Source organism: Haliotis rufescens, unplaced genomic scaffold, assembly GCF_023055435.1.
Source record: "Haliotis rufescens isolate VD_foot unplaced genomic scaffold, xgHalRufe1.0.p SCAF_6, whole genome shotgun sequence".
Lineage (NCBI taxonomy): Eukaryota > Metazoa > Mollusca > Gastropoda > Lepetellida > Haliotidae > Haliotis > Haliotis rufescens.
The window spans coordinates 36,838,504-36,908,572 of NW_025964334.1; the positions used below are offsets into that span (position 1 = coordinate 36,838,504).

Here is a 70,069-nt window from a genome sequence, read left to right on the forward strand (position 1 = left end):
GGGGTGATGTGAGTTAACATGGCAGTATTCCTGTACTGACATGGGGTGATGTGAGTTAACATGGCAGTATTACTGTACTATCATGGGGTGATGTGAGTTAACATGGCAGTATTACTGTACTATCATGGGGTGATGTGAGTTAACATGGCAGTATTCATGTACTGACATGGGTTGATGTGAGTTAACATGGCAGTATTACTGTACTATCATGGGGTGATGTGAGTTAACATGGCAGTATTCCTGTACTGACATGGGGTGATGTGAGTTAACATGGCAGTATTACTGTACTATCATGGGGTGATGTGAGTTAACATGGCAGTATTCATGTACTGACATGGGGTGATGTGAGTTAACATGGCAGTATTACTGTACTATCATGGGGTGATGTGAGTTAACATGGCAGTATTCCTGTACTATCATGGGGTGATGTGAGTTAACATGGCAGTATTACTGTACTATCATGGGGTGATGTGAGTTAACTTGGCAGTATTACTGTACTATTATGCAGTGATGTGAGTTAACATGGCAGTATTACTGACATGGAGTGATAATAAATCAACAACGAAAACAAAAGAAAAAGGCAATTTACATTGAAAACAATACTTACGTATAATATTAGGTCTTTGTACGTAGTAATAGAGCTTCCTTCACATAATTTTGTTACTAGGTCAACATGGAAAACCTATTGTTTTGAACATTGTAGAAGTTCATGAGTTATTTTGTAAACATGACAGTGTGATCCAGAGTTGGATTTAACGCGGCTTTGACCAGTATTTCAGTTACATCAGGGTTTAAGCCGAACTGATCTGGGTTTGTTTAAACCTACGAGCACGGGTATGGAACTGATAGACCAAGGATCATAATCAGGGCGAAGATTCGCACCTCCCACCAGCGATTCCTGGCGTAGAAATGGGGCGCAACTCTATTTAGCGACTTGTGGCAACCGATGCCGTAGCACATTACAGACACGACTAGGAGATTTAGGAAGTGTCTTGTATTCTGCGATGTATCTCCCAACATTATCTTTTATCCCAACCCGAGGGTTGAATTTAGAAAAAAACACCAGTGCTGATATAAAAATCCCATAAAGTAAACTTGAGCACCGTCAGTGTCTGACATCTTGTCACACAGACGACAGCTCGTCGTTCAGATCACTCCGCGACCGCCCCACACGTACAATCGTTTCTTGTTTCCGCGAACAAAAGTAGTTCATTTGTTTCAGAGGTTGAATGTCGGATTTTCTCCAAACGTTGTTACAGATTGAGAGTAGGATAATTCCATATTCATTTCTGTAAGCCATTTGTCTTTGTGATGAAACACATGCTTACGTCAGGTTAACAGTATTTAGTTAAGGTATCCGACAAATCCGCCTCGTACGCAAACGCAAACTATGATATACTTCAGGAATTATCCAGTTACATCTCTATACGTTGAGGTTTTATGCAAACACTAAACCAGGAAGAGAAGATCTTTATTCATGGTTTATGGCAGCCATTACTGTCACTTCGAGAGCTAGTTCCATCAATAAACCGCATCACTCGTAACACAGACTATCAAAACAGGCATAACAAATTAGCATCTAGCGTCATGTTAAAAAGGAGCTGTGTTCACGCCCACCATATGGAGGCTGCCTTTATATAACCTTCCTGTCTATTTCTGAGACGTGTACATACGGCTTGTCAGGTTCGTCAGCACCATACCCTTGCTGGTAGGTTGCACCAAAGCAGTTAACATCTCAGACCTGGAAAGGGGTGTATGACTTCGGGCTTTCCTGACCTTAAGATGGCAGGCCGTGGTATGTTCTGAACTACTGTTTAAAGCGGCGTTAAACCCACCTCGCCACTCACAATAATAATTACATGTATACTCAAAATTTATTCATCAACTTATTTTTAAATCTATAACTTATATTTGATAAGATAATATTATAAATATTTTGTCATATTCAGAATTAGGTTATCATTCTCTTCTTTGCATTAACTGGACGTGTTCATGCTAGGACATGCGGCATGTTATGGTATGTGCACTACCTTTTAAGAGGCCGACATGGGATTTCTTGAAAAAATAGGCGAGAAAGAATGTGTTTTCAGGTTTTACCCTAAGCAACTGATTGTTAGTTGCCTGCTGTCGAGGAATAAAGATTTAGAAACAGAATGCATAAATCATCTACAATTAAGTCTTTCATTTCAACAACAGACATTTGACAAAACAAATCGATATTTTAGGGGCAGGCTTACTACTCTCGTAACATAATAAATATGTCAAATGCAGAGGTAAGCTCTCACGTGTACTCGAAGAGGAAAACAGTGGAAAGCACTGATCTCACGGGGTCTAGTACAAGAGACATTACTTGTATGTACAGCAAGGAGTAGCGAGTGTTAAGCAAACGTGTCACAAGGGATTATGTCGCAGGACTGATGTTCTGTAGCCGGTGCGTGGACGTAATGGCATACTTCAGATGTTATGTGCTTGTTACACTGTGTTTGTTTGTCGTGTACCGCCGCATTCATAAACATTCCAGTTATATGAAAATAATCGACTCTGGGCTAGACAACCGAGTGGTCGATATTGTGAATAATGATCCACGCCGTCAGGGTATGATGACGCAATCAACCAAGACAAGTATAAACTGCCGGGAAAAGAAAGTATAAACCCATATTTGATTGTGACTAAACTTAAACAAACAAGAAATGGATATTCGATGATCGATGTGCTTGATAAGGGTATCATAGCTGTGTTTTGGACGTTTACTTTCAGCGTCTGTTTTCAGCCTAGTTACGTTTTGCTAACGTTCGTACCTATTTGGTCACATACAATTTTCAGGAGTATACATATTTGTGTGTGGTTGTGTGTGTGTGTGTGTGTGTGTGTGTGTGTGTGGTGTGTGTGTATGTGTGTGATGTGTGTGTGTGTGTTTGTGTGTGTGTTCTATGGGGTTGCTGGTTATATACGTAAACATAGCGAGACCATGTAGGATGGAGGGTTTGTCATAGCACACACGCGCTCAATTACATTTCCGATTGGCTATACACATCCAGTTCAAAGTGTATAAACCTAAAACGTTCAACCTAAACACTTACCTCCAAATTCGTATATTTCATTTAATCAAAGTTAAATTTGAATTGGAATCAAACCTCTAAGAAGCTACAAAAGCAAAACAAAATTTATTGGAAACTATAATCCTGAGGAAAACACCTCACAAAAACGTAATTTTTGTGGCGAGCAATTCCCATCTTATTCAACAGTCCTAAGCATAATTTTTTTTCAAGAATTTTTGGGAACAATTTATTTTTGGCGATATCGGTCCCTAAGTGAGTAACTTAGACATTGTGATTGGCCAACTATGATTTTACACCGCGTTATTCCAGTAATAAGAAAAAATAAACATACCATTACAGGTGAATGTACATATTTTAACTAGTTAAGTAGTTTTTAAAATAGTTGGATGGTGGTGCACCCCCGCATTCCCCATCTGGATTTCCGCATGGTTGAATGCTGGACTCAGAAACGGCCCACGCAGTGTATGTCTCGGCGTGACAAGCAAATGTGTCAACCGCTAGCCTTCCAAACACTGCCAAAAACGTCTGCATCCATGCATCACTGCTGTCTAGAAACATAAGTCACCCCTGCCTCCAAGTAGCCGCCATTAGTAGTTATGCTCAAGGTGCGGTCGGGTGAAATGGGGCTTAACGTCGTGTCCAAGACTGAGACTCAGATACCATGTCGCAGTTTATCATGAATACGCCACTCAGACACTGAATACATTATATACTGACTTCGAGCCGACCAGTGACGGATTTATCCCCTTATCCCGAGCGCTAGGCAGGGTAACAATAAGTTCCATCTTTTTACGTCTTTTGGTATAACGCGCCCGGCATCGAACCCCGGACCTTCCGCTCTCTGGACAGACTCTCTACCACTAGACCACGGAGGCGGTCCTAATCATGTTCAAACGATGCTGGCTTGTTAATTAGGATTATTCGGTGTACACAAAACAATTAAAGAGTTTAGAAAACGAAACGACCAAACAGTGTAATTATTATTTGACCCACTGGATTTGTTCGGAATGCACAGAAATGCGACAGGATGGGAATTTGTGTGGCATTTAACACACACCTATTACCTCCTCTAATCGACTATCCGGACAACTACCGTCCAGTTACAGAGAACAAGTATTCGCTCTAAGCACATAAGCATATTACCCATCACATTTTGCCGCCTAATGAAGAGAGAAAGACAGCCAGGGAGAAGGAAATCCCTAGCACTCAGCACGTCATCATCGCTAAGTGTAGTATGACTTCAAACGTGGTGAACTCCAAATTGCAATTCCTGCTAGTGAAACTTTAAGGCAGGAAAAATAAAGACAAAAGGGAAATAAAACGTACTGCAGATTAATCAAAACATAAACCAGCTGCCACATTCCAAAATCATTGTTAAAGCGTGGCCCCACCCACTTGCAGGTCACATGACTTAATGTCATGGAACCAGACGTCACGCTTGAAAAAGTATCATCCATCACGTGAGCGCATGACGGTTTTTATTAGGTGGACCATGTCACTTTCTGAGGCGACAGGGACGTGGCAATCCATTTCGGCTCCAGTTTAGGGAAAGGTAAACTTAATATTTTGCTGTTTAGGAACGACACATACTAAATCTATAAAACTAAATCACCTCCCTGGAAAGCTTCCGGCCTCCTTGCAAACAGGTTTAACGACTTTGTTTGAAAACAACAGGGTCGCAAACGTGGGATAAAACACATCCATTTTCTTGAAAAACAGGTAAGATTTACTGTCTTTATTTTTCTTGCTTGCATTTGAATGAACCTGTTTGTTTCTATTGACCTTGTGTACATAAGGGGGAATTTTATACCTATTTATATAATTTATATGCAATGACTTCTCTATAACTTGAACTCAAGAAGTAGTAACTTCACTGTCCCTTTATAGTGCTAGCCCATTGCGATACCATGCCGCAGTTTAACGTCACGCTTTTCAAGATTATTCCACGCGTGTGTGGCTGCTTGTACTAGTCCGGACTTAGTCCGGTTTTATAGTGCTGGCCCACTGATATACCATGTCGCAGTTTAACATGGATGCCCTACTCAGATACAGCATACTTCGAGACGACCAGTTCTTATTTTATTCCCTTAATGTCTAGCGGCAGGCAGGGTAGCAACAAGTACCATATTTTAACGTCTTTTGGTACGACGCGGTCAACCGCCGATCTTCCGCTCTCCGGGAAGACGCCCTATCCTCTCGACCACTGAGGCGGTCTGGTTGTCTCGAACTACGGAGTTCTCAATGAACCCTTTTCGGGATAAGGGGGTTCCACTGGGTTATTTTAGTCTGAAATATTCTTTATACTATTCTTTGAACTATTGATGTTGTAAGGTATACATGTTAACACATTCGTAACCATTAGTACTTAAAGGGAAACACGACTCCCAAATTGACAGCCCTAGCTTACGTCATACAAGTCGTATAAACTCCACTTTGCATGTGTTTGTGATGGATGCCACCGGTGGAGCAGGATACGCTAGCCTTTTCGCGAACACTAATTATCATCATATTTGATAGTGATCCATAAACACATGCTTGTCATATAGTCGTAATCCTACAATGGACTTGTTATGATTATGGAAAGGGTTTGTCACTTATATTGGATGTGACATTTTAAGATGTAAACTGCCCGCAAAAGAAAGTATACACCGATGTTTGGTGGAGGATAAAAATTAAACCAACAAGAAATGGTTATTCGATGGGGATGTTTTTGGCTCTGGTTTTGGGAGACAAACACTTCCGATGTGAATTCGGTGACCGTTTTCAACCTAGTGACGTTTTGATAACGTTTGTAATTTGTTTGGTCAAAACCAATTTTCAAGTGTATGCTTTCTTTTACCCGGCGGGGCGGTCGGGTAGCCTAGTGGTTAAAGCGTTCGCTCGTCACGCCGCAGACCCGGGTTCGATTCCGGACATGGGGACAATGTGTGAAGAATATTGCTAAAAGCGGCGTAAAACCATACTCACTCACTCACTCACTTTTGCCCGGCAGTTAACACCAGTCTATCAGCTGCCGATTACCTCCCTTGACAGAGACATTGTGTCTGTTTTATACAGGCCATCATTAAGCCTGGTTCTGGACAAGATCTAGGTTCAGACCGGGGAGACCCCGTAATAGTGATTTCATTAACTGTTTTCAGGATATACTTTTAACATCTGGAAATCAATATGTTACGAGTGTTAATATTAGTAAGCGAGTTTGGTTTAACGCCGCTTTTAACAGTATTCCAGTTATATCACAGCGTGTCAGTTAATGTGGGAGGAACGCCCGAAATGATGCAGGTCTTACACATTTACCATTTTTGGTGGCATTCGAGACGGGTGTGGTGCTGACAAACCTAGAAACGTAATGTTCATATTAGGAAAAGCAATATACGACAAACAAACCTTACATCTTTAATTACTCTCTTCATATTTAACCTCTCGTTCAACGTGTAGCGTTGTTTTTACAGAATCTATTTTAATCGCCTATTCTCCTTTATCACAAACTCTGTCAAGCGTCACTACAAGTCTTCGTGAGACGCCTACAGTTATCCGTGAGCCGCCTATAGGTCTTTTAGTACCCCTTGACATCATCGGAGCCCCTCCGTCCGTTAGCACTAAAACTTATCTCAATAGCATTTTCACATGTAGGGCGGGAGATGCTATCCCTTATGGCGAACACCTTGCATCATCTCTCACTCTCAGTGATCCTTCCATATGATGTTCAACGTTGTTTTGCCTTGACGCCCAGTGTAATGTGTTGTTGGTTGGCTAATCGAGACTGGTTTGTCTCCGGAGTTGTCGTCTTATATCTTTATAGAAGCACGAAGTTGAAGAAGATGTGCCTTTTGAAGGAACAGATTCCATTGGTAAAACAGAACCAGCTTTAATATTGTTGAATAGGGTGTAACATAAAAGCTACAAAACTCATTCCATATTCATAAGAATCGATTGTACGGATCCGACTATATCATGAGCATGTGTTTATGAATCACTATCAAAAACAAACACAGGAACATGTCAAGATAGGGAATTGCATGGACATAATTTGTCACTGATTCTTCAAATTCAATGTCCTTCACATCTCCACCATAAATCTTCTTGAAAGATTTGTTGAGGCCTTGAGTGTTGTACTCTTGATGAAACAACTTTAGAGCATATGACATATGTACCTATGTAAGCAATCGAACTCTAGTCTTCGACATGACGAGTGAACGCTTTACCCACTAGGCTACCCCAACGCCCTCAACGACAGATAATATCCGAACAAATACCATTGGAAAGTGAAAATTATAGGTCTTTTAGTTCCCCTTGACATCATCGGAGCCCCTCCGTCTGATAGCACTAAAACTCATCTCAATATCATTTTCACATGTAGGGCGGGAGATGCTATCCCTTATGGTGAACACCTTGCATCATCTCTCACTTTCAGTGATCCTTCCATATGATGTTCAACGTTGTTTTGCCTTGACGCCCAGTGTAATGTGTTGTTGGTTGGCTAATCGAGACTGGTCATTCTCCGGACTTGTCGTCATATATCTTTATATAAGCACGAGTGAGTGAGTGTGAGTGAGTATGGTTTTACGCCGCCTTTAGCAATATTCCAGCAATATCACGGCGGGGGCCACCAGAAATGGGCTTCACACATTGTACCCGTGTCGGGAATCGAACCCGGGTCTTCGGCGTGACGAGCGAACGCTTTAACCACTTGGCTACCCGACCGCCCCTATAGAAGCACGAAGTTGAGGAAGATGGTGCCTTTGCTAGGTACATATTGGTTGGACCAGTGTAGAAGATAGCTTCTTGTTACCATGAATAATGTGAACTATATTCTGTAAACGTATTGTTTGTGAACACCAAAAGGAAATAGAATAACAAAGAATTAATAATCTCTTCGTGTTAGTGGCTGACATGAAAGAGTTATGGACCCACGAGCCAAATAATTATTTTCAGAATCTCAAAAATCCGTTCTGCACACCAGTACCAACTTTATTTGAGTGATTTTATAAATTCTGCTACCGGGTACGGGTATATTTCAAAACCAAGAAAACTCTATTCAGCAATTCGCCACGTGCACATGTGTTCTTTGTTGCTTTGTGGAAGCACATGGCCATATTATGTTTTATGATAGGTTACAGCCTTGATGTTGTCTTTGTTACCATGAATCTTTATGCATAATCCTAAATATGAACCAGATGAGGCGGTTTCAATGCTCCCTATTATATCGAGTTCAGGTGGGCAACTTCATCGACGGAAAATGTCTATTTTACCCATATTGAACGATATCAGATGATAAAATGAAGTCGTCAAATCATCAGATCAAGTCTCTTGAATGTCCATTTGAACACTTCTATATAGTGGAAGTACCACTTCTATTGCATAGATCTGAATCCTGTGGGGTTCAGAGGATTTCAATGACTGTACACACCTGCATTGTCTCACCTGTTGTGTCACACCTGTCACGTGATGATTTTGAAGCTATTATGCAAAAACACATGCACCGTGGCATGTGTCAGGTGCCGTGGGAGGTCACAAGGTCACTGTCTGGCGCTGTGGCTGTCAGATAATGCACTGATCGTGCCCGACGCGACGGGATCGACGTCCATGGCAAAGCGTGTGGTTGTGTTTCAAGATGACACACCGCCCAAATTTGAAGCTATTGGTCCACGCCTATTCTCTGCACGCATGACTGCATTGTGTGTTGTCTCTACACTGGATTGGAAGTTTGTCACGTTGAAATTGGTCAGATCAAGAAATCACTTATCTTAGCAATGTAACTACTGTAAATATATAACGTCAACGCCAGAGAATTACCGATTCCATTCAGAAGGAACAGATTCCATTGGTAAAACAGAACCAGCTATAATAATGTTGAATAGGGTGTAACATAAAAGCTACAAAACTCATTCCATTTTCATAAGAATCGATTGTACGGATCCGAATATATCATGAGCATGTGTTTATGAATCACTATCAAATAAAAACAAACACGGGAACATGTCAAGATAGGGAATTGCATCAATCTCATTAAAATCAGACCTTTGTTCTCGCTACCACTAAGCAAAGATCTGAAGACATCCCATTAGGGGTCACGTCAGAACGACCTTTCATCCGAACAATCAGTGCGTCGCTTACCAGATTATGAAAGTGAGAGTCGGAATGTGATTTCTAATCATGCAATCTCGAAACATTGTGTATTCCGAACGATAGTTACGGGTTTAACGACTGAATCCATACAATCTAGACCATCTAGTAGCCATTCCAGAATGTTTTTTTAGTCAGGTTTCAAATTTGTAATCGAGAATTTGTCAAAATATGTTTCGAAGCGTAGTCGCCAATTTAAAATTGGTGCCGTAAAGCACGAGAAAGCTGCCTTCTGATCGGGCATTCCATTGGTCGGTCAAAGTTCGCACAAGTTCGGTCTGACGTGACCCGTAATGGGATGTCCTCAGATCTTTGTTTAGCGGTAGCGAGAACTAAGGTCTGATTTTAATGAGATTGGAATTGCATTGGACATAATTTTGTCACTGATGCTTCACATTCAATGTCCTTCACATGTCTACCATAAATCTTCTTGAAAGATTTGTTGAGGCCTTGAATGTTGTACTCTTGATGAAACAACTTTAGAGCATAAGACATATGTACCTATGTAAGCAATCGAACTCTGGTCTTCGGCGTGACGAGTGAACGCTTTAACCACTAGGCTACCCCAACGCCCTCAACGACAGAGAATATCCGAACAAATACCATTGGGAAGTGAAAATTATATCAATGGCTCAATAAATATCAGCACCCGCCACTCACAATTTGCAGCAAAGGTATGTGATTGTTGCTTGACGGAGAACAAAACAATGAGGTTAGCCTATGTCTATGTCTGTACATCGATATGACAACGAAGAGAGGGACCAGCGACGTGGACTGTGTAGCAATACGGTGGGGAGTCAGTCTCCCCTTGTACCAGCACACTCCGACACATGTGTGTCATGTACCTACCAGACTTAATTGTTTGAGAACGTCAGTCTTGAGAACGTTACATGTGTGTCATGTACCTACCAGACTTAATTGTTTGAGAACGTCAGTCTTGAGAACGTTACATGTGTGTCATGTACCTACCAGACTTCATTGTTTGAGAACGTCAGTCTTGAGAACGTTACATGGTGTCATGTACCTACCAGACTTCATTGTTTGAGAACGTCAGTCTTGAGAACGTTACATGGTGTCATGTACCTACCAGACTTAATTGTTTGAGAACGTCAGTCTTGAGAACGTTACATGTGTGTCATGTACCTACCAGACTTCATTGTTTGAGAACGTCAGTCTTGAGAACGTTACATGTGTGTCATGTACCTACCAGACTTCATTGTTTGAGAACGTCAGTCTTGAGAACGTTACATGTGTGTCATGTACCTACCAGACTTCATTGTTTGAGAACGTCAGTCTTGAGAACGTTACATGTGTGTCATGTACCTACCAGACTTCATTGTTTGAGAACGTCAGTCTTGAGAACGTTACATGGTGTCATGTACCTACCAGACTTCATTGTTTGAGAACGTCAGTCTTGAGAACGTTACATGGTGTCATGTACCTACCAGACTTCATTGTTTGAGAACGTCAGTCTTGAGAACGTTACATGGTGTCATGTACCTACCAGACTTCATTGTTTGAGAACGTCAGTCTTGAGAACGTTACATGGTGTCATGTACCTACCAGACTTCATTGTTTGAGAACGTAAGTCTTGAGAACGTTACATGGTGTCATGTACCTACCAGACTTCATTGTTTGAGAACGTCAGTCTTGAGAACGTTACATGGTGTCATGTACCTACCAGACTTCATTGTTTGAGAACGTCAGTCTTGAGAACGTTACATGGTGTCATGTACCTACCAGACTTCATTGTTTGAGATCGTCAGTCTTGAGAACGTTACATGGTGTCATGTACCTACCAGACTTCATTGTTTGAGAACGTCAGTCTTGAGAACGTTACATGGTGTCATGTACCTACCAGACTTCATTGTTTGAGAACGTCAGTCTTGAGAACGTTACATGGTGTCATGTACCTACCAGACTTCATTGTTTGAGAACGTCAGTCTTGAGAACGTTACATGGTGTCATGTACCTTCCAGACTTCATTGTTTGAGAACGTCAGTCTTGAGAACGTTACATGGTGTCATGTACCTACCAGACTTCATTGTTTGAGATCGTCAGTCTTGAGACCGTTACATGGTGTCATGTACCTACCAGACTTCATTGTTTGAGATCGTCAGTCTTGAGAACGTTACATGGTGTCATGTACCTACCAGACTTCATTGTTTGAGATCGTCAGTCTTGAGAACGTTACATGTGTGTCATGTACCTACCAGACTTCTTTGTTTGAGAACGTCAGTCTTGAGAACGTTACATGGTGTCATGTACCTACCAGACTTCATTGTTTGAGATCGTCAGTCTTGAGAACGTTACATGGTGTCATGTACCTACCAGACTTCATTGTTTGAGATCGTCAGTCTTGAGAACGTTACATGGTGTCATGTACCTACCAGACTTCATTGTTTGAGAACGTCAGTCTTGAGAACGTTACATGGTGTCATGTACCTACCAGACTTCATTGTTTGAGAACGTAAGTCTTGAGAACGTTACATGGTGTCATGTACCTACCAGACTTCATTGTTTGAGATCGTCAGTCTTGAGAACGTTACATGGTGTCATGTACCTACCAGACTTCATTGTTTGAGATCGTCAGTCTTGAGAACGTTACATGGTGTCATGTACCTACCAGACTTCATTGTTTGAGAACGTCAGTCTTGAGAACGTTACATGGTGTCATGTACCTACCAGACTTCATTGTTTGAGAACGTCAGTCTTGAGAACGTTACATGGTGTCATGTACCTACCAGACTTCATTGTTTGAGATCGTCTGTCTTGAGAACGTTACATGGTGTCATGTACCTACCAGACTTCATTGTTTGAGATCGTCAGTCTTGAGAACGTTACATGGTGTCATGTACCTACCAGACTTCATTGTTTGAGAACGTCAGTCTTGAGAACGTTACATGGTGTCATGTACCTACCAGACTTCATTGTTTGAGAACGTCAGTCTTGAGAACGTTACATGGTGTCATGTACCTACCAGACTTCATTGTTTGAGAACGTCAGTCTTGAGAACGTTACATGGTGTCATGTACCTTCCAGACTTCATTGTTTGAGAACGTCAGTCTTGAGAACGTTACATGGTGTCATGTACCTACCAGACTTCATTGTTTGAGAACGTCAGTCTTGAGAACGTTACATGGTGTCATGTACCTACCAGACTTCATTGTTTGAGATCGTCAGTCTTGAGAACGTTACATGGTGTCATGTACCTACCATACTTCATTGTTTGAGATCGTCAGTCTTGAGAACGTTACATGTGTGTCATGTACCTACCAGACTTCATTGTTTGAGAACGTCAGTCTTGAGAACGTTACATGGTTTCATGTACCTACCAGACTTCATTGTTTGAGATCGTCAGTCTTGAGAACGTTACATGGTGTCATGTACCTACCAGACTTCATTGTTTGAGAACGTCAGTCTTGAGAACGTTACATGTTTGTCATGTACCTACCAGACTTCATTGTTTGAGAACGTCAGTCTTGAGAACGTTACATGTTTGTCATGTACCTACCAGACTTCATTGTTTGAGAACGTCAGTCTTGAGAACGTTACATGGTTTCATGTACCTACCAGACTTCATTGTTTGAGATCGTCAGTCTTGAGAACGTTACATGGTGTCATGTACCTACCATACTTCATTGTTTGAGATCGTCAGTCTTGAGAACGTTACATGTGTGTCATGTACCTACCAGACTTCATTGTTTGAGAACGTCAGTCTTGAGAACGTTACATGGTTTCATGTACCTACCAGACTTCATTGTTTGAGATCGTCAGTCTTGAGAACGTTACATGGTGTCATGTACCTACCAGACTTCATTGTTTGAGAACGTCAGTCTTGAGAACGTTACATGTTTGTCATGTACCTACCAGACTTCATTGTTTGAGAACGTCAGTCTTGAGAACGTTATATGGTGTCATGTACCTACCAGACTTCATTGTTTGAGATCGTCAGTCTTGAGAACGTTACATGGTGTCATGTACCTACCAGACTTCATTGTTTGAGATCGTCAGTCTTGAGAACGTTACATGGTGTCATGTACCTACCAGACTTCATTGTTTGAGAACGTCAGTCTTGAGAACGTTACATGGTGTCATGTACCTACCAGACTTCATTGTTTGAGATCGTCAGTCTTCAGAACGTTACATGGCAGGTCGTGACCACAATGCCGTTTTTTTATAATACGTTTTCGTTCGTAGGTAAGTAGGCTGAAAACGTGAGTCACGTAGACAAGCACAGGCATCTGTCAGCTTCATTCAGGGCTGGGGAACACGTGTAGTTGGTTGGTTGGTTGGTTGGTTTGTTGTTTAACGCCGCACTCAGCAATATTCCAGCTATATGACGACGGTCTGTAAATAATCGAGTCTGGACCAGACAATCCAGTGATTAATATCATGAGCATCGATCCACGCAATTGGGATCGATGACATGCATCAACCAACCAAGTCAGCGAGCCTGACCACCCGATCCCGTTTGTCGCCTTTTACGACAAGCATAGTCACCTTTTACGGCAAGCATGGGTTGCTGAAGACCTATTCTACCCCGGAATCTTCACGGGTCGGAACACGTGTAGGATAGTGAGGGGTGTTTATTCGTGTAAAGCATGGTTGGAGTTTTCACTTAGGTAAGCTGCGCTGTGTTACTGTCCCATGTCAATGACGTATTTATGTTGGGTTATTGAGGCAGGAGGCGATGGGGTAGCCTAGTGGTTAAAGCGTTCGCTCGTCACGCCGAAGCCCCGGGTTCGAATCCCCACATGGACACAATGTGTGAAGCCCATTTCTGGTTTTCCCCGCGGCGATATTGCTGGAATGTTGCTAAAATAGGCGTAAAACCATACTCACATGTAAACTATACATGTTCAGATACCTCCAAACTGAACGCAAATCATATACTCTGCAAAAAATAGAAACACAAAAGTAGTAAAATCGTTAATATCTGACAGACTGTTTCCGACATCCATACACAAAATGTATACCAAAAATGAATTGGTCATTGCTGCATGGATTTGAGATTGATTTGTATGGAAAGAATGAGGTACTGTAGAAATTTGTCGAGAAGATGGAAAATCGCAAAAACACCACCACGTGAGAGCCTGGCGCCGAAACACACCAGCATAACATGCACGTGCAACATCACTTGTTGGGCTATAAAAACGTTGGGTTTGCATTTGCATCAAGTGAAAAGTGAAAACATGTCACGGAAGTCCAACGCAACAACGCCATCCTTCGACTGCAAACAGGAGAATCATCAGGCGAATGGTCAGGTTTTTTTCTACTAGCACTAAGCACCATTACAAGAGTGTATCACTACTGGGGCAAAGGACAGATTCATACGGCTGCGTCGCTTACCTGAAAGAACCACAATGGCCACCTCTACAACTACGACAATGCCAGGATAGCGTAGGGTATCAGCCCAGTCAGTGAGGAACCGTTTACGCGCTGAATGGTAGCCATCTCCTACTCTGGTAGAAAAGACTGGTGCAAGTTCTGGGCAATTTAACGGCACAACGTGACACGGGTGAGATTCTTCGGCCACACGCCATTCCCATTATGCAACAAGCGAACGTCATTTTACCAAGAAGACAACGCCCGACATCACACGACAAGACTAACAACAGCCTCCTTCAGGATCCAGGTCCTGCCAGGCCACAATCTGATTGCTGCCATGTGACAACGATGCCAGTCAGTTATGGCCATACAAGATATTGAGAACAGATGACCTTCACCTTTAAATCTGCAGTTCCATGTGTGTGTGCCATATGGAACCTGGGTCAATGACAATGATGTGTGCCAATTTCGAACCATCGATTACCATATGTTGATTATGTATATGATATATAAAGTATCTAAAATCACACATTGGGCGGTGGTGAAGCCTGGTTGTTGTAGCGTTAGCTCGTTGTAAAAAGCCTAGGTTTTATTCTGTACATGGGCTCAAGGTACAAAGCCTACCCTTTTTTTTAATCATATGTTAGAAGAGATATTTTCCTCCTTCTTTAGCATATGATATGACACATATTTTTCTTTATTTTATTCAGCTTGTAACAGGCTTTCTTTTTGAACCGGCTAATATAATCTTCCTTTGTCTGAAGAATATTTTTAGAGACGTGTTTTTCTTATTTAAAACAACAATTGTCTGAAGTAGTTGGTCATTCTTTGGCAGCGCATGATGCAAGGCAAAGCATTTTGCCCATTATTATTTCGCTTTAATAATTCATGACAGCACACCCCATGTAAGATGTCAGCCCAAAAACCCCAACAAAGCCACGTGAGTCTCGCCATCCATCATATAAGCCTCATTAATGTAACATCCGTTCATTATGCAAAGATATACAAAGGGATTAACTTCACATTTGTTTTCCGCCACAATGCATCTTTATGTCTGACTGTATGTGTTGACTGAATACCAAAGAAATCTGGTACTTTACCGTTTTTATCAAAAACTCCAAAAGGATATGCAAAGCAGATCGACAGATACCGATACATAACGTCCGGCATTCGTTGAGAACGTCTACACAAAGGGACGCTGTAAAGCATTGCGGCCCTTAGGCGTGTCAGAAACTTATGAATGTGCGTTCAAATCCAATCCCGGTTCGCCCCGGTTGTTTTTCTAGGTTTGTCAGCATACCCTTGTTCGTTGGTTTCACCAAAATGGTAAACTTCCAAGACTTGCATCACTTCAGGCTTTCTTCCCACATAAAGCTGCCACGCCGTGATATAACTAAAACAATATTCAAGGCGTCTTTCAAACAAACTCACTCATTCATTAACACAAATGTTATTTTGTAAGCCATAATATTATGAAAGTCAGCGCTTCAAGACATACAATATTGTTCTCTAAAAGTAGGAACAAAACAATTGTTTTTTGCCCTAAAATTCATTATTTTTAGAAACAACCTGCCAACGACTTGTTTTCATTTTTCCAGAATGTTCTGAAACCGATTATCATCTTTAAAAAAATCTTAATCCTGCCTGAAATCAGAGTATCAAATTGGGGCCATTTAGCTTTAATTGACGTGTTATCCTCAATTTTAACCTCAACCTCAGTCGTTAAGTTGCTCTTGGTCATAGCGGTGGTGTAGCCTTGTGGTTAAAGCGTACGCTCGTCACGCCGAAGACCCCGGATAGATTCCCCACATGGGTACAATATGTGTAGCCTATTTCTGGTGTTCCCTGTATTGATATTGCTGTTATATTGCTAAATGTTTCGTTAAACCATACTCACTCATTCTTCACATCAGCTTCAGCCCTGTAGGAACTTCAGCTTTAATCATAAACCTCATACTTGGCCGTTACCGATTTCACACGGAAACAAAAGTAAAAAGAACTATGTTTCATTAAGGATTGACGAATGACCACCAAAAACATATTTTTTATATAATCATGTAGTATTGCATATAAATATAATGCCGGTCGTTTGTCCATGATATATACACATCATATTCTTCGCAAAATAATATTTTATATATTTTTTTTAGAGAAATAATAAACAACATGGCGCTCGTTGTGAGCTGACGGACAATGCATCTGTGATGGATGGCGTGGCAGATTTCGGGCATTGCATTAATCTTCTCGATGTCCGGATGTCAGGACGCTACTTAATCCTGCCATTTCGTTCTTTTTACTCTCCGGTAAATATGTCACCCCCAATATATGGAAGCTGGTGTTAGCCTGGGGCAGAGGGAGTTTCCATAGTAACTGCGACAGTGGTTTGACTTTGTTTTACATGCTAACTGCACAAGAATGTGTGCATCGTGAACAAAAAGGTGACAATGTCAGTTTTTATTTGCATCTTCATTTGGTCGGAAATTGCATCCTAATAATCGCATTGCAAAACTATGCATTAGAATTGTAATTATGTTACCTAGTATTTGACGGTAGTGTGTGATATGGTAATTAAGATGTAAAACGATACGACCGTAAGTCAGGATTACAGAAAAGCAATTGTGAAAAACAGAGCAATAAGCACAAGTACACTTATAGTGTTTAGTGACCCGTGAACATCCGGGGTAGAATAGGTCTTCAGCATCCCATGCTGGCCGTTAAAAGGCGACTATGCTTGTCGTAAGAGGCGACAAATGGGATCGGGTGGTCAGACTCGCTGACTTGGTTGATGCATGTCATCGTATCCAAATTGCGTGGAATAATCACTGGATTGTCTGGTCCAGACTCGATTATTTACAGACCGCCGTCATTAAGCTGGAATACTGCTTTGTACGGCGATAAAAACAACAACAAACAAACAAACAAATATAGTGTTTAATGTCTTAAAACTTATAGCTTTGGATGTGATAGTTTGAAATTATGACAATATACGCCAAGATACATGTTTTCAATCCTATATTTCATCACTCCGGTGTTCGTAAGAAGATTCAAATCAGTGCTGGGTACAATCATGCGTTGAGAATATTTCGCGATAAACAAACTTACGATGTACTCTTATTCCTTCATCAGCCATGACACTTCATACATTTATATTACAGTGATGTTCACAAATACAGTTTGATTTAACTCCATATTTGAACATATATATATATATATCGGTCCTGGCATGACAGGTTAGCTATAGTAACCTGAAGATCTAAAGACGTTTTACAATGGATCATTTTGAATTACCCAAAACTCTCATGCGGTCAAATGTTTGTAACATAATGCAAACAATGGCCCGCAACGCAGCACACTCGCTACACAGAACCATGGCCATGCAGCCGTCGATGCACGTGCTGCGACGAAAAATACCGTAAACAGTTTTATCGGTGTTGCATTGAGCATCCGAGCAGGAACCTGTATAAAATTCGACCAAAAGTGTCACTAAAACAACCCCAAACACACTGAACAAATGCAACAGAGAGCAGAGAGCGAGGGCCATTGGTATGGACATGGTGGGAACTCCACAGGTTCAGATTCACTCGGTTGCTCACGACAGACCATCGGCAAACTGATCACACGATACAACAAGATTGGCCACACCACTGACAGACCTCGGAGTGGCAGACCACGTGTAACCACCCCTTTAGAAAATAGATATCTGCGAACCTTGCATCTATGCAACCGGTCCCTGACAGTCAATGAATCGGCAGCAACGGCCTTGGGCCACCTTGTCAGCCGCTGCACAATGAGAAGACGACTACGTGCTCTTGACATTAGGGCATACAGACCTCCCCGTGGGATGGTGTTGGGTCCACAACATCGCCAAGAAAGACTACAGTTGGCTCGACGTGTACGACGTCGGCAACGGCGCGAATGGCAACGTGTCTTGTTCACCGATGAGAGCAGGTTTAGCCTACTCCATGCAGACGGAAGCGTCCGTGTTTATCACCGTAGGGGTAAAAGAATGGTTCCTGGCTGTATACAAGATGGAAGTCGTAGTCTCATGCATGGTGTGGGGCGGCATCTGTGACGACCAAGTGACACCGCTGTTATCCATGTGGTTAGCCATGCAAACCTCAATGCACAACGCTACGTTGGCGAAGTCCTGGGACGACAACAGCGACAACAATGGGGGATCCTGCTGCACCAGGACAACGCCCGACCACACACCGCCCGGTTCACGCAGGACTTTCTAAACAACGTCAACGTGCCCGTGCTGCCTTAGCCCTCACGTTCTCCCGACATGTCTCCCATCGAGCACTTGTGGCAACATCTGGGTAGAGAGCTAAAGAGACGACACAACCGTCCTAACAACTTACAGGACCCGGAACACGCCTTGCGGGATGTTTGGCAACACATTCCGGCAACACATCAGGTGATGAAGGAGTAAGCATATACTCCGAAACGTTGGGTCGCATAATTAAGAAGTTGACATCCTAAAATTCTCTCCCACATGTGTATCACTTCTAAATGCCTTTCAAAGATATGTAAAATATATGTATTGCAGCTATAAAAGAAGACATAATTATGAAAAACCTAAAAATTTGTAAAATTGTATGTGACTTTACATTTTTTCATGTACCACGCTATTGGAAGTGTAGGTATTGTATATGGGTCAGTGGCCAGTGTACAAACAGAAAGATTTGAAAACTTTAAAGAAGCTACCTATGAACGTGCGTTCGAATTCCAGAATCGCCCTGTTAATGTTAATGCACCATACCCGTGATTGTAAAGTGATGAACGTCTGAGACCTGCATCACTTCGGTCTTTTCTTCCATATTACGTCACGCCGTCATATAAGAGAATACTGTTCAACGATCCACGCTCACCCACTCACTATTTAGTGCAAGGGCTGGAGGTTTTAGGCATGCGGTTGTTATATATGGGCACTTTGTTTCATTAGGTTGATAGAACACGTTCTGTTGTTTCCTGACAGAATGATTGATACACGACTTCGTCAAGCTACATATTCTCCTTCATCTGTCATTGTACCATGTAAGGTATTTAACATCAAGATGATATTTGGTATGCTAATAGAAACACCACTTGGTTTCGTCAGACATGGTGTATGAGACAGCGGTTTGATGTACAGGAATTCGACGCAAGATGTCTTTTGATAACTCCACCGGTGTATATTTAAACATATTTAAAATACTTGAGCTCATAATTGACACCAAAACGCAGATAGAGCAAAATATACATCACAAACGTGCAAATTTTAAAAAAGCATCTACGTGAAAACCACGAGACTTGCACGTGATCTGCACGTGGAACATGAACACAGGGCTATTAACAGGTCAGGGTTGCCGTCTACCTGTCCTCTTTACATGTGCGATTGCACAACAACAAGCACATGGCGTGACAGAGTCAAGCATCGGTCGCCTGGAAAAGTGCGCTTCATATATCCAAAGCACTCCGGATTACCAACACCAGAGACCACAACTGTCCAAGATCTGGTGAACCCGTGAAGATCCGTGAAGACCTCTGAAGACCTGTGAAGATCTACTTACCGCAAAAGGCATCATGGTCATCGTATCCAAATGGCGTGGATGATGCCAATGATTCGATTATTTACAGACTGCTGTCATATAGCTGGAACATTGCTGAGTGCGGCGTTAAAGAACAAACAAACAACTGCCACAAGTCACTCCCAATATGAAGAAATCCAACGCCGTAACACCATACAGTTCCTGCCCAGGCCGCCTCGATAACCAGATCTGAACCCCATCAAACATTTATGGGACGAGTTTGATAGGCGGGTGCAACAACGTCAACCAATGTCACAGATTCTGCCACAGCTGGCATTGGCATACAGGTCTATTGGGCCACCATTCCTTGTCTGATTCGTAACCTCGTGGTCTAGTGGTTACAGCGTCCTACCAAAAGACCTTAAAATATGTACTTGTTGTTACCCTGTCTGGCGCTCGTCATTAAGGGGATCAAACAAGCCTGGTCGGTTTGGGTCGTTATACCGAGTAGGTTATATATGTTAAAGTGCGGCATGGTATTTCAGTGTTCTAGCACTTTAAAACCGGCATAAGTCTAAACCAGTACAAGCAGCCACACAGACTTAAAAACACACGTACACGCACGCTACAAGTGCAATAATCTTGAACGCGACGTTAAACCGCATTTCATCTCACAATAAGTCATCACCATTGGAATAAAGCTAAAGAGGTCAGAAACAAGGTGGGTGAGATTGTCTCCTTCTGTCGTACCGATGTTTTTCAAAGCATCTTAATTGGAAATCAAATATGGGTGCCAGTGAACCTCAGAACCCACTGGAGCATGCAGTATACCATCACTGATGATGACACATGAGTTGTTCAAGAGGTTCAAGTCCGAATTTCAATATGGCCGCCACAGCAGCCGTACATCCAGCCATCTCCGTCTTCCTATACCTTTAGATAAGTGTTAGTGTATTGTATTCAAGTTCTCCTGTTGTCATGTCTCCCCTTCGTGCAACTCTGATATTTCGTCTTTTATTTTAAAAAAGTCCAATAAAAGTGACGAGTAAATGTTACCCTCACAGGCAGTACAGTGACTCGAACCTGGCAATTCCTACAAAGCCTGCCGTCAGATGTGAAGGTCATTGCCACTAGAAGGAGAAGATAACTGCGATTGCAATGTTACATATCACATTATCTCCCTTTTTCTAAAAGCACTAAAGATGCGGGTCGCGGTCGCGGCATTCAGGTTGATGTGAATTATTTTCACCATTTGGTCTGATACGTCTGGTTTTGTTGTCCGCCATTATTAAGTAACTGATTTGATTAGTTCAGTCCCTGATATCGACACACAGGACGCCTACAATATCATGCCGCAGTATCATACAGAACGCAGGGGGGAAATGAAAATATTTGTCTGTACCTTTTCTGCCAGGTAATTGTGTGGATGAAAAACACTTAATATATACATTCGTCTCTTAAGAATTACTCACATTCAAGAGATATTAGATTGGTTCAACGGACAAACGAACATACTGGTATGTCGTGTGAATCGACGCACATGAGCGCATCACCTGTGACGTCATCGACCCATGACTCGAGGTGGACCATTTGTCTCCTGCAGGAATAGCGTGTAAAATTTGGAAATTAGTTGCAACATATCGTGATAAGAATAAAGACACTGTGGCAACACTTGACTCATTGTTAGTTTTGTCATTAAGTGGTACACATTGGAAACACCTCTTCTTAACGTACATACTTCTCTATATGTTTCTATGGTTCGCGCTTTGGCTGTGAGTATATATCCAACTTTAGTATTGACAACACTTATGACCATATTCAACTATTTAGTTAGGCATATATTGCCTTATAATTACTTTTTCTTGCTACTTATATCATTTGTAGCTGGTAGAAGTTTCCTGACAATTGCATTATCTACGACGTACACAAATACCATGCGTATCACATTCTTTTCCCACTCTTGGAGTCATGCTAAACAATAAACTTACATCGTTCTTCAACCAAATTGAGTTGATTGGTTCCAGTTAATGTCTAAATTTCAACATTTTTGTGCTGGTCCAAAGTGTCTGTTCTTTGACGTGTATGTTGTTTAACGCAGCACTCAGTAATATTCAAGCTATATGAAGCCAGACCGTACAATCTAGTGATTGACATCATGAGAATTGATTTATGGAATTGGGATACGATGACATGGAACCAAATCAGCCAGTCTTACCATCTGATCCCGTTAGGCTGAGGACCAGTGGTAATCCGGGTGCTGTTCTTTGAGAGTTAAGTATTGATAATACTTATATGCATACTTACAACAGCTCTGTATTGCTTTCAAACAAATGTATGCATAAACAGCTATTGGAGTCAAAGATCAACGATTAAAACATGGACGTGTACAGCGAAACCCAAATAACCCTGACCCTCTGCATAAATGCACTGTGCGGAAATATTGGTATGAAAATTAATGCCTATGTTTCAGTGACTGACAAATACCCTTTTCTCTCTGCTATTGCAAATTGTGGAGCCCTCATGGTATCTCTGAAATAAGTAAACAAAGTCCGGTTGTTTCGAGCCTCAAGATGAAATCTAGCTGTAGGCAAATCCCTGAATCATTATGATTGTATGGCCAATGTGTATTTATATACACCTCCTAAGAAAATCAGCTTTAGGGATGGGATTAGATCTGGAATAACGGTGTGTCAGTGTATCATGTACTCGTACGTGGTAGATAGTCCTTCGGCCATCTTCTGTGTTAACACATATGTCAACTGATCAGAGAACCAGAATGGTCATGGCATCGTGTGTGAAGACCTTGGGAATGCAGGTCTGTAGGATTTTTTTATAGTTCAGGTCAGTTAACAACAGCTGTAAAACGTGTTACAGTACACAAAGTCAGCATCCCAGATTTTTATGAAGATGATACATCGACCAAAACATTATACGTCGCTTATTACGTAAAAGAGACATTATGACATAAACCAACGAGTTAATGACATTTTAAACAAACGAGCACAAATCTCATCCTCGGGCCAAATCTTTCGTGTATCAAGTCTGTCATTGACCGATTCACCGAAGCCTGTGAATATAGATTCCAATGATGACATGCATTGGACATTATGTTTGGAGACCTTGATATTGTTATGACATATTTGATATACACATTAAATGTTAAGACATGTGCAGTGAAAGGTGCATGTAATTCACCTCCTTCGCGACATTAATAGAGGCGAAATGTGTCACCAACATGCTGAGCGACGCATGTTCGCGGTGTCATAATTTTCTTTCCGCTGATGTCTTTAAACTCTATACAATAAGGTCGATTGTTATGTTTGCACACTGTCATTTTAATTGTATGAAATTCTGGGACTGTGGAGTATGTTTTGTGTATAACTTAATGTGTCCGTGACGTTAAATCTTTAGGTTTTATTTACATGAACTGATTTAAATAAAATTTAAATAGAAGTTGAACATGCCTAAATCGTTTATAAACTGTTTTTCCAGAACCTATATTTGAAAGTCCTTATCGCGTTGTTCATGTTGTGTATATGTTGTAGGTAGTTGTATATGAATAGTATGTAGTTGCATATAAATAACATGCAGTTGCACTCGCGTATAATGGTATATATTTAGTTTTATAACAGTATGTCGTTGTATACAAACAGTGTTGAGATGTATAGAAAATACAGTATTTAGTTTTTGTGAACAGCATGTAGTTGCATATAAATTATTATGCATTTGTATATCATATGTAGTATGTATTTGTATATAAATAGTATGTACTTGTATGGTATGTATACACTACCGTGCAAAGGAAAGTATACACCCGTGTTTGATGGTGGCTAAAAAAGAAGCAAATAAGAAACGGTTATTCGATGATGACGTATGTGATAAGGATACCACAGGCGATATTACATGCACCATGCCAATAACTATCTTGCGATAATGTCTCGGGGACTGACAGGGTGCATGGAGATATGGAGAACACAAACAACGCTATTTCATTCAACTTTGGCCTTCTTCCCAAATTTAGCGGTCAGGCCGTGATATAAATGAACAACTTTACCAAAAAATAGTATTAAAAAAGTTGGAAAATATATACAACAGTTAATATTTAATGCATACATGTATAATGAGAAATTAGAGATGTAGGTCCTGGGTCTTCACAATTAACGTTCCACGAAAGACCTCCGATTGAACCCCGAGGCAAATGACAAGTTGTCAGGTGCTGTAATTAAGGCCTGCTAGATATTGCCAGTAGACATTGCGACATGCAGGGATTAGATCGTCTCACATTCATCACCAAACAGTCATACTAACACTTGTTCTGTTACACACTTCAATCAGAGTGACAATGAGGTGAAAGGTCAAAGGGGAGGGCATCTTCACTTAGAAGGTGATGTAACAGAGTTGTCTGCCCTTTATCAAGTGTCCGTCGGCCGATTCATGTAGAGCCTTGCATGAAAAGGATACGTACGGTTGAACTGGTTCAAACTTGTGTTTGGGAGGGTTTTATAGTATGCGCTGTTTGGATTGCACTGGAAGGGATTTCATCTGAGGTAAGGTTGAATGAAATAGAGTAACTGTTGTTTATGTTCTTTACATTAACACTTTATGAAGTATTCCTACGGTTGGTGCTTTTATCTTTTGTGAGGACCAGTCTGTAGACTGTAAAACTGAGTATTAGTCAGCAGACTGTGTAGTATCAGGATCTTCTGATTGTGGGTTCGAAACTTCCTTCATGATTACAATCCTTGGTTTGTCAGCACCATATCCATGCTCGTGGGTTTCACCAAACTGTTAAACATCAAAGCTGTTTCAGTTTCATCTTGTTTAACGCCGCACACAGCAATATTCCAGCTATATGACGGCGGTATGTAAATAATCGAGTCTGGACCAGACAATCTAGTGATTGACATCATGAACATCGATCCGAGCAATTTGGATACGATGATATGCATCAACCAAGTCAGCGAGCCTGACCACCCGATCCCGTTAGTCGCCTCTTACGACAAGCATAGTCGCCTTTTACGGCATGCATGGGTTCCTGAAGACCAATTCTACCCCGGATGTTCACGGGTCGTTAAACATCAAAGCCTTTCATCACTTTGGTCTTTCCTAGATTCGCTGGGCTTTCATTTCCTCATGCTGGGTAGCAACGTTGCTGCACTGTTCAAGTACAGGTTATTTTTCAGCACTTTTTCTTTACCACGCAAGCGTTGCGTCCCATGTGTATGCCAAAAACCTATGATTGTGGGTTCCAATCCCAATACGCCCCGATTATGTTTCTAGGTTTGTCATCACCATACCGTGCTCGTGGGCTTCACCAAAGTGGTATACGTCTGAGACATGCATCACTTCAGGCTTTCCTCCCACATTCACTGACACGCCGCCATATAACTGGAATATTATTCAAAGGGGCGCTTAAACCATCTCACTTATTCCCTTTACCACGCTACGATTAATAACGAATTCCTTTAATCCATGACTACCTCACCAATTCCTTGGGTGTGCACACAGTCCAAACTCTAACCATATCATATAAGCCATCTCCCAGACTATCTCTTTCTACATACTGATAAAGGTTAATGATCAGCTATTTTTCTATCAGAATACCTACATCAAAAGTGCGAGGTATCATTACCAGTCACTCAATCTCAATCAAACTACGTTCACATTTAATTTTAATTTCAAATATATATCAGTTGAAAAATTTCGAATTCCAGTCTCGTTTCCTTGATGCGTTTTATGATCAGACATTTTTATTTGTTTATGGAAATGAAGTATTATCTGAACAATCCGTCAGTCTCAGCGCGCATGCTGTAGTGAGGCCCAGTGGCGTTATTCCCGTGGGAAGTACATACTGGCTAGAAATCGCAAAGTTTCTGTTAGTCTCTTCTGTTAAGGAAATAGGAATGATTTATTGTTTCATTGACACGTATCGCCCATTCATATGAGTAAATACCAAATAAAACCTGTCATATTAATAACTTTACTGCTTTGTACTTACCAACTGTCATCACACGTGTGTGAACTCGACATTACAAAAGCGAACTTATGCTAAGAGTGCGGACACATGTACATGCCCATTGGTTTACCTCAAATTTGGATGCCAGCTAAAATGTGAAGTCATCAGCTCTTTTCTGGCTGGACACAATTTCAAAACTAGTTATCGGACGAGTCAACCAAGATTCAACAGTGTAATGGTGCATTTGAAAAGTGCCTTAGTTTATGATGAACCTAATTTAATGGCATGAAAATCCTCTGAGTAAGGTGCGTTTGTGTTGGGATGTGGGAGACGCCCGTAAATCGCTGTGGAGAGTTGCGCCCCTAATGCCTAACAGAATTCTAGAACTCAAACAATGTTAAAGTGACGTTAAAACTTACTCACTCACTACTTGTGTTTGTCTTTCAGGGCAGTCGGGTAGCCTAGTGGTTAAAGCGATCGCTCGTCACGCCGAAGACCCGGGTTCGATTCCCGACATGGGCACAATGTGTGAAGCCAATTTCTGGTGTACCCCGCCGTGATATTGCTGGAAAATTGCTAAAAGCGGCGTAAAACCATACTCACTCACTCACTCACTATTTGTGTTTGTCTTTCACATTCGAGATAACTTACTATTTCATGATTGACGTTGTCATAAGTGTTGTTGAGATAACGTACTATTTCATGATTGACGTTGTCATAAGTGTTGTTGAGATAACGTACTATTTAATGATTGACGTTGTCATAAGTGTGGTTGAGATAACGTTCTATTCATGTATTGACGTTGTCATAAGAGTTGTTGATATAACGTACTATTCATGTATTGACGTTGTCATAATTGTTGACATAACGTACTATTTATTGATCAACGTTCCCATCGGTGTTATTGAGATGACGTACTATTAATTGATTAAAGTTTTCAGTCTTTGTTTGATAGGCATTCCTTAGAAGTTGACGGATGACAAGGTAGACACAATTTATGGATAAAATCTTCTTTAGTGTTCTGTTATAAGTTTTTAATGTGACGTTTACACGATATACAGCTTTTCTATTGGACGAGAAGGCGGTCACAGGCCGTGAAAATGACGTTCATACGTTTTTCACGAGACTGTATTCTTTAAATGACGGAAATACTGACGGACTATTTGCATTCCTGGGGGAACCCCTGGGAATTCCCTAGCACGAATACATACAGAAGCGTTGTTTCAGATCATTTAGACCCTTTAATCTTGAACTCAGGGTTGTAGCATACATTGAGAAAAGTAAGATAGTTTCACTGCTTGATCGTTCACGAGACTCCTTGCTACGACCGATCCTAGTGAACCAGACGCAGAAACAACTAGCGTAGTTTCCACTCGATACTTGACTGGACTTACAGTGACAGTCTACAGCAATCTATAAAATTACCTGAGAATCTGTTTGCCACATCGTTACAATCACCTTTCAATGATCGGCCAGTTGATCAATGATGACTAAAACATGTAACTGCCACAGGTTTATTAACTACTTCGGAATTATCTCCCGTCACGTTTATCGTCTCGGCCATTTTGACGTCTTGTACTTGATGTATATGTATTATGACGCGCTGTCATTGTGACTGACTAACTACGGTAGCTCTTAACGTACCTTTCTCGTTTAATGATGATCTTATTTGACTATATTTGTTGTAAACAAACTACAAAAGATGTCACTGTAGAACAATGTGAGCATATATTCGATCACGTTACCCTTCCTGTTGAAGAACTACTTTATTCCGCGGTACAGATGGTTGTTGAATGGCTGTCAGTGTAAACATTAAGTCTCACATACCAAATAAAATTGTGTATAGATCTACATCCTTCGAGGTAAAAAAAATGTCCCCTGCCGGGATGTTGCTGAAATATTGCTAAGATCGGCGTAAAAACAATACTCACTCAGTTACTCGAGGTAAAAATAGTGATATAAAAAATAAGAAGAATTTACTTACACTTTGTGTGAGTTCCTTGAAGTATGAACCTTCATAAGAGTGAGGACCAAACTGTATGAACGGCGGAGCAAGTTTGGTCCTCACTCTATGAAGGTTCGTCCTCAAATGAACTCACACAAAGTGAAAGTAAATTCTTAAATAGCGACATTTCGGTACAGATCTCTATAGACATATCACCGTCTTTCTTGAACACGGTATAAGGATCTATACTGAAAAGTCGCTATAATAGTATATTAAAGAAGTTGTTATCCATAAATTGTGTCTACATTGTTGTCTCCAGTGATGTCGAGATAACGTACTGTTCATTGATGAACGTTACCGCCGATGTTGCCGAGATAATCAGAGAGGAATAAAACATGACGATGTGGTTAATAAAAACATTTACTTTGTCAGAAGAATCCGACATTTTACTTGTGACATAGAAAATGTATAACCGAAAACGTGAAGATTGTTGCCATGCTACAGTAGACAGTGATGGATGAGGACGTGTTTTCATAACTTGCCTTTATGTTTCAGAATTTTAACATTAAGCAGTCGTACAGTACCAAGCAAAGATGAGCTGCAACACTCTGCTGACTATAGCAGGTAAAACCTGGGTTTATAGTGAGTACGTGAGTTGGGTTTTAACGCCGCTTTCAACAATACATGTAACGAAGTTATACCACGGCGTGTTAGCTTAATGTTGGAGAAAAAAACAAAGTGATGCAGGTCTGAGACGTCTAGAACCCACGACCACGGGTATAGTTCTGACAAACCTAAAATGATAACCGGGGCGAACCGGGATTCGAACCCACATGGGTCTCTGGCGTTCCTAAGTGACGCAACTTTGTACAGCGAATTATGGCGCCTAAGGCGACAGGACCATCCGTGTCCCTTGGGTTAAACCTCGGTAACTCGAACTCAGTTAAGTCGATATCTCGTTTGAAGTATGAAACTTTATGTTCACGGAGGAAAGTTTCGCATCTCTGTTGCACATTATCTCGAAATACGGATAAGTCGATTATATTTTTTTTCTCAAGAATCTCTTAACAAAGTTATATGCTGCATTTAGATATTCGATGTTCTTGGGTTGGAACAAAATCATCATTGGATATAACAGTACTTTAATATTTGTGTAAGCTGTCAAAAACGACTTGTTGAGGACATATTGAAATCATTTCTTATAAATAAATACATCAACAATAATAGCTTCACACAGTGGTTATTTAATCTTTAACACAAAGAAAACTGTAGACAACAATACGAAATGTGACATCGTTCGGTGCATTAATGCAGCACAAGCCCCGCCCATTCTATTATCAGCCAATCAGGAAACAACAGTAGGTTAGTGGGCGTGGCCTACCTGTTTTCGATTTATGGAAACATAAAGGCAAAATAATTATTTGTTCAGACAAATGCCACGGATTTACTTGCAATATAATTATATATTATTTATTTTTTACCTATGAAGCAAACGTTTCTCGCCGCGCTAAAAGCTTTTACTTCCCGTGCTGTTCCCAGCAACCTATCCTTGTCGTAAGAAACGACTTAATGGAGTAGGCGGTCAAGGCTTGGTAGCTTAGTCGATTAGGCGGCATAAGACGCTAGGGTCCTTGCTCACAATCAGTTCCTGGGTTGTCTGGTCCAGACTCGATTATTTACATATGGATGGAATATCGACGAGTGTGGCGTGAAACAACAAATAAACAAACATATCTGAACATAACCCGAAGTATGACTGTTGATAGTTTATATGTAATAAAACATCCAACTAATTGGTTTTGAAATGCACATGATTTAAATTAGATTAGAACAATTTTGCGTCCTTGAATTTCGAACAGTTTCGAATAAACGTGCACCCCTGCATCAACTATCAGAGATCACTCACAGAATTCTATGTATTCTTCCATAATATTCTAAACAGAAGCCTCTGGGATAAACACCGACAGCGTGGCACGCGTAATACTTCTTGTTGACGTATTTTCAGCACAGAAAGGCGTCTGTTGACACGTGATTATGTGCATGTCTTTATTATGTGATGTAACTTGTCAACGCAGGTGGTTGTGTACATGTCGTTACAGAAGATTAACATGTCAATGAAGGTGGTTGTGTATATGTCGTTACAGAAGATGTAATAATGATAAAGTAGGACATGACACGTGTATTTGTCAAACACTGATCGTCTTCCCTCCGGCAGTGTGGACGGTGTTGGTGGTGTTGGCCGTAGGCTGTGACGAGCAGTGCACGTCGGCGTTCCAGCAGCGCCTAGCGGAGGCGGCACAGGGCGGCAATGCTTCATCCTCTCTACAGAGAAGTTGCGAGTGAGTCCTCGTTGTCTGTAACTACAGTCAACTACGTTTATAACGAACACGCCTATAACGGACTGACGGATATGACGAACTTATTTTTCGTCCCGGCCACTGCTGTATATATGCTGTACACATGCTTATAACGAACCACTGTTATAACGAACTAAAACTAGTGTTATAACCGTAGTTCGTATTTCCGGAACATGTTCAAATTTACCTTTATTTTGCATGGATGGACAAGAAACATAAGAAGGTCCCGGGGGAAGAATAGAGATAACCAACAAAAGATTGATTTTAAGAAAAAAAATGAACATTTATGGTTGCCTGAAAAAGATTGAAATAAGTTTTGGAAAGAAAGAAAAGTCTTACTTGTCAAGTCATGTATGGTTATCTTACAAAAGAGATGCAGCCAATAATGTTATTAAAAAGTATGTATTTGAGATCTTTACAGACACACACCATTGGAAAAGAGAAGGGGTTATCGCAGTCTTCATGAAAGGTGGTTGTCACCGTTTTCCCTGAAACTCGGACTTAATGACAAATCTCATTTGCAGAAATAAAACTTTAAATACTGATTCCAACAGTCCAGTTCATTTCAAATCATAGCATGAAACAGGGTGACGATGAACCTGCACCATTCAGACCTGTAAATACAAGAGGTAGACAAGCAATGTGATTTGCAGTCAGTCCTGTAATGTCACAAATGTCAGTATTTTCACTACTAATTCTTCTAGTAGATGTAACAGTTGAATCCCCAAAAGAAAACACTTTGAATAAGAATATGTAGATGGAAAAGTATTGCTTTACCTGTTTATTCGTTCAAATTAGTTGTGAAAGTTTGAGAGATGACCTTGAATGACATTTGCGGGAAAAAACATGATTACCCTGTTTTGACAACTTTGCATTACAAAATAGAATTCCAAAAATATTCCGTTAAAATCTTCAGGCAGGCCTGAAGTCTTTTACCTACACTGGAAACAGAAAAGTAACCTAATCTGGCAAGAAAAGAGACAGAGGGATATCACAACCACTGAAACATGGGTTTGGGAAATAACATGAAAAAAAGGTCTTAAATACTTTAAATAATGATATTTTGTACAACTGAAATGCTCAGATGTGGCAACTTCTGATTCTTCTTGAACATCTTTGCATGTCGGTTCCTATGTGCTGTCATAAACATCACTTTGTGAAGATATTTCCCACAAAACGTCTTCTTCTGAAGCGGCCATGTCTTTGTGGGTTGGCACCTTCTATCCGACATGGTACCAAAGGCATGTGGCGTGTCATTAATATAGGGATGATGCACTGCACCAACTATTAGAGGGAGGGGAGGCAACAAACTTTTGAAAGATACTTCAGTATCTGGCTACCCACTAAATACAATTATCTCAAATGTTCTGGATGTGTGGCTTATCACTATCTTTCCCCGAGGCCTTCATTAACAACCAATCGAGAGGTTAAGAAGTGGATTTGCAGAGTTCTTGAGTTAGTGTGCGGGGAACGAACCTCGGTCTTCAGTCTGACTAGACGCTTCAGCACTTGTCTTTCCCGCTGCCCTGTGCCAAGAAAAATAATTTTATTCCAACATATGTACTGATATCAATGATACGGTTCCAGGGCAATCAAACTGCACCTTCAGTGCCTGGGCGAGATCCGGGCCAGCTGCAACGCCAATCAGATTCAGATGGTGAACAGCACCATCGCCACCATGCAGGCAAACTACGACAGGTCCTGTACCGAGGGTGAGTACCGTAGTCACTCTGTTTGACGATAGAAAGAGAGCCTCTGGTTTCACAAAGGAGGTTGGAAACGACTGTTAATAATTATTTTATCCGAAAACATTCTTTTATTTTAAAACATTAGTACGGAACAGCTATTTGTTAGTCAGGACGTTTGATAATTTGTCTGGTCATAAAAAACGGCATCTTCCTGAGGCAAGGGAGTTAACTGACTAAAAGTCCAGTTTCCACCCTTGCTGAACTAAGCTGAATTTTTGGGGCTCGACCACCAGTGGCTGTTATAAGTTATGTCCTATGACCACCTCTCATATCACTTGCATTTGCTTCAAATAAAATGGCGTCGCCCAGTAAAGACGATCTGTTCGATAATCAAGATCTATAAATAATAAAACGGTCTTACTTCGCGAAGTGCATCAAATCAAGGGAGCAGCTAGATTACAAACATGAAAAGATTTGTTGACGCTAACTCGTCGGTACACATGCCGTGCAGTTTTCGAACCGGATGTTGATTTCGTTACGCGATTTTCTTTTAACCATTTATAGACTCGTTAGTCCAACCCGAATATAACTCCAAAATTGCAGCCTAGTTCGGCAAGGGTGGAAACTGGATTTTTATAGTCAGTTCACTCCCTTGCTTCGTGAAAATGAAATAACGGCACCGTCCTAATTGTCCGGGCTTCACTGTAGATAAATGTGTATCTGTTTGTCAGTCGTACATGTATTCCCCCAGGAAGTGCCGGAGCCGAGGTAGACAACTGTGGAGCACGCTACGTGGTCTGCAACGAGAAGTTCAACGCCACCTTCTTCCCCGCGCTCAATGCGTATGATCTTACAGCGGCATGCGGGTGTGTACTTCCACTGACTTTCAAATGAAAATATATAGTTGTTTGGTTACTTTGGTTTATCAGTCAATATACCTGTCATCACACCCGTGAAGATCCGAGCTACAATAGGTCTTCAGCGACCCATGCTTGTCGTTAGAGGCGACTATGCTTGTCGTAAATGGTGACTAACGGGATCGGGTGGTCCGGCTCGCTGCCTTGGCTGATGCATGTCATCGTATCCCAATTGCAAAGATCGATGCTCCTGATGTCAGTCATTGGTATATCTCGTCGAAACTCGATTATTTACAGACCGCCGTCATTTATTTGGAATAGTGAGGCGTTAAACAACAAACAAACAAACTTATCTGGCTACTCTTTTCTTTATAAATTATTTTACTACACTAACATGATTGAAAAAGGGATACGCAAACTTATAACAATCAACATTAATAAGGCCCTAAGATCAACACTGTCAAATCACTTGCAAATAGAAACGGTAACGGCTGGTATCACGAGTATTCACGAGGAAGTGAAACTGATGATCCTATTTCACTCTTGCCCCCCCTCGCCAGCTCCCTGAACAACTACACGGCGTGTGTGGAGTCGCTCCTCACGTCCTCCGACTGCTCTCAGTATGCAGGCTACGCCGTCAACACCATCAACGGCATCAGGACCCGCTACTCGTCCACTTGTCAGGGAGGTGAGTCACGCCATTAGAGTTATCTCCCTTTCAGATTGGTCCAGCGTATTGAAAATGTAGGCAGTAACAATTAGTCTCTGAAAATATGTAATTTTGACTGAAAGAAGCAGCTACATATAACTTGAAAAGAAGCCCTAGTGACATGTGTCCCCAACCTGTTGAAAATCTAGACTTGCTTCATTTAGGCCTATAGCGTCAGGGCTGGGCGAAAGGAAATCACATCCAGGCCAATCCAGCTAACTTCAATCAATATCTAACCATGGCACGGAATACATTTATATTTAAGAATATATTCTTACCAGTGCATGGTTTCTTCAATTCCTCCGCTTTTGTGCATTTTTAAAACCACCCTGTCTGTGCGAGGGGATTCAGTGGGGTTGTCTGAGATTTCATTGGGGACAAATGTTTTACTCTCCTCAAACCTTTCATTGTAGCCAGAATGGGTTTTTTTGCGCCAAAGATGGAACAAACTTATAGCTGTTCCGTATTACAGTAACATATTTTGAGATCGTGTTGTCCACACACAAATACATTCTTCAAAACTGTCAAGGGTCGGAGTACTCTTCCAAGATTTTCTCAGTTTGATACAAGTCACTTCTTACAGCATCTTGATCTTGGGCTTCGGCCATTGGAGCATAGTTTCTCCTCTAATTGAATGTGTGATGAAGGCAATTATCTACACACAGACACTGCAACCACTGGAGCCAACATGGCGCGTTGTCTTAATGGAACCATGGAGTGCTTCACAACCTTCAACAGGACGTTCTTCCCATCTGTCCGGAAGTCAGACATGAGGCTCATGTGCAGGTCAGGTCAAATAAATGCTTCCGGTCGTATTGACAATCTCGTTTCCGCAGTAGACAGTCTTCAAAACATGAAGGTCCATCAGATTCTAGATTCAGATATCGTTTAGGGAGAATAAGTGAGTGAGTGTGTGGGGGTTAACGCTGTTTTGAACAATATTCCAGTTACATCACGGCGTGTCAGCTTAATGAGGGAGGAAAGCCCGGAGTGATGCAGGTCTCAGACGTTTACCACTTTGGTTAGACCCATGAGCACGGACATAGTGTTGTAAACCCCAGAAACACTCGGGGAAAAACGGGATTCGAACCCACGATCATAGGTTTCTGGCGTGCCCAAGGGACGTAACTATGCACTGCGAATTGTGGCGCCTTAGACGACTGGGCCACCCGTGCCCCCTTTGAAAGAACGAAGGACTGTTGCTTTACAATGCAGTCTTTAAATTTATGAGCCGAGTAGAACAGCCAATAAACGCAAATATAGTGTTTTGATGATTTTGTTTGTCACCGACACTCGATACGTCCTTCAAAATTACCACTATGCGAATTTCGCCTTTTGTTATTTTCGCACAATCGTTTCTAACCCCATCTTTCTCCGACCTATCTTGCTATCGTATCAGTTCCTGTTTCATACTCACGAGCAGCCCCTGTTGACAAGGTACTGTGTTCTGTCTGTGTGTAGTTCTGTGTCCAACTACTCCAAGTGCATCAACGCCCTGGCTGCCGACACTTCCTGTAATCAGTACACGTCCCAGGCTGTCTCCAGCATACAGGTGCTCGAACAACAACACCAGGTGGCGTGCGGCGCGGGTAGGTACCTCTATAAAGGGGCATAACTCCTGTTATCAAGGAAAGCAAACACTCGTCCTATCAATCTGCCTCTGTTTATCATTGGGGATATGTAATGTTAGAGGGTGGCAAGCTTTCAACAAAATTATGTCCCAGCAGATACTATCTTAATAGCTTGCATACTCAATGTTATACTCCGATCTCTCAATAAATGGTGAAAAAGAGGGCCATAATGAAAGATAACAAGACACTTTTTCTCAACAAATCACATGACACGAAAAATCATGTACTGAGTGTGGATAGAAATATCCACCGACCAAGGATGTTTTAGATGTAGAAAAAATGTTTGCACTGTCTATTATAAATACATGTTTAATATTATTCCAAACCTAGGTAAAGAGATTCAATAGCTATAATATGTAAACACAACACAGTGAAACATTGTTCTCTGATAGTGCCGTGGGATAGCGAAAGTATATAGTTAGTGTGAGACAAGGCGATTGTCGATATGAGACAAAAATGGCGATAAGGATTCCATAAGATCTGTCACATTACGTCCAAAGCCAAATGTCGAGTTACAAAAGTTCAACTTGACGCGGTTTCACTGTGAATGAAAACCAAAATTTTGCAGTGCACATACAACCAGGAACCAGTCTCCACGAAAAGGAATGTAATACATATTCCCACACTGTAGGTATGCACCTAGGTATAACTGTACGGAATCCAGCATGAGACGTGACCATCAGTTGCGCTTTGTTGTGAATGACAATTTGACTGAAAAGTGAAATATTATGTCGTAAACGACATTTTACTTAATCACGATACGCAAGATGATTATTCTCAGTGTAACTTAAGTGTGACGTTGTTACGTTTAGATGGCGGGGCCAAAGCCACTGCGTGTTTGAGAAGCTTCAGGGACTGTTATCAGCACTTCAATGAAACCTTCAACCCAGCCGTTCAAGCCATGAACATTGAGAAACTATGCGAGTAAGTATTTAAACACCACTGATTGGGACCCACCATTTCAGTTTTTTCTTAGAAACATTATATTTTCCGGTCACTGCTTCAAATCATGCATTTTTTAATTATTTTTTCTGTGAAAGGAGAAGCTGGACAATTAAATTTGGATACTTTGAAATGTTTTGTTCGGGACAAAACTATCCCGTAGAAAATGCATTTCTAGCAGCCATGTGTTGCCAGTTAAGTATAATGCACTTGTAGCAATGATTCACAATTCCAATTATATCTTTTCAATATATCCGTTTCAATCATTGCCAGTTCTATCAATGGCGAAAATGTAATTGTGTAGTCCTTACTTATTACTATCATCAACTGTTGACAAGAAACACAGTATACATTATCTATTTAACAATAATGGCTACTTGGTCTCTTCACGTGTTCTATGAGTTTCTATCTGGTAGGAATCTAACGATGCTTGTTACGTGGTCGCTACTGGTGTTGTCTTGTATTGCTTCACACGTTGAGTTTACGGAATTTGATGATAGTGTAAAACTAATTAATATCAGCGGTGCAACGGTTCACAAAAATGGATCTTTAAATCCACGTGGAAGGGTTGAGGCACATGTCATGTTAAGACTGCAAACAACTGTATGCCGTACACTAAGCTCATGACCATCACCCTGTTTACGCAAAGAACCTGTATTCTCTGCTTGTGGGTTACACTACTGACTTCTCTTCGTAGGTCCATGGACGAATACAAGGTGTGTTCAGTTGGAATACCTGACGACTGTGACAAGTACCTGGGCCAGTCCATTGACGGCCTGGACAGGATGCAGGCCCAGTACTCTCAGTACTGCACCCCAGGTAAGCTTGCTATACTCACAGTACTGCACCCCAGTAAGCCGGCTATACTCACAGTACTGTACCCCAGGTAAGCTGGCTATACTCGCAGCACTGTACCCCAGGTAAGCTGGCTATACTCGCAGTACTGCACCCCAGGTAAGCTGGCTATACTCACAGTACTGTACCCCAGGTAAGCTGGCTATACTCACAGTACTGTACCCCAGGTAAGCTGGCTATACTCACAGTACTGTACCCCAGGTAAGCTGGCTATACTCGCAGTACTGCACCCCAGGTAAGCTGGCTATACTTACAGTACTGTACCCCAGGTAAGCTGGCTATACTCACAGTACTGCACCCCAGGTAAGCTGGCTATACTCACAGTACTGCACCCCAGGTAAGCTGGCTATACTCACAGAAGTGCAACCCAGGTAAGCTGGCTATACTCACAGCACTGCACCCCAGGTAAGCTGGCTATACCCACAGTACTGTATCCCAGTTATGCTGACGATACTCACAGTACTGCACCCCAGGTAAGCTGGCTATACTCACAGTACTGAATTGTGCTCACGGTACTACATGGAAGAACTGACTTAGGTTGACCCATGGTCTTTGCGAAAAGGGGTGCACCCCTGCACTTCCCCAAATCCCATTCCACCCCTCCGCTTCCCTCTGGTTCCACCAGTAGACTGTCATCCCCAAACATGTAATCTATGTTTTTGTATTTACCCGTATTTCCAGAGAACAAGATGATATTTGGCTGCAGCCCCCTGTCCAAGTGTAACCGAAACCTGATCGGTAACCTCACCGTCACAGGGGCGGAGTCAGGCATGCTGTGCATGTAAGTACAGATTGTTCATTCTGCTCGTTATAGGTTGAATCAGCTCGTCACACGAAGCACAGATCAATCGAGATCAGTCTCCCAAAATTGCTATAATGTATTTTTACTCTGAAGGTTTTGTATTGTGACGAGTTTCCGTTCACGGTACGTTGCATGTGAGGGAATATCTGCTTCTACGTTCATCAATCCTCTTAAGACACCTCCTCCACCCACACCCTTCGACTCGTCGATCCTGCGCGAATGTCAATTTAATCATGAGACTGCTTCAAGATTGGCGCTGTCGCGTTACTGAATGAGATAGTTCCTGTGTGCTGCTGTTACTATGACACTGTTTGTGTGTGAGGCTGTTAACATGAGACGCTGTCAATGTGTGACGCTGTTAGTAGTGTGTGACGCTCTTAACATGTGACGCTGTCAATGTGTGACGCTGTTAACATGTGACGCTGTCAATGTGTGACGCTGTTAGTAGTGTGCGACGCTGTTAACATGTGATGCTGTCAATGTGTGACGCTGTTAACATGTGACGCTGTCAATGTGTGACGCTGTTAGTAGTGTGCGACGCTGTTAACATGTGACGCTGTTAGTAGTGTGTGACGCTGTTAACATGTGACGCTGTCAATGTGTGACGCTGTTAGTAGTGTGCGACGCTGTTAACATGTGACGCTGTTAGTAGTGTGTGACGCTGTTAACATGTGACGCTGTCAATGTGTGACGCTGTTAGTAGTGTGCAACGCTGTCAATGTTTGACGCTGTTATTAGTGTGTGACGCTGTTAACATGTGACGTTGTCAATGTGTGACGCTGTTAGTAGTGTGCGACGCTGTCAATGTTTGACGCTGTTAGTAGTGTGTGACGCTGTCAATGTGTGACGCTGTTAGTAGTGTGTGACGCTGTTAACATCTGGCGCTGTCAATGTGTGACGCTGTTAGTAGTGTGCGACGCTGTTAACATGTGACGCTGGTAGTAGTGTGTGACGCTGTTAACATGTGACGCTGTCAATGTGTGACGCTGTTAGTAGTGTGCGACGCATCTACTATGTGACACTGTTTGTGTTTGACGCTGTTAGGATGGGATGTCGTTAGTATGTGACGCAATTAGTTTCTGACGCTGTTAGTGTGTGACGCGCATGCGCAAATGTCTATCCTGACTGTATCAATTAAACTGATTCAACATTGGCGCCGTGGCGTTACAACGTGACCTTGTTAACATGTGACGCTGTTAGTCTGTGACTGTGTCGGTATGTGACGCTGTTGGTATACATGACGCTGTTAGTAGGTGTCAGGATAGGTTTAGAGCGATTATCAGCCATTTTGTAAGATCAACATCAGCGAAAGTGGTTCTGCGACTCGACACTTTTCTGAAACTGAAATGCCGCCCACGTTTAAGCACGTTACTATTTCCCCGTCTCTCAGGGTACTCGAGACGTACTTCCCCTGTGTGGACGAGGCGGTCAAGCAGTGCCAACTGTCTGGGGACGGGATATCCGCCATCTCCTTCCGTGATCTCGGCCTCCTCTCGTCCAGATACTGCCGGTCAGGTAAGTCCCCGCGCTGTGTTCAAGCACGTACAACACGTGCCTGACGTGTTTCTGTCTGCACCGTACCAGTGAGTCATCCATTGTAAATCTAGGCTAAATTGAGGTTAGATAGTTGTAGCGCTTATTCCGCCTTGTGCAAGTGGGTTTAGCTACAGTAACTTAATTAAAAGCAGAGATATAGATTTGGCTGCACGTCCTCTATGTATACGGACACACAATGAAAACGTGTCATCAACGTTAACACGAAGTACAAGAGAACGATTGTAGCAGTAAATATTTACTCGAATGACAAAGAATGATGAATGACCGGTGAAGATCCGGGTTAGAATAAGCCTTCAGCAACCCATGCTTGTCTAAGAGGCGACTAAGGGGATCGGGTGGTCAGGCTCGCTGACGTGGTTGATATGTGTCATCGTATACCCAGACTTGATTATTTACAGACCGCGCGTCATATTGCTGGACTATCGCTGGGTGCGGCGTAAAACAACAAACAAACAAACAAATATGCTTAATTTCGAATACGCGTTTCCAAAGATATAAGAGTTTATAGGTATAAGAGTAAGGCCTATAGTAGCGCTAGCATGGCTTTGTGAAGAAACCATCTATCTGGTCTGATTAAATCGGTGATCCGGAAACACAGCAACTCATTCATGTAAAATCCCCGTGCTTTTAGACACGTGCCAGTTGTGTTTCGGCGATGTTCTATTTTATATATCAGGTTGAATGGAGGTAGACATGCACTTGCTTGTGTTTCAGTGCTGGCGAACCCCGCCATCAAAAGCTGCATGAACTTCATGCAGTGTCACGCCGCCCTTGACCTTACCAACATGAGCCCCAGCATGATGGTGGAAGGAACCTATTGGTGCCAGTGAGTTGGATAGATGGCTAGATAGTCCGACGATGTATATAGATACCTAGATACTAGTAGTCTGTTGATACATATGTGGCTAGATAGATAGATAGATAGATAGATAGATACTGGAAGTCTGTTGATTTAGATATGGTTAGATACCTGGATACTAGTAGTCTATTGATGTATAGGCGGCTAGATAGATCGATATTGGCGTCTATTGATGTATAGGTGGCTTCATAAATTCTGGAATTCTGTACAGGCGGCTAGAAAGCTAGATACTGGAAGTCGATGAATAGGTGGCTAGATAGCTAGATAGTAGTAATATGTTTATGCAAAGGTGACTATAATCTAAAATCTGCTTTAATGATGAATAAGTAGGATACATGGCTAGATACTAGTACTCCGTTGATCTAGGTGGCTAGATACACCGTTGCGTATTTGCAAAATCCTATTTCAAACATGTCATTTTTCTTTATTTTACTTATTGTAAATGGTCATATTGTTTTGAAATTTGCTTCAATGTTATTTCTATTTCAATCCAATGGATATAGAAAAATAAATTGTAAACAAAGTAAGAGAATACGGCCTGACGTACATGTGGATGATGACGTTTCAATGGTGTGTATTGTTGTCCAGCTACATGGAGTCGTCGCTCATATGCAGCTCTCAGCTCATCAACGCCGGCCACTGTAACGTCCGGAACAGAAACGACATGATCAACAACATCCAACGTCTCCGGCAGATGCAACAGACGACGTGTACAATAAGTAAGTGGATTAACTCATGTAAACATAAAACTGTTTATCATCGTTCCGGTAAAACATTTTACAATGATGTTATTAGAGGGCACAATTTTGTATAGTTGTTTTATCTTTGATAAAAAATTTCAAATTCGTTCCCTGAAAAACGGAAGAGTTACCTTTCCTTGTCTAAATATAGCCACCAGGTGTGCTGTCAAGTTTGAATTAGTAGTCTCCCCACTGAGAAAAAAACAAACCTAGTGACCTGGCCCCAGATTATATTTTTTGTTGCTTATATTCTGAAGTGCTTGGCATATATATATATATATATATATATATATATATATATATATATATATATATATATATATATATATATATATATAATATTGCAATATTGCATTGACTGACTGCTTCGCTGAATGATCGATCGAGGAATTGATGAGTCAGAGCAATGAATCATAATTCTTTTTCGTTTTGTTGAACTGTATGTAGGATTTAATGTTAATTCGGTATCAGTCGTATATGTTAGATGGATGTATGCATTGCCATGACTTCTTATATATATATAGTATTTTATTTATATATTAGACATTGGTAAAGGTTATTATATTATCTTCATGGTTTGGGCGTTATCTTGAATATCTCGAATATGATTTAGATATATTCATTACACACCCAAATGGCACTGGTTACCCCTTCATAATTATTCAAATACTTTTGTTTTGCCCTAACCTGTTAAATATGGTCACCCTCCAGCCACACCCGCACCGACAACGTCAACGACTACCGCTATGAAAACAACAGAACCGCTGAAGGAAGGTAAGCCTGTCGATGACATCAGTAAACCGTTATTTACTTGAAGCAGTCGCAGTACATATACATCAATACTCAATGGTACTTACTGAGGTTTGGGGGGTTTACAGTAGTACTTAACATGATTTACCCGTCTTCATTGTTTAATGTGTTCCCCGGATTCGTGAACATCCGGGTTAGAATAGATCTTCAGCAACCCATGTTTGCCGTGAAGCCGACCATGCTTGTCGTAAGAGGCGACTTACGAGATCGGGTGGTCAGGATCTTTGACTTGGTTGATGAATGTCATCGTATCTCACTTGCGTGGATCGATGCTCATGATGTTATTCACTGGATTGTCTGGTCCAGACTCGATTAGTTACAGACCGCCGTCATAAAGCTGGATTATTGCTGAGTGCGGCGTTAAACAACAACAAACAAACAAACAAACACTGATTTCATTTAAAATGACGATTGTTTGTTTATATATAAATGGATATGATAGATGTATGAAAAGTCCCGAAGCGTGGCATTTAACATTCGTGATTCGTTAATGGCGCATTTTGAATATAACGGACTGATAAATGGATTCCTTTGCATGTTTATATGTTGGGTGATTTTAGAATTTTGTATGACGAGTTATGAACATATAGTTTTAGATAACCAGTTATTGCAACTGCTAATGATTTAATCATAATTATCTGTCGGGATAAGGCGCTCCGCAACATAAGCATGGTCTAATGTAGTTTTGATAGTCACCAATCACAATGCAAGATTTGATGTCAGGATAAAGATGTCATTGCAGAATACAACCCATTCTTAAACACGTTTTAACATTCAATATTTAGATTTAAGCAAGAAAGATGACGACAAGAAACAAGACAAGGTCACAGGGAATTCAGGTGAGATAGCATTTCTGTGCTGGGAATAGACACGGCAAAGTTCGACTCATGTATGGTCCTGTGTACATGCCATGACAACTTTGGCACCTTCAATAACGGTGGGGGAGGGGGCAACATATTCACTAGTTTTTACCCATTTCTGGTGTCCCATGCTGTGATATTGCTCGAATATTGATAAAGGCGCCGTAAAACTATACTCACTCAGTAGTGTTTCGGGGGCATGGGTGGCTCAGTAGTATCAGGCGCCACAATTCGCTGTGGGGAGTTTTAATCCATGTATACGCCTGAAATCTATGATCATGGGTTCGAATCCCGGTTTGTCCCGATTATGTTTCTAGGTTTGTCAGCACCATACCCGAGGTCGTGGGTTTCACTGAAGTGGTAGTCTGAGACCTGCATCACTTCGGGCTTTCCTCCCCCGTCAAGCTGACACGCCGTGATATAACTGGGATACTGTTGAAAGCGGTGTTAAATCAAACTCACTCACTCATTCACTCACTCAGTCCTAGTTTTTTCATAATGTTAGGGTGACAGTGGCACTAGGTTTCCCCGCCCACTAACGGGTGACGGGTGCCACCGACGAGGCAGGACACGCTCACCTTTACGCGAACAACTGGTATCATGCGTAAATTACAGTGATTCATACACTCATGCTATAGTCGGAATCGTACAGTGGGCTCTACCTTTAGCAGACATGTCATCCCACGTTCACCACTCCGTAGACGTTTTGTAGTTTTTATTTTACTTCATTGAATGTACTTCAAATCACCTGTACATCTTTGAGACGTCTTCAGTAAATATTTTAGATGGTAAAAAGTGCAGTCCGAGCGGATAGTACTTCTTTAAATGTCACATTCATTATTTTAGTTGCAATAAAACGTTTTAGTCGAATATTAGTCATCTTCCCGGGGCAAGAGAGTTAACTGACTTTTAAAGTCCAGTTTCCACCCTTGCCGAGCTAGGCTTGAATTGCTGGGCTCGATCGTAGCGCCACCACTGGCTATTACCAGTTATGCCCCTCCCATGGACCAATCAGATTCAACCCCTCGAAGCACTTGCATTTGCTTCAAACAAAATGGCGGCGCCGAGTCAAGACGATCTGATCGATAATCAAGATATATTGTGATAAAACGGATCTTACATCGCGAAGTGCATCAGAATACGTGAGCACCCTGATTAAAAACTTGAAAAGTTTGGAAAATATCTGTTGACACCGAGTTGGCGGTGCACATGCTTTGCAAATCCTGCAATCGACCGAAATCTGCATGACAGTTTACGAACCGGATTTCGATTTCATTGCACGACTTTTATTGGACTATGCATAGACTCGTTAGTTCAGCCAAAATCTAACTCCATAATACCAGCCTAGTTCTGCAAGTGTGAAAACTGGACTTTTATGGTCAGTTAACTCTCTTACCTCGGGAGGATGAATATTAGTCGAACACATTATTTCAATATCCTTGCGATAGGTACATGACAACTTTATTTTGATTTTGATCTAATACGGAATAAATGATAAAGCAAGACGTTTATGTAAATTACAAACATATTTTAATTTCAGATTCTGCATCTACCTTGACCTTGAGCTTTGTAACCTTGGCCCTGACCTTCCTGGTGACCATATTCCACCGTCATTCGTGAAACGATTGACCCGTTAGTGGATAAAGTCAAATATGATGACGAACAAAACAGACTGCCCTCCAGTAATGCCAGTCTCAGCAACTATAAGCCAACATCAGTTGAATGGATGTTCTCGAAATTTGTGGAGAATAATTTGAAACTTATGTTTCTATCATCAGTCATGGTTCGTTGTCGTTAAGAAATTTAAGAAGTCAATAAAAATCTCTTAACACTGACCCTAAAATCTTTGAACATATAATTTGGTTTGTACATTATTTTCGAAATATTCTGCAATTTTTCATAATTGGATATGCATTTGTGTGGTATTTGCTAGCTTAGTGTCATAGAGTAATAAGACTCTCATGTATGCACGTAACTGGGGTGTATTCACGAAGCTATCTCAGCTGAGCCCAGTCTTAGGGCTCACGATGAAATTAACACTACAACAAGAACTATTGTGGAAGGTATGTCCAAATTCTGACGACATGCAACTCCACGGTTAATTTTGAAACTGCCTAATGTTGTTTGATCAAACAGAGGTTTCAAATCACAAATTTACCTCTTATTCAAACGTTTGATGTGACGGCCGCATCACCACGGAAGATGCTATTTATTGAAGTTCCTCTTTTCTCAATCATTGTCGTAACGATACAGTTGTAGGTTACAAACTGCAGTTACTTCAATATTGTATGTGGGTATAGTGGCCCACCGCCCACATAAAGCTATCACGCCGTGATATAATTGAAATACTGTTCAAAGTAGAATAAAACTTTACTCACTCACACAAACCCCTTCACAGTTCCGTCAGGTGGCGATGACGGCACCTATCATCGCCAGAACCGTGAACCCTGCGTTAGCTTCGTGTATAGACTCCTGGGTAGCATTTCACAAAGCGATCTTAGCACAATGACTGTCAAGACCCCCCTAGTTTTACACAGATCTACGGCAGTCATTACACTTGGAGTGCTTTGTGAAACCAGCCCGCTGTATGTACTTCGCTTTTATGACTGACCTGTTTGTAAATAAAGTGGAATTATATATGTATGTTTTCTGTGTAATTGACACTTAAATGAAGTGGAAATGACATTGGGACTGCAACTTACAACTTGTTCATCTTACTGCTCCAGTAACGTGTTATTATATTCATATATATATATGTTGTGAATGTACATTATAACTATATCTGTCAGTGTGGTACTTGTGTACAAACATTTTACCTGCCACGACCTACTTACACAGTATAGACATGAGAATGAAAGCTAGATCAGTGTAGTATTATAGTATTCGTGTATATAAATCGATGTCAAATTAATTTTGATTTTTGCGAACATTTGAATTTAATTATACACATTTAGGTTTGCTATAAGAAGTAAAGGATTTTGGTGTTAATAAATGTTTTACATAATTGTTAGATGCGTATGCTGTATAATGTTAAAATTTGATCATTTCGATTTACATATGAATGTTTGTTTTAAAGTTGTTCTTATGAAAAGTATATTTGAATGTTATTTGTTCTCTGTGATCATGATTAGATATAAGATTGTTAATCTGGGGTGATTACTGTTTATGGCCTAGTGTAAATATAGTTTTGAATGTAAGAATCAAGAAAATTCAAATAATAGTGCTATTAGAGTCTTGTGAAAAAAAACTTTTTAATTGGAATATAATGTGTTACCATGGCAACATGTATTGTTTTAGTATTTCATAACCAACTTTTGCTCTGTAATTACATGCCATTGCGTACGTCCTCTGAAATATGTTGGAGAAAGTCCGAGAAACAACATTTTTAATGGGGTAGAATTTGTTACCATGACAAAATATATTGTAGTATTCTATAAAACAACTTTTGTTCTACATGTATATGTGTATGTCATTGCCAACAGTTACCATGACAACAGTATGATCGTAGTATTTTATAAACCAAATTTTGTTCTATTTATATGCTATTTCATACCTCCTCTGGAATATGTTCAGGAATAGAGAGTTAAATTGGAATAGAATTTGTTTCCATGACAACATGTATTGTCTTAGTTTATAAACGAACTGTTGATTTATAACTGTATGTAATTGCATACGCCCTCTGAAATATGTTGGGAAAAGGACATTTATAATTGGAATAGAATTTGTTACCATGACAACAGATATTTTCTTAGTATCTTATAAACCAACTTTTTCTCAATAATTGTTTGTCATCCGTAATGTTACCATATTAACATCAGATTTGTAACACAATGCCAACGGCCACGTTGGCATGACAATGTCGGCGCCATTTAGGCATCACAATGTCTACCCAATGTTGACAACACAACGATCCACACAATGCCCATGTAAAAAACCATGGCATCAACAAGCATTGTAGGCGGTGGCTTAAAGTGAATGAAGCGCTAGGAAAATCTACTCTATAACCCCGAGTGTTTCGATGACGATGAATGGTTTCACAACGAGAGTAGATGATGATATATCGATGCCAGTAGTTCAACACTGGAGAGCTTCTAACACACTTCTAACTGAACTTCTCTCCACATATGTGAATACACACTTCCCTGTGGGCTACCTGCCTTCTATGTTTCGGGTGAATACACTCATCAATGGGTTGCTAGCCATCTATCTCTCTGACGGGCGAATAGTCTACCCTTTAGGTTGCTAGTCAGCTGTGTGACGGAAGAATACTCCTTCCAATGGGGTGCTAGACACCTATCTCTCTGACGGGCGAATAGTCTACCCTTTAGGTTGCTAGTCAGTTGTGTGACGGAAGAATACTCCTTCCAATGGGGTGCTAGCCACCTATCTCTCTGACGGGCGAATAGTCTACCCTTTAGGTTGCTAGTCAGCTGTGTGACGGAAGAATACTCCTTCCAATGGGCTGCTAGCCACCTATCTCTCTGACGGGCGAATAGTCTACCCTTTAGGTTGCTAGTCAGCTGTGTGACGGAAGAATACTCCTTCCAATGGGGTGCTAGCCACCTATCTCTCTGACGGGCGAATAGTCTACCCTTTAGGTTGCTAGTCAGCTGTGTGACGGAAGAATACTCCTTCCAATGGGCTGCTAGCCACCTATCTCTCTGACGGGCGAATAGTCTACCCTTTAGGTTGCTAGTCAGCTGTGTGACGGAAGAATACTCCTTCCAATGGGCTGCTAGCCACCTATCTCTCTGACGGGCGAATAGTCTACCCTTTAGGTTGCTAGTCAGTTGTGTGACGGAAGAATACTCCTTCCAATGGGCTGCTAGCCACCTATCTCTCTGACGGGCGAATAGTCTACCCTTTAGGTTGCTAGTCAGCTGTGTGACGGAAGAATACTCCTTCCAATGGGCTGCTAGCCACCTATCTCTCTGACGGGCGAATAGTCTACCCTTTAGGTTGCTAGTCAGCTGTGTGACGGAAGAATACTCCTTCCAATGGGCTGCTAGCCACCTATCTCTCTGACGGGCGAATAGTCTACCCTTTAGGTTGCTAGTCAGCTGTGTGACGGAAGAATACTCCTTCCAATAGGCTGCTAGCCACCTATCTCTCTGACGGGCGAACAGTCTACCCTTTAGGTTGCTAGTCAACTGTGTGACGGAAGAATACTCCTTCCAATGGGGTGCTAGCCACCTATCTCTCTGACGGGCGAATAGTCTACCCTTTAGGTTGCTAGTCAGTTGTGTGACGGAAGAATACTCCTTCCAATGGGCTGCTAGCCACTTGTATTTCGGGCGAATATACTCTTGAGAACTGAAAAAGGAACATACCTCTCACTGGGCCACATTCCATCTCTTTGACAGGAGAATACACTTCCAACTTGGCTAGTAGCTATCTGTAATTTGGGCAGTAAATTATGTGACGGACTGATACTCTTCCTAGTGGGTTGCTAGTCATCCTTTTGTGACGAGAGAGTACACCTCCTAGTGGGTGGCTGGCCATCCAGGTGACGAGCGATGCACCTCTCAATGGGTTGCTAGCCACCTGTGTGAAGAGCGAAAACACATCTCAATGTGCTGTTAGCCACCTATGTGAAGAGCGAATACACCTCTTAATGGGCTGCTAGCCACCTGTGTGAAGAGCGAATACACCTCTCAATGGGCTGCTAGCCACCTGTGTGAAGAGCGAATACACCTCTGAATGGGCTGCCAGCCACCTGTGTGAAGAGCGAATACACCTCTTAATGGGTTGCTAGCCACCTGTGTGAAGAGCGAATACACCTCTTAATGAGCTGTTAGCCACCTGTGTGAAGAGCGAATACACCTCTTAATGGGCTGCTAGCCACCTGTGTGAAGGGCGAATACACCTCTTAATGGGCTGCTAGCCACCTGTGTGAAGGGCGAATACACCTCTCAATGGGCTGCTAGCCAATTGTGTGAAGGGCGAATACACCTCTTAATGGGCTGCTAGCCACCTGTGTGAAGGGCGAATACACCTCTCAATGGGCTGCTAGCCACCTGTGTGAAGAGCGAATACACCTCTTAATGGGCTGCTAGCCACCTGTGTGAAAAGCGATTACACCTCTTAATGTGCTGCTAGCCACCTGTGTGAAGAGCGAATACACCTCTTAATGAGCTGTTAGCCACCTGTGTGAAGGGCGAATACACCTCTTAATGGGCTGCTAGCCACCTGTGTGAAGAGCGAATACACCTCTTAATGAGCTGCTAGCCACCTGTGTGAAGAGCGAATACACCTCTTTATGTGCTGCTAGCCACCTGTGTGAAGAGCGAATACACCTCTTAATGGGCTGCTAGCCACCTGTGTGAAGAGCGAATACACCTCTTAATGGGTTGCTAGCCACCTGTGTGAAGAGCGAATACACCTCTTAATGTGCTGCTAGCCACCTGTGTGAAGAGCGAATACACCTCTTAATGAGCTGCTAGCCACCTGTGTAAAGAGCGAATACACCTCTTAATGGGTTGCTAGCCACCTGTGTGAAGAGCGAATACACCTCTTAATGAGCTGCTAGCCACCTGTGTGAAGGGCGAATACACCTCTCAATGGGCTGCTAGCCACCTGTGTGAAGAGCGAATACACCTCTTAATGGGTTGCTAGCCACCTGTGTGAAGAGCGAATACACCTCTTAATGGGTTGCTAGCCACCTGTGTGACGGGCGAATACAACTCCAAATGGGCTGCTAACCATCTGTGTGACAGGCGAATACACCTTCCAATGGGCTGCTACCCATCTGTGTGAAGAGCGAATACACCTCTTAATGGGTTGCTAGCCACCTGTGTGAAGAGCGAATACACCTCTTAATGAGCTGTTAGCCACCTGTGTGAAGAGCGAATACACCTCTTAACGGGCTGCTAGCCACCTGTGTGAAGGGCGAATACACCTCTTAATGGGCTGCTAGCCACCTGTGTGAAGGGCGAATACACCTCTTAATGGGCTGCTAGCCACCTGTGTGAAGGGCGAATACACCTCTCAATGGGCTGCTAGCCACCTGTGTGAAGGGCGAATACACCTCTTAATGGGCTGCTAGCCACCTGTGTGAAGGGCGAATACACCTCTCAATGGGCTGCTAGCCACCTGTGTGAAGAGCGAATACACCTCTTAATGGGCTGCTAGCCACCTGTGTGAAGAGCGATTACACCTCTTAATGTGCTGCTAGCCACCTGTGTGAAGAGCGAATACACCTCTTAATGAGCTGTTAGCCACCTGTGTGAAGGGCGAATACACCTCTTAATGGGCTGCTAGCCACCTGTGTGAAGAGCGAATACACCTCTTAATGAGCTGCTAGCCACCTGTGTGAAGAGCGAATACACCTCTTTATGTGCTGCTAGCCACCTGTGTGAAGAGCGAATACACCTCTTAATGGGCTGCTAGCCACCTGTGTGAAGAGCGAATACACCTCTTAATGGGTTGCTAGCCACCTGTGTGAAGAGCGAATACACCTCTTAATGTGCTGCTAGCCACCTGTGTGAAGAGCGAATACACCTCTTAATGAGCTGCTAGCCACCTGTGTAAAGAGCGAATACACCTCTTAATGGGTTGCTAGCCACCTGTGTGAAGAGCGAATACACCTCTTAATGAGCTGCTAGCCACCTGTGTGAAGGGCGAATACACCTCTCAATGGGCTGCTAGCCACCTGTGTGAAGAGCGAATACACCTCTTAATGGGTTGCTAGCCACCTGTGTGAAGAGCGAATACACCTCTTAATGGGTTGCTAGCCACCTGTGTGACGGGCGAATACAACTCCAAATGGGCTGCTAACCATCTGTGTGACAGGCGAATACACCTTCCAATGGGCTGCTACCCATCTGTGTGACGGGAGAATACATTTCCCAATGGGCTGCCTGCTGAAAATGATGACTTCACCAGCAGGCAATGTGATCCTAGAGAGGCATAAGTGAATGAAGCGCTGGGAAAATCTACTCAACATCCGGGAGTTTTTCGAAGACGCGATGCCAAACGGCTTCACGGGAAGAGAATATGATATATTGAACTTAACAGCTACCATGCGAGGAGTTAAGCTGTTGAGAATTGTAGAAGGAACACACTACCCAGTGAGCTGCTAATGAGTTGCTAGCCATTTGCGTGACAAGAGGATACACCTCCCAATGAGCTGCTAGCCATCTATGTGACAAGAGAATACACCTCCATAGGAACTGCTGACCATTTGTGTTACAAGTGAATACACCTCCCGATAAGTCATCTATGTGCCTGGGGAATACACCTCCCATTGAGCTGCTAGCCATTTGTGTGACGGGAGAATACACCTCCCAATGAGCTGCTAGCCATCTATGTGACAAGAGAATACACCTCCCAATGAACTGCTAGCCATCTTGTGACAAGAGAATACACCTCCCAATGAACTGCTAGCCATCTTGTGACAAGAGAATACACCTCCGAATGAGCTGCTAACCATTTGTGATACAAGAGAATACACCTCCCAATGAGCTGCTAGCCATCTATATGACAAGAGAATACACCTCCCAATGAGCTGCTAGCCATCTATATGACAAAAGAATACAACTCCCAATGAGCTGCTAGCCATCTATGTGACAAGAGAATACCGCCCCCCTCCCCCCACCAATGAGCTGCAAGCCATCTATGTGACAAGAGAATACACCTCCCAATGAGCTGCAAGCCATTTGTGTGACAAGAGAATACACCTCCCATTGAGCTGCTAACTATTTGTGTGACAAGAGAATACACCTCTCAATGAGCTGCTAGCCATCTATGTGACAAGAGAATACACTTTCTAAAGAGCTGCTCGCCATATATGTGACGGGAGAACACACTTCCCAATGAGCTGCTAGCCATCTATGTGACGGAAGAATACACCTCCCGTGCCGAGGGTTCGAACATCTTTCCTGGCTCAATGACATATAAACAACCCAATCCCGGTGTGTCGGCTGTAAGAAACAAGAGGTACTGGAGGTACGTTTCTGCACAAAGCCAAATCAAAACAAATCTTTTCTTCCTATGAAAGCCACTGACCTTTATACAGAGAAAGGACATATGTACATATTACAGTGGTACATGAATTCATTCATAACTTACATCATAGTGTTCGAGTATTTGAAAAACTTATAAATTTGACATAGATATTTACCTAAGTTTCTAAGTACCCTTTCATCATTCAAGGACAGGAGCGTATTCGGATTAAAACAATACCTTTCAAGCAGATAGAGGCCTAGGTGTCTTATGTTCTTGTAGGGGTTGCATGTTGAGGTAAAATTATATTGATCTTATATCCCTAGATCACAAAGGACATAAACGTAAACCTAAATCAGCCTATCCAGGTCTATAATGTTTGGCAAGTCTAGATTTCTGTAGTATCGGAAAATGAAGAGAGTCCCTTGGCTCCTTTTTATTTATTTTTTATTAAGATAATTTTACAACTATTTTTTTCTGTACGATATGTTCATTTCAGAGACTAGATGTTAGTCTAATCAGTCCCCAAACATCCACCTTCGTTAACTTTAAACCATAACAACCCCGATCTCATTCTTATCAACACAATACGCTTTAAGTTTTTTTCTAAGACAGCTCTTGTCGTTAACATGTGCCTATCCCAATATACGTCTTAGGTACCGATAAAGACACAGTCAGTTTGTTATGGTCTAACTCGTTTATTTGTGGAAGATCTTTACCGTCATTCAGCAACTCGCATTTTTCCATTGCACAAGTCGCACCTAACGACCTCTAAATAGACAGCAGTAGCATACAGTCACATTTGGTATCACTGGACCCTTAATATATCTTTCTTAAATAATTACCACAATCTACAAGAATCTTCATAACAAGACGTGCTATCTTTCCTCTTCTTTGTACATAAATTACCCAGATTCTTGCGGCTCAGAAACAATGCAAGGAGTTGTGGAGCCTCTGCGAGAACGCTTGTAATCCCTAGCGCTCTAATCAAGTGTGACTGGTCCGGCCAAACAATAGGGAATGCTATGCTAACTGTGGTTTATGTGAACTAGACTGGGCTCGGGCTGCACTTGGTGCAGGGAGTTTAATGGGACCAGTGTCCTCTGTAATAACCGTGTGTAATTAACAGGCTCGTTCTAAATGTACGGGAAGTTTGCCCCGCACTGGAACAGGAGCAGGTGAACAAGTCTTCAAGTTGTGGAAAGGTTTTTATAGGGGCGGTTGGGTGGCCCGGTGGTTTAGGCGTTGGTACGTCACGATGGAGTGAGTTTGATTCCCCACAAAGTGCGAAGCCCCTACTTGGTATCTACCATCTTGATATGATTGGATTATACTCAAAGTGGCGTAAAATCACTCACGTGTAAACATTTAGACTAACATCTAGTCTCTGAAATGAACATATCGTGCAGAATAAAACAGTTGATCAATTATCTTAATAAAAATATAATAAAAAGGAGCCCAGAGACTCTCAGAGACTTTTCAGATACTGATTACTGATACTGCAGTAATCTAGACTTGCTGAACATTATAGACTTGCATGGGCTGTATTTGCTATATTTGTATCAGGGTCTGTAAGGCAGACTAGTTAACTTTTAAAACGAGTCAATATTCGAGGTAGACTGCTCGAAAGTTCTGCCGGGAATATTAGAAAATGTTTAATAATGTATTCATTTATCTGTTTCTCCACCCTCTCTTTACCAAAACGTCTCCGACCTGCATCTCTACTGACTTTCTCCACTACCGACATTCACTCACTCACTCACTCGTTACCAATACAGCAATAACAAAGTGTCCGTCAGTTAACAATAAATACATCGCCGCGTTGTTCTACACTTAAAAAATGACGCAGCGCAAGGGCAGTCAGTCTATATAGCAATTCATGCGTTATGTTCGTGGATGGGTACAAAATATTGGATCTATCTCAGTGCTCGTCAGGCGGTGACGTCACGACCAATGACACGTCAAAAACAAACAGTGTAAACTTGCTTGTCTACCCGCCTCTGACGATTACTGAGAACGTCGAAATATACAGAAATGTCAGCACCCTTGATTTGTTAAAACGGACCCTTGTTAAACCGGGCGGTTTCACTGGGAACGGTACAGTCAGGGTCAAAGGTCTGTCTGTCGTCACTGTAGTATGTCATAAAGATCCTGATACAAATACATCCAGTACAGCCCATGCAAGTCTATGATGTTTGGCAAGTCTAGATAACTGCAGTATCTGAAAATTAAGAGTCTCTGGGTAACATGTTTGGCAAGTCTAGATAACTGCAGTATCTGAAAATGAAGAGAGTCTCTGGGCTCCTACTCTGTCTTACAGACACTGATACAAATATATATCAAATATATCCCGTGCAAGTCTGTAATGTTTGGCAAGTCTAGATTACTACAGTATCTGAAAATGAAGAGAGTCACTGTGCTCCCTTTTATTATATTTTAATTAAGATAACTGAACAACTGTTTTTTTCTGTACGATATGTTAATTTCAGAGACTAGGTGTTAGTCTCCTGGGCTCCTTTTTGTCATATTTTTATTAAGATAATTTAACAACTCTTTTTTTCTGTAAGATATGTTCATTTCACAGTCTAGATGTTCGTCTAACGTTTTTGGCGTGTCACAGTGGCCCAGCGTTAAGCCGCTAACTGTTTCTTTGTTTGGGCACCAGGTGTCGTTCTCAACCTGAAAGAGGTTTTGTCATTTAATAACAGCGTTCGAAACATTAAGAAGTAATGAGCAGGATCACAGAGTACTGGCAATTTAATCGATCGCCATTTTCAAAATTCGTTGCAAGTTACTGACATCCGCATAAAAAACTTGTACAGCCCGCCTACGAGCACGAGTCTCAATGTGTTCAGAATTCCGAGGGGCGATGGTGAAGCCTAGTTAAAGCGTCCACTCGTCAAGTCGAAAGGGGAAGGGAGATGAGTGCCCTCATCCCCTATTCACACCTGTATTTCCTACGACGATGACATGTTGTTTCGGTTGTTAAGTAGAATTACTAATAAATGGCCCAAGTGGCCCAAAATCTGTGTTTGAAGCCATTTATCGAGTTACAGTTAGTGAGTGAGTTGGGTTTAACGGCGCTTTGAACTGTATTCCAGTTATATCACGGCGTGTCAGCTAAATGTAGGAGGAAATCTTGAATTGATGCAGGTCTCAGACGTTTACCACTTCGGTAAAACCCACGAGCACGGGTATGGTGCTGACAAACCCACTCACCTTAGACGGGCCACCAGTGTCCCCTGGAGTTACAGAGTTTCCAGTGTGTGTAATGGACCCGGTTGTCATGCTTGGTGACTTGGTTCGCGGCCTGGCGTTGTAAAACAATGTTGTGGATCATTGCTCGTGGTCCAGATCACTGGATTGTCTGGTCCAGACATGTTTACATGGCGCTGTGGTATGGTCGGAGTATTGCTCTGTGCGGCGTATGTCAACAAACAAACACTTACTTTCTAATGAAAGGTTGGTGAGTGGTGATTGCTATCGATGGACCAGGACACGCTGACCTCTTTTTACCACCTAGTCATCTCTTTCCTAGACTTTCCTTACGACATAGGAATTGATTACTTAAATACGTTGTACGTGTATTTTATGTGAACTTGGTGACATGGCATGACATTTCTCGCATGTCAGTCCACTTAACACAGGTGAAAAATTCATTCCTGCTGTTCTACTCTTGAAAACTCTTATATGACAAAACCACCCATCGCTATGAAATAGACTTACACAAGTCCCTAAGGAAATGATTGTTATATCATAATTCCTAGATTATAAAAAAATAAGGACAAGTTGTCCCTGTGCAAGACTGTGTTTTTCGGTACTGTCCGCGTACTAGTATCTAGACTTGCCTATTTTAAGGGTAGCATGGACATATCTTTCAGTACAGGCTTGGAGCAAGTCTACTATGATACCCCAACGCCACATTCATGCACTCAAAGAAGTAACTCCGGAGTGAGCGCACGCTATTGTCATATGGGATCTGCCGTTCTACTAATTAGCCGCACAACCACTAAAATATAATAGCGACAGGCTCTAACATTGTGGACATCCGCTTTGAGCACTCAGAGATTGTTACGTTAACTATTTTTAGCTCCTCTAACAACATCTTAAAGACATCAGCAAACATTTGTATGAAATTTATTGATAATTGAAACTCCTCGACCGTGTTGTAATACAACCTGACTTCTATGGCATTTGTTAGTGTATGTATGACACGATGTTGGTATTAGGGACATTGTGACTTGGAGCAAACGACACGTTCACAGCGTCTGTTTTAACCCTTTAAGTGTAACATTTGTGACATTGGTTAAAATACATTGCAGCTGTACCAGAGTACACGGATCTCAGACCGGGATAGTGATGGTGTGTGCACGTTGAGCATACACTACTCTGTAGATCTAGTGCCAAAGCTGTGTTGGACAGTCTCATTAAAGTCATTACATAATCTACATTTCATATTCACATTTTGATGCAAAATCACACATCGTGTTGGAAGTGACTGGTCCTGAGCAGCAAACAGAAAGCCTTCTGTTTCACTTTACAGGCCAGACGACTTCATCCAAGCAAAGTACTCTGCAGGATTGCTGATCTTAAACTCACATAAACTCGATGCAGTGGTCGTTCAGATAGCCTCTCCTTGAAAAACTGAGTCTGGGCCGACTTGATATGGCACTTCGCTTGGTTGACACTCATTTCTGTACCGTCCAGCAGTACAGAACCATCAACAAAATGAACACATATTATTTATAATAATAATAATAATAATAATAATAATAATAATAATAATAATAATTATAATAATAATAAAAATAATAATAATAATTTAAAAAAATAAAAATGATGATGATGATGATGATGATGACGACGACGACGACGACGACGACGACGACGATGATGATGATGATAATAAATCACGTAGGTCAGAGACCATGGTCTCTGTGTAGGTCAACGAAACAATTTTATATGAAATGTGTGTAATAAACAAGATAATTATAGATAATATGTGTAACGCGAGATAAAAAAACACCTTTTGATTTACCGCCAGAACGTTAAAAAAAGGCCGGGCATTTTGTTCTGTTAATTATGGTTTTGATGTGTTCCCAAACATGTAGCATTTTACGAAGCAGAACTAATCATTAAAATAAATCCGTTTCTGCGATTCATTATGGACATAGGTTTGAAAATATTTGTCAGGGGGCCCCCATGACGAGAAATACCAGATATAGACTTGTATCTACCCAGGAACAGTGGGCCCAGGTGAATCTTCTATCACTAACGAGACAATGATGAACAGTTGTCGTAAATCAAACAATTCCGTGTTTTATAATCACCTCACGTCTAGACTAGCCCATTGCACGGTATCGATTTTCACAGTTTAAGACCGAATCGAGTTTGATTGACGCGGGCCGCGTGAAATTAATTCTTTTGACAACTGGGATCATCTCTCCGACACTGGACAGCTGACCACTACACCGCCATAACTGGCATCTAGCGGCGATGTTCCGGGTCAAGGTTCACAGCGACGCACTTCCCGTGCTCTCCTGTCAGAAAAGGTCGGAAATTCCTCAAGAAAACCAGGGGATGTGGCTTCCGATTGGCTGTGGATTGGGTTACACTGGGTGTATCATGACAGACAGAAGAAAGACGGCGTAAGGGAATAATTCATTGAGTCAGTGATAGACGAGGACACGGAATGTCGGGGTGTTGAGTGTGTGACCTATTGTGACAGAATGGTCATCATTGACCGACAGACGACGCTAATCGCATACTTCTGTTATAACTAATACCATCTGGAATTCTGGAGGGAGTGTGGTCTCCAAACAACTTTCTTCCAGATGTTGAAGAAGACAAATGTAACGGTATAATCCAATGCTACGATTTATATAATAAAATTATATTGTTTGAGGCTGTTCTGTCCAATATGTAGCCGATATGTCATTCCATACAAGTGGCACTTCTGGTGTTGTCTTGTATGTGCTGCTTCGACATGCCTTTGGTCTTGAGGATTGTTGAGACTGCAGTCAGCGACCTAGACTTACATCGTACAGAAACAAAATAGTTGTTAAATTATCTAAATAACAATAAAAAGGAGCCCAGAGACTCTCTTCCTGATACTGCAGAAATCTAGACTTGCCAAACATTATAGACTTGCATGGGCTGTATTTGATATATTTGTATCAGGGTCTGTAAGACAGACTATCTGCGACCAAAATAAGGCAACCATTGTCAGCGACCTACATAAGGCAACAATTGTCAGCGACCTGCATAAGGCAACCATTGGCAGCGACCTACATAAGGCAACTGTTGTCAGCGACCTACATAAGGCAACCATTGTCAGCGACATATATAAGGCGTCCATTGTCAGCGACCTGCAAAAGGCAACCATTGCCAGCGACCTAAAAAAGGCAACCATTCTCAGCGACCTACATAAGGCAACCATTCTCAGCGACCTACATAAGGCAACCATTCTAAGCGACCTACATAAAGCAACCATTGTCTGAATCAATTTGTAACCTTGACATATATTTCAAGTATCACACAATTGTCATTATTAACAGATGACTTAAGAACCAGTCGAGATGATGGAAATATAGGCAAGACTAAGATACATAGAATCCACAAAATAACTCTTGATTTTAGAGAAAAACAGTCTTTAATAAAAGAGTTGTTGATACGTGTTAGTACACGCCTTCTACTAATTGGTGGTTAGACATGTGGTTGTTATTAAGTCTCTCATATGTCTCTGAAATTAACATATTTTACAGAAAAAAAGTTTCTTCCTGATACTGTAGTATACAAGACTTGCGCAAATATTATAGACATGCATGGACTTCATTTGCTATATTTGTTTCAAGGCATGTAGGACAAACTATTCTCTGGGGTCCTTTCTGTTGTAGTGTAAGAGACAATTTAACAAACTTTTACGGTTTTCATTTCGTTACATTAAGTGTAAGTCTAGTGTGTGAATGATTAAGGTGACAACCCGTGTTTGGTATTCCGGATGCCCCAGTGCAATACGCTGGGTGCCATGAAATGGTTATCGGGTACGCGGATGCCAATATTTCATTTTGGAAAGATATTTTTCATCTTTTTGATTTGCAAAAAGTGACAAATCCATTGAGTATTTAGCCCTCTGCTTGTAAGCACGCATGGTCGTACATTCTGTCTGACAATCCCAGTCCAATTTACTCGTATCATCTGTGTGCTCTCCTATAACTCAAGTGTTCTTAAATTGGTTGGGTACGGGTGGCACAGTCGTCTAAGACGCCGCAAATTGTGCAGAGAAACCTATGATCTGGGGTTCGAATCCCGCCCCAATTATGTCTCTAGGTTCGTCAGCACCTTGCTCATGCTAAGTGCTAAACATTTGAGACCTGCATCACTTTAGGCTTTCCTCCCACGTCAAGTTGACACGTTATGATATAACTGGAATACTGTTACCAAAGCGGCGTTAAACCCAACTCACTCACTCTTAAATTAGAGGATAGTTAGAGTTTGAAGGAATTTCTCTATCATCTTCAATGGAGGTACGTATTGTTAACAAATAAATCTTTACGAAGACCTGGTGTTATGTGTTATTTTATAGATTTATCATTGAAAATAATATTTAAGTGATTGTTTTTCACAAATATTCCAGCCATATAACGACTGGGGGACACCAAAAATGGCAGGCTAACACATGATACCCATGTGGGGAATCGAAGCATGACGAGCGAACACTTTACCCACGCGACCACCCTATGCCCCGTTTACATTTCAGAATACGACTGTACATATTCTTAGGGTTATATATAAAAACTTTCCTACCTTTTAACGTGTGGATATATTTCTTCACTCGCCACGTGCCATTGTGTAATTGTTTGGTTAACAGCCGACATATTTTGTTGCCTTCGAACTATCGAAGCCGACCCATGTGTCTATCCCGAAGCTTTTAATTCATCGCGATCAGCCTCCTATGTCACTACGGGCTCCGACAAAAGCGTTTCATTGGGTTTTCGATTGATTTACCTCTTGTGGCTGATTTGCCCAAGGAGGGAAATGGATTTATTTTGACAGAGTAACGTACATTCCAGTTCTAACAATGACATTGATGCTGTAATGTTTTGTCTCTGCACTGACGGGGCAGCTGATGTGTGAAGTTCTCACGTTAGACCATTCCAGCATGCTTCGCGGATAATCAGGATCTGTGTCCTAAGTACCTCGTTATTGTAACTGCAGAATCGATATTACCTTGCATATAATGCTGATCTTGATCCGATAAGACAAAACAGAACCAAACTTGGATCTGCCAATATGATGAAATATGTCAATGTGTCTTGAACTTAATTCCAACGTAAATTGTGATGAAAATAACCTTTTCTTTTTAATGTGGCCGTCTCCACAGCAACGAGATTCAACTGTTCTAGCATTGATAACAGAATGGGTTGGTCCATGAATGGTAACACTCTACTTGTCGGTATGTGAATCGGTAAACCAAACAATATAAATTTAATATTCAAGTCTTGTTATACAATTTTTCAGTCTCATTACTTCCTGTAGGACATGCGTGGGCCTCAGACGAAATGTCGAGAGTTTGAGGGCAAGTCATAAAATACGTTCTCATAAATGACGTATGATGAAAATACACTCTCGCTGATGAATTTCTGTGACAATCCATATGTACTTGATATCGCATTGGGCTATTGACCGAAAACGTAACACATTCAACATTCCATCAAGCAAATCTGGTCTAGTGGAAAACACACACACGCTCACGCACGCACGCACGCACACACACATACACACGTGCAAGCACATCGCTATATAAGTGCAATATTCTTAAACGCAACGTTAAACCCCATTCTTAAAGGCGACCCATTTCACGTCACCTCTTAGAAAACGAAGCCGTCATATAGGTGGAATATTGATGGTTATCTCCCACTAGTCACACGTCCCATTTGTCACACACCTCTATAGTCCCAGTTGTTACACGTCCCATTTGTCACACACCTCTATATTCCCAGTTGTTACACGTCCCATTTGTCACACACCTCTATATTCCCAGTTGTTACACGTCCCATTTGTCACACACCTCTATATTCCCAGTTGTTACACGTACCATGTGTCACACACCTCTATATTCCCAGTTGTTACACGTCCCATTTGTCACACACCTCTATATTCCCAGTTGTTACACGTACCGTGTGTCACACACCTCTATAGTCCCAGTTGTTACACGTCCCATTTGTCACACACCTCTATAGTCCCAGTTGTTACACGTCCCATTTGTCACACACCTCTATATTCCCAGTTGTTACACGTACCATGTGTCACACACCTCTATATTCCCAGTTGTTACACGTCCCATTTGTCACACACCTCTATATTCCCAGTTGTTACACGTACCGTGTGTCACACACCTCTATAGTCCCAGTTGTTACACGTCCCATTTGTCACACACCTCTATATTCCCAGTTGTTACACGTCCCATTTGTCACACACCTCTATATTCCCAGTTGTTACACGTACCATGTGTCACACACCTCTATATTCCCAGTTGTTACACGTCCCATTTGTCACTCACCTCTATAGTCCCACTAGTCACACGTCCCATTTGTCACATACCTCTATAGTCCCAGTTGTTACACGTCCCATTTGTCACACACCTCTATAGTCCCACTAGTTACACGTCCCATTTGTCACACACCTCTATAGTCCCACTAGTTACACGTCCCATTTGTCACACACCTCTATAGTCCCACTAGTCACACGTCCCATTTGTCACACACCTCTATAGTCCCAGTTGTTACACGTACCATGTGTCACACACCTCTATATTCCCAGTTGTTACACGTCCCATTTGTCACACACCTCTATATTCCCAGTTGTTACACGTCCCATTTGTCACACACCTCTATATTCCCAGTTGTTACACGTCCCATTTGTCACACACCTCTATATTCCCAGTTGTTACACGTCCCATTTGTCACACACCTCTATAGTCCCAGTTGTTACACGTCCCATTTGTCACACACCTCTATATTCCCAGTTGTTACACGTACCATGTGTCACACACCTCTATATTCCCAGTTGTTACACGTCCCATTTGTCACACACCTCTATATTCCCAGTTGTTACACGTACCGTGTGTCACACACCTCTATAGTCCCAGTTGTTACACGTCCCATTTGTCACACACCTCTATATTCCCAGTTGTTACACGTCCCATTTGTCACACACCTCTATATTCCCAGTTGTTACACGTACCATGTGTCACACACCTCTATATTCCCAGTTGTTACACGTCCCATTTGTCACTCACCTCTATAGTCCCACTAGTCACACGTCCCATTTGTCACATACCTCTATAGTCCCAGTTGTTACACGTCCCATTTGTCACACACCTCTATAGTCCCACTAGTTACACGTCCCATTTGTCACACACCTCTATAGTCCCACTAGTTACACGTCCCATTTGTCACACACCTCTATAGTCCCACTAGTCACACGTCCCATTTGTCACACACCTCTATAGTCCCAGTTGTTACACGTACCATGTGTCACACACCTCTATATTCCCAGTTGTTACACGTCCCATTTGTCACACACCTCTATATTCCCAGTTGTTACACGTCCCATTTGTCACACACCTCTATATTCCCAGTTGTTACACGTCCCATTTGTCACACACCTCTATATTCCCAGTTGTTACACGTCCCATTTGTCACACACCTCTATATTCCCAGTTGTTACACGTCCCATTTATCACACACCTCTATATTCCCAGTTGTTACACGTCCCATTTGTCACACACCTCTATATTCCCAGTTGTTACACGTACCATGTGTCACACACCTCTATATACCCAGTTGTTACACGTCCCATTTGTCACACACCTCTATAGTCCCAGTTGTTACACGTCCCATTTGTCACACACCTCTATAGTCCCAGGTGTTACACGTCCCATTTGTCACACACCTCTATAGTCCCAGTTGTTACACGTCCCATTTGTCACACACCTCTATATTCCCAGTTGTTACACGTCCCATTTGTCACACACCTCTATATTCCCAGTTGTTACACGTACCATGTGTCACACACCTCTATATTCCCAGTTGTTACACAGCCTGGGAGGAGGCCGGGAGGGGATTTAGTAAGACAACACCTACTGAGTAATGGACCAGTCCTAACTGGAGTACATAGGATTACCACAGAGACCAAGTGAAATGTTATGATATGACTAATCTGAATTGAACAACAACAACAACAACAACAACACACAACAGGTTCTTTTTGAAGGTTACTGGTACAACAAGAGAACCAATCGACAATCTTGTCAACACTGGAGACAGGGTTGGGGTAAACAAAGACAATTCAGAGACATTCCGTTCAATTCAGTTCAAGTGCTACTTCCAGTGCTAATAAAGAATGTATTACAGTATCTTATGTACGGTAAACTACGTTTATAACGAACACGCTTACTAGGAACTGACGGATATAACGAACTATTTCTTGGTCCCGTTCATTTGCTGTATATATGCTGTATATGCTTATGACGAACTGCGGTTATAATAAATTAAAATTAGTGGTCCCTTAGAGTTCGCTATAACCGTAGTCTGTTGCATATATCTTTATATAAGTACATAACGTACACAAAGTACAAGACTACTTTCCTACTTTTCTTGGATCACTCCATTCTTATACTTAGGTAACATAGGCTAGACCAGACAGTGCCTTCAGGCATGACCTGTGTTGTTTTAATGTGTGTGACAAATGGGACGTGTAACTAATGGGAGGTTACCGTATTGCTGCGTGCGGCGTTAAACAACAAACAAACAAACTTTCAGAGTATGGTAATGTACACGTAAACATGTGATGACTCCGTCTTTCTGAAAGGTGCCCTGCAGGCTGTTAGTCTGAATAGAATAATGCTATTATTCCACGGGGACGCAATTCAGATCTTCAAAACATCACAGTGAAGACTGAATAAATCCACCCAACGCAATACAGATTTGTTATCAATTCGACCACCACAAAACGTCTGGCTGTCTAACAGGATCTATATGCCATGCTCTGAAAGTATCTGCAACACAAAAAATCCGATCCTGTATGGTTCTTAACAGTATTTAGTGCAAAGACACACACCAAAAGGTCACCCGCCCTGTGTCAATAAAAATTCTCTAATTCAAACGAGAAGTTTATCCAAACATCGTAGACAAATGTCAAGGGTATTATTAAATACGACACATTTCTCCAGTGTGCTTGGATGTATTGATTATAGCATAGTTTATGTTGGAATAACCACTTGGTCGTCTCATAGGACCGCCGCTTCTCGTCCCAGACTATCAGGGTTGGCATCTACGCTTCTACAGGAAACATTGATGCTTATATTAAATTATAACCCCCATTAACCCCGGGACCCAGGGGATTTATATTCATCACGCAATGTTTAGGAATTATGCTGCTATGACTATCAGGTTATATCGGTGCTGAGATGATGGAACATTATGCGATTACTGTCTCGTGGAATAGTACGTGATGTGTCAATGACGTCATGGCAGTTTCTTGAAATCGCGTATCATCGCACGTGATCTGTATTGTCCTCATTACCATGAATTGGTTCCAGTATTTGATTTCATTAAGCTTTTTTATGCTTTTATTATTAGTTTTACAATTATTGATGTTTTGGAAGAAACTTTACATTTTTTTTCTTGTTATGCATTTTATGAGTTTTTGATCACGGATTCAAACAATCATTACTTCGGAAATGAGAATTGTTGAATGTAAGTATACAGACAAAAGGCTTATAACAGAGATAAAAGCCAAAGTCATTTCGTTCCTCAAACGTTATATTGCATAACATGTTTTTCGCGTCAGAATAAGCAGTTAAACATATAAATATATAAGCAACAGATTTCTAATAATCATGGCAAGCGTAGCCTGCTAGGTTCACCACCTGTGGACATGATATTGTGCACCTGTATCCTAACTAGCCAACTATAATTAACTATCTGTTGTTTATGTATGTAACCTACATCTAATAAGTATTATATCATGTGCCATCTTTCGTTATGGAGACCGCCTCCGTGGTCTAATGGTAGTGCGTCCGCCCGGAGGGCGGAAGGTCCGGGTTTCTATCCCCGGCCGCGTCATACCAAAAGACGTTAAAAGATGGTACTTGTTGTTGCCCTGTCTGGCGCTCAGCATTAAAGTGCTAAAACAAGGACTGGTCGGCTCGGAGTCAGTATACTGTGTCCGAGTGGGGTATTCATGTTAAACTGCGGCATGGTATCTCAGTGTGCTAGCACTAAAAATCGGCATCAGTCTTGACTAGTACAAGCAGACACACACACACAGACACAGACAATCACACACACACACACACACGTGCATTCACGTCGCTATATTAGTGCAATAATCTTGGAAGCGACGTTAAACCCAATTTCACCTCACATCTTACGTTATGTGAAAATATGAACATCAATGAATTGAATACAAAATATTTATAAAAAAGAGTGCGTTTAATTTAACAAAGCTTGAATAGCATTTCATTTGGATACAGTGTTTCAGAAGGAAACCCGAAGCAGAGGCCATGTGGTCTCTTCCAGAAGTGATGCAGGTATTAGACGTTTACCACTTTGGTGAAACCAACGGGTATGGTGCTGACACACCTAGAAACATAATCGGGGCGAACCGGGATTCGAACAGCCAATCACTGGTTTCTGGTACACCAAAGGGATGTAACTCTGTTCGGAGGCAACAGCGCCTTGGACGACTGAGATACCCTTGCCGTTAGTGTCTGAAGGGTATTCGTATCTCGGTCAAGAGTTTTCTCAAAATGATACATTCTAGAACTCAACATGAACACACTATTCAGCGATGATCCCATGTGACACCGAAAACGGGTGTGTATGTCCTACCAAAGAGGTAGAACTCCTCATATGTGAAGGACCCGTGAAGATCCGGGGTAGAATAGGTCTTCAGCAACCCATGCTTGCCGTAAAAGGTGACTATGCTTGTCGTATGAGGCGACTAACGGGATCGGGTGGTCAGGCTCGTTGACTTGCTTGATGCATGCCATCGTATCCCAATAGCGTGGATCGATGCTCATGATGTCAATCACTGGATTGTCTGGTCCAGAATCGATTATTTACAGACCGCCGTCATATAGCTGGAATATTGCTGAGTGCGGCGTTAAACAACAAAACAACCAAAATCGTTTGTGAATGCATCTGGTCACGATACAGCTGGCTCTAGGAAAGCTTCATTTGAGTGAACGAATGTTGTTTTATGCCGTGGTCAGCATTATCCACAGTTAAATAACTCTAGAATAAATCGTCGATTCTAGAAAAGAAAACAACAATGGTTGATAGCATGACAAAACCAAACCAGAAACCAGAAACCAGAGAACAAATTATCGTTTTTTGGCATTTTCGTTTATTATTTCGTTTATTATCAAACATTATCAAACATTACCAACAGTCAGTCAAACCCAAATTGGGATATTTGGTTTTGACGCCCTACCCAATGAACCGTCTGTTTCAGTGAACCTTCATCAATCGTGCGGCCATCCCCTGTGAGTGACCCCCGACCCCATCTCCCCACCCTCTGTCCAATGTCAAAGAAACAAACCTTCTACACACGTAAGTCAACCACATCATGAAACAAGAAATGTTATGATAATATTATGCACTGTAAGACAAACGTCAAATTCAACACACCAATGTAAAAGCAATGTCAGGACCAAACACACATTAACGCGGGCTCCGGCAACTAAGTGATGCGGTGACATGACGTCATTGCACGTGCGACACGAGCCTCGTTATCATGTAACCCTGATTGCCCTTTGATCGGCAAACTGTCACAAATCCTCGGGGGTGCTCCAGATGGGGGAGGGGGTGTGTGTCTATATCCGGGGATCAAGTATATGTCTACTTAGCCTTTGTTTATACTAATTAGCTAGACCTATAATGGCAATTACGCGGTCTCGGCTGGAAGCTTGTGGAGATGTGATGTCGGATAGCATGATGGACCTAGCCGGGCGCACTCAGCTGTTCTCCGCTGCACCCACTGAACATCAATAATGATATATACTATAGATTAGCTCCAGTTATTAACAACCCAGTCCGTTGTACCTATTTAATCGTTTGTACAATACTAAACCGCCGAATTCAAACTACCTGGGACAGCTGGGCCCATATATACACTGATGGATCCAAGAATCCTATCAACAACAGTGCTGGTTACGGGATCCATATCCACAGCTCCAAACCCCAAGCACATTCAGTTCGCTTGCCTGATGGTCAGTCAGTATTCACGGCTGAATTGGAGGCAATTCATCATGCACTCAAACTCATACCGGAACTCCCGGAAGCAAAGGCAGTCGTCCTATCAGACTCGCTAAGTGCACTTCAGGCCATCAGTGGAAGAAACTCAAACTCCAGGCCAAACACAGTCAACAATATTCTATACGAATATACAAAACTATCGGACCAAGGGCAACAGGTGGAGCTGTGTTGGATCCCCTCTCACATAGATATTCATGGAAATGAAAAAGCAGACTCACTGGCGAAGCTAGCTCTAGACAAAGAGGATATACAGCCTATTCCCTTTAGTAAACTAGAGATAAAAAGCAAAATCAAAGCCTCCATAGCAAAAAGATGGCAAACCCAATGGGACGCAAGTAAGATCGGCAGATGGCTATACAAAATTCAACCCAAGGTCCAACAAAAGCCAAACTCATACTCAAATGAAAGGAAAATTGAAACTGCTATCTCACGCCTCAGACTTGGTCACAAAAAGCACTATGACAAGGTTTGTTCATCTTGCAATCAGGCTGAAACCATTGACCACCTGTTACTAGAATGTCAAGACCATGCCCCAGCCCGGGCTAGGTTAAAACAAGAATTGCAGTTAGATCCGCTATCTGTCATAGATCTCCTAAAGCCAAGAGATGCAATAGCGAAGGCCAAACTAACTCTATTTCTGAGAGATGGACAGCTGCTCGAACGTATATAAACAGAGCAGCCAAGGATAAAAATGAAATCATATCAATATAAGAAAATAGAAATCATATCAATGCAAAAACAGAAATTATGTGAACACCGAACTCACAATAGATATGTGAACCCTTCTCACACACAGGAGTCCCAAAGAGGGACAGGTCAGCCGAAATTGCCTAGGCAGAAGGCGACCTCTTAAACACCTAATGCAACAAACAACTAAACCGCCGGGATGAAACTGATGGCGGCTAAAAATGAAACATTATTCGATGGTGATGTATTTGATACGGGTATCACAGTTGTGTTTTGGGACATAAGTTCTGCAGTTTCGGCGACTGTTTTCAGCCTGTTTTGATGCCGTTTGTTATTTCAATGTACAATCCAATTTCAAGTGTATACTTTTATTTTGCCCGGCTATTTATGTTACACTAAAACATCAAGGTGAGGTGAGGTGAAATGGGGTTCAACGTCGCGTCCAAAAACATCAAACATAGCGTGAAAAAACAATGTTGGTCAGAACACATTCAAAAGTGGTTTGTAAATGGTAAAGAGATAGAAGGGGTAAATTAATTTTGGTACTCTTCTGTATGCCAAAATGCGTTAGCGGGTAAAGGTCTAAAGGCCATGAATACCTTGTATTAAATATAAAGTCGTGTAATTTTACGCCAAAGACATGATGTCAATTATTTGATTCATTTGTAACTTCCACGACGTGTTACATGTGTGAAGTGTTGGGTGTTAAAAGTGCACCTGAAATTGAGATTGTCGATATTGTAATTTGTGTAAACAATCTAACACTGATGCTATCGAGGATGAGTATCATTTCTTTGTAATATGTCCAAAGTGTAACAATTTATAGAGTTAAATATATTACTGAATATTACTGGAAAAAAACCTATGTGAAGATAACGCTCCCTCCGCCATGTATCTGTAAATTGTAAGACGAAGGTCTTGTAGGCCAAGTTTTCTTTTGGAATCAACTTCTGTTCCGTTCTGTTCTGTTCATATTCTGTTCATGTTGTGGAGAAGTTAATCATTTTAATGCGTTCTTATTCTTTCTAACTTAATTCCCTTGACAAAAATGCAAAGTATTCTCTATTAAAGGTCAAACGATCTTATTAACATACGCTGAGCCCCATGTTCTGTATCGTTGAAACAACTACTCCAAAGATTAGTTTATAGAAAACAAGTAACCGGACACAGATCAAACACAACACAATCATAATCTTGTTCATCTGTCTGACGATTGGAGCGTCTGACAATCTGGAGTGACCCGGTGATGATGATGATGATGATGATGATGATGATGATGATGAGGAGGAGGAGGAGGAGGAGGAGGAGGAGGATGCTCATGGCGCTAGAGCTGCCCATAGTGATAAAGCTGCAGTTGATGGCGCTGTTGCTGTTAAAAGTTAAGCTGCTGATGGTAGTGGTGACGACGACGACGACGACGACGATGATAATGATGATGGTGCTGAAATAGTTTTGAAATAACACCCTTTGTTAGCAGTGAAAAGTGTCAGTGACACATGGACTGATTGTGTGGATTTGTCATCACGTCCGAGTAGTTAACACACAGGAAGTCCCGCCCACGTTACGTGTCAAAATGTCCTTACACCACACTGACATTCATATCAGCAGTTAGCCAAGCGGATAATCATTAAAACGAATTATCAAAATTATCATGAACACCTTGTACAGAGGGGAGATAGCAACCCAGCAGAAGCGCACATCCTCCCATCTTTCCCTCGACGAGTTGCGCAATATATCGAGACATCATTTAACACGTGTTAACACGTGCTATATACTAACGGAAAAAAGTAACTAAGCTTCATATTAAGTGGTGTAAATGTTATGATCTTGAAACTAATAACATAATATTTGGTCATTCGTCTGATCAATCTGTTATCGTTACTACTTTATTGACGAAACCCTTACCTGGTAACAGGAGACAGCGACACCCCTGAGGGGTGGTGTTACAACTCAATTAATAATGCCAATATCGGGTGTGACCACCATTCGCGTTGATACAGGCGAGGCAGCGGCGTCGCATTAAAACAGATGACTGGAAACAGCCTTGGGTTGATATTTGTCATGTCAAAATATGATTGCTCCAACTGAGATAGCATTACCGGCTGGTTCTGGTCCTGTCATATGCGTCGCACTATCCCATCCCTGACATGTTCTCAGCCGGGAATGGCAGTACAGCAATGTTATGCTGCCTAAAATTTATGTTACAACACGTGCAACATTTGGGCCGGTATTATCCTGCTGCACAAAGGGTAGAACATGATCTCGACCGATTGTGTCCCGGTAGCGCAAACCATCCAAATTGCCGTTAACAATGATGAGTTAAGTGTGATGCCACCGCATACTATTACACGTCGCGGCGTGACCCCAAAACTGAACACTTTGAGCTGCTAATGTGGCAGTTTGGTATCGATTCCGTAGATGCACCAACCGAATATGGTTGTCTGGTTGATGTGACGTCACAAGTGGACCACCGGACTGTGGCAAGTCATGATTGTTGCCCTGGTGTAGATGACGTCTCC

At 41.8% G+C, this 70,069-nt stretch overlaps 1 protein-coding gene across 3 annotated transcripts; it reads left to right on the plus strand.

Annotated features, from left to right (window-relative positions):
- Nucleotides 1–4,522: 4,522 nt before the first annotated feature.
- On the plus strand, nt 4,523–46,372 carry LOC124112266. Of its 3 annotated transcripts, none has more exons than XM_046472294.2 (17): nt 4,523–4,611; nt 28,483–28,551; nt 30,143–30,266; nt 31,872–31,996; nt 32,724–32,838; nt 33,390–33,517; nt 34,204–34,324; nt 35,000–35,127; nt 35,982–36,093; nt 36,809–36,930; nt 37,648–37,747; nt 39,159–39,283; nt 40,040–40,151; nt 40,773–40,903; nt 41,636–41,698; nt 42,520–42,573; nt 44,135–46,372. In XM_046472294.2, the coding sequence occupies exons 2-17, from the start codon at nt 28,521–28,523 to the stop codon at nt 44,212–44,214; spliced, it is 1,671 nt and encodes a 556-aa protein (XP_046328250.1). In that variant the 5' UTR covers nt 4,523–4,611; nt 28,483–28,520; the 3' UTR covers nt 44,215–46,372. The 3 variants fall into 3 exon arrangements, with proteins under 3 accessions (XP_046328250.1, XP_046328249.1, XP_048242539.1); XM_046472293.2 differs by having other exon boundaries at nt 4,534–4,778; XM_048386582.1 differs by lacking the exon at nt 4,523–4,611 and adding an exon at nt 24,552–24,573.
- Nucleotides 46,373–70,069: the final 23,697 nt, after the last annotated feature.

Bases quoted from the DNA above. Each gene is read 5' to 3' on its own strand.
- LOC124112266 (XM_046472294.2), top strand. From the start codon at position 28,521: ATGAGCTGCAACACTCTGCTGACTATAGCAG. The intron at 35,128-35,981 runs GTAGGTACCTCT...TGTTACGTTTAG, and splicing joins CCAGGTGGCGTGCGGCGCGG to ATGGCGGGGCCAAAGCCACT. The intron at 41,699-42,519 runs GTAAGCCTGTCG...TTCAATATTTAG, and splicing joins AACAGAACCGCTGAAGGAAG to ATTTAAGCAAGAAAGATGAC.